This window comes from Littorina saxatilis, linkage group LG11, assembly GCF_037325665.1.
Source record: "Littorina saxatilis isolate snail1 linkage group LG11, US_GU_Lsax_2.0, whole genome shotgun sequence".
In the NCBI taxonomy this organism is placed as follows: Eukaryota; Metazoa; Mollusca; class Gastropoda; order Littorinimorpha; family Littorinidae; genus Littorina; species Littorina saxatilis.
Genome location: NC_090255.1, coordinates 14,719,661 through 14,791,749, shown reverse-complemented (window position 1 = coordinate 14,791,749; position 72,089 = coordinate 14,719,661). Strand labels below are relative to the sequence as shown.

Here is a 72,089-nt window from a genome sequence, read left to right as displayed (position 1 = left end):
TTGGCAGGTTGGTTTCCCTGGTTCCCGCTCTTCTGGAAAGGTTTTGATGACTTTGACGTCCCCAGGGTCCTTCCATGAGCAATGAGATAACGCTCAGCAGCATCAGTAATGTCCTTCAAACCCCGCAGTTTTTGCTCTTCCAAGCGGGTCGCCAGGTCCTTCGGGCAGGCATTAAGGAACTGCTCCTTCACGATCAAGTCCCGCAGACTCTCGTATGACTGCTCTTCACCTGATAACTCCACCCACTTCTGCAGGTATGACGACAGGCGCTCCACAAACTGGCTCGGTGTCTCTCCAGACAATGGCTGGCATTCGCGGAAGCGTTGACGGTAGCCCCTTTCAGTGAAGTTGTAGCAACGCAACAGAGCTTCCTTCAGTACATCATAGTCTCTGGCGTCATCGTTTGAGAGTCTAGTGTAGACCTCAAGTGCTGCCCCAGTCAAATGTGCGCTGAGTAGAATCGCCCATTCGTCGCGCTGCCATCTAGCACTCTCAGCGAACCTCTCGAATCTTGCAAGGTAGCAGTCGATCTGGTCATTCCCGTCAGCGAATGCTGGAAGTTTCGGTGCCCTGTGTAACATTTGCTGCTGGTTATCTCTTTGGCGTGGTGCCTCGTGCTCAATAGTTCTTTGAATGTTCGCCTTCTTTTATATTTACGGTACCGAGAAGCCTTCAACAGATGTATACATGTATAACTAATTCAATACGTTTTTCGAAGCATCCTATTCTAAACTCTTACGTTAAATGTCTGACCTTTTTGTTTTTGTTTTTATTTGTTTCTGTTGGGTTTCAAACAACATTCTGTGAGATAACCTTTAAGGTCATCGCCGTAACAAGAACAGTGTTCTTCCTTTTTAGGCTTTTATAGTCCATACAATATTTGCTGGCTTACACCCGTCAATTTTACGTGTATCAGTTCATGAAATATTTGCCGGCTTTTACCCATCTATGTTATCTTTCCCCGGTCAAGGCAATATCTTGAAATGATTGTTGAAACTTCAGAGAACCCTTTGCTTAAAGTTCCAAAGATTGTTTTTGTTTTGGAGCTTTCCATTCTTTTCGATCATGAACAAGGAAATAGCTGAATGAGTATGACGCATTCTCTAAAGCTGTCCTGGGGTACAGAAGGGATGTGATCACACACTTATCGCTCGCTTGAGTAATTCTTTAATCACACAAGAAGCTTTTGTGGGGTTTTGTTTTCTTGAAATAGTGACACGTTACCTGGCACACTTAAGCAGGTTTCATGCCCCCCCTCCCTACCCATTGGGAATACAGACCACTTGAACAAATCTGAGTGTGTGGAGTTACGCCCTGGAGTCATACTCGCCGGAGGAAAAAGGGTGAGTTCTTGGCTTTGTGGCGCCAATAACAAGTCATTGATGACGAATTAAGTCATCTGTCAGTAAAACGTAAAAACGGAGGAAGGTCTCTTATTCATATTTGCTTCTTTGGTTACCATAACTGTCTCGTTGTATGCCTTTTTTTTCTTCCAAGTATATACAACTATTGCAACAACAATAAAGAGCTAACAGGCAAGTGATATTTAATTTAGAAATGGAATACTCTTTAATTTAAAACAAAAGCACAACGAACAAGATGTTTTAATTTATTTCGCTCCAAGTCAAAATTTAAGCAAAACATCTAAATAGTTTTAAATGCGCATTTAGTCCGCTGTCGCACGGAGGAATGTAGGATTACCAAAACCGGCAAAATCAAAACTGGGCAAAACTTGATTTAAAAGAACGCCCCCCCACCCTGTAGAATTTGCACTGCTAGATGCGTTGGCGGCATCCCATCCTGCCCTTACCCAATTTGCCGCATCCCAGCCTGCTGCTTTGTGTGTGTTAGTGCGTGTGTATTTGTGTTTGTGAGGCAGGGAAAGAGAGAGAGAGAGAGAGAGAGAGAGAGAGAGAGAGAGAGAGAGAGAGAGAGAGAGAGAGAGAGAAAATGAGAGAGAGAGAGAGAGAGAAAAGAGAGAGAGAGAGAAAAGAGAGAGAGAGAAAAAAGAGAGAGAGAAAGACAGAGAGAGAGGGGGAGAGAGGGGGAGAGAGGGGGAGAGAGAGAGAGAGAGAGAGAGAAGGGGGGAGAGAGAGAGGGGGAGAGAGAGAGAAAGAGAGAGAGACGTAAGACATTTTATTGATTAAACACACAAGGTTTATTTCAACGGGGAGGGGGGGGGGGGGGGGGTCAGTAATACATGCCGTGTGTTTGTATTTATGGACAATCACCCGGTTTTATCTCTTTCTCTCTAACATATACTAGCGGAAAAAAGTTAAGGACGGTTCACACACGCAATCACAGCAAAAGAACGAATGAACATATCGTACGGAAATTTGGAACACGTTTACTTCAGTCAATGTGCAACGCAACTGCAAAATTTGGGTTTATTTCATCGAGCCGATTCGGTTATTCATGTCCACAAACAGCAGAGGGGTCACAAATAAACATAACAAGTCTTTCATGAGGTCAATAATGGGTGTGTCCGCCACGTTTGCGCTCAAGTTCACCACACCTTGACCGCATAGAGTTCATAAGCGTCGTGAAAAAGGCCTGTGGAATGGCCTGCCACTCCTGTTGGAGCATCTGCAGCAGCTGCTGCAGGTTTCTGGGAGGCTGGTGGTTGGCCCTCACCTGCCTGTCCAGTTCGTCCTATACATGCTCTATGGGGTTCATGTCTGGCGAACAGGCAGGGAAATCCATCCTGACGACCCCGGTTTGCTGGATGTAGTCGTTGACAAGCCTGGCCCTGTGAGGAGTAGCATTGTCATCCTGAAACACGGCGTTTGGGCCAATCTGCTGCAGGGTCGGCAAGACAATAGGGGCGAGAATTTCGTCCCTGTAGCGTTGACCAGTGAGATTCCCGACCACATGGTACAGGGGGGTGCGTTGATGAAGGCTGAAGCCTCCCCAAACCATGACAGAGCCCCCGCCGAAGGCCACCCTCTCATGCACTGTGTCGTCTTCATAACGCTCGCCCTCACGCCTCCAGACCTTGCGCCGGCCGTCAGAATGGTACAGGATGAACCTGGACTCGTCACTGAATAGGACCTGAGCCCAGTCCCGGCGCGTCCATCTCAAGTGGCGGCGACTCCAGGCCAGACGAGCCCGGCGATGAGCCTGTGTCAGCAGGGGACGCACAGCAGGACGACGACTCCGCAGCCGGGCGTCATGCAGGCGGTTGCCGATGGTCCTCTCAACCACGGGGGATAACCGGTCAAATGCCGAACAGAAGCCGAATGCCGCTCATGACACGTGTGAAGGCAAGTTTTGTCTGTTTTCTAGGTATTGTTTGATTTATGTCGGGATTTAAGGTAAGCTACTGATTCAGCGATGACTAAATTTGTTTCTCGATGCATAAAAAGTCAGGGAGCGATTGATATTTGCCCGTAAATATCCTTCAAAGCTGAAAATGTCCGCGATCGAGCACCGGAAATGGCTGTTCGATGGGTTTTGCAAGTAGAAATGTGCTTTATTTCACCAAATCAGCTCGTATTTGGTGTGGGTACGGGATTCTAGAGGACGAAGGAGTCATAAGAGGTGCAAAGAAGTGCTATTTGGGAGTAGAATAAATCTTCCGAGACAGTAGACAAGAGAAGGTCATATTTGAGAGAGGAGCGCGTAGGCCGATTGTCTTTCCGACAAGCGAATGATACAGCAGATTAATCATTCGTTTTGACCAGAAACCTAGTCTCTAGTTTTTATGAATGAGTTTTTTAATTAAAACAATCACGAGAACTCTCTCGTTTAGCCTAATGGCTGTTCGATGGGTTTCGCAAGTAGAAATGTGCTTTATTTCACCAAATCAGCTCGTATTTGACATCGGTTTGGTATATATATATATATTTTCTAATCCTACCGCGAACTGGATAGCAGACGCGGCACGACTGTTGCACCACACTTTGAAGGGGATATAGCTCAGTTGGTAGCGCGCTGGATTTGTATTCAGTTGGCCGCTGTCAGCGTGAGTTCGATCCCAGGTTCGGCGGAAATTTATTTCAGAGTCAAATTTGTGTGCAGACTCTCTTCGGTGTCCGAACTCCCCCCCCCCCCCCCCCCCCCCCCCCCGTGTACACTACATTGGGTGTGCACGTTAAAGATCCCACGATTGACAAAAGGGTCTTTCCTGGCAAAAATTGCTTAGGCACAGTTAATAATTGTCTACCTATACCCGTGTGACTTGGAATAATAGGCCGTGAAAGGTAAATATGCGCCGAAATAGCTGCAATTACTGGCCGTATAAAATTTCATCTCACACGGCATTACTGCAGAGCGCCTAGAACTGTACCCACGGAATATGCGCGATATAAGCCTCATTGATTGATTGATTGAAGTAATCCCACACTTTGAAGTAAATTACTTCAAAGTGTGGGGATGTGCCCCACACTTTGAAGTAAACCCATTTTTTACTTCAAAGTGTGGGGGGATCTTCCCACACTTTGAAGTAAACTCAGTTTTTACTTCAAAGTGTGGGGGGATCTTCCCACACTTTGAAGTAACTTACTTCAAAGCGTGGGACTTTTGCATCGCCTGTTTGAGCCTGATGATTTTGTCAAAAAAAATGGCAAAGTCTTTTGGATGAGTGAACAGAAAAAGTGAGCGAGCCAAGAAACATAGGGATGTTTGTTATCAGGCTTTAAAGGCATATGTACTCGATGACTATACACGCTAATTGTTTTACCAACAGCTGGAGACATGCTAAATTAAGTTCCCTGCAAAATATTGTGGTCTAAGACCCCTTCAATGTTGAGATATGTTAATTTTCATTTTGATCTGGATCGTCCTATTTATAGATTTGGCAACACATGTAACGTTGATGCAAGGGAGCTAACACCGCGGCTTTGTTGACATCCTCACTTTTTCAGAGGCTAGAACAAGCTGTAATGCATGTATTATGGTCCGCGCATGGTGACATATCGTCATTATATGGTCTTATGGTGCGTTTGACATCGATTATGGGCAAACTACACTTTGTAAACACGGGAGCGCGTACATATGCCTTTAAGCAATGTCCCATTGTTGAGTATGACGAAAACTCGTGGTGACGATTTTAAAACATGTTGGGTCACGCATGGTCCAACCTTACATGGTCCAACCTTACATGGTCCAACCTTACATGGTCCAACCTTACATGGTCCAATCTTACATGGTCCAATCTTACATGGTCCAACCTTACATGGTCCAATCGTGCATGGTCCAATCTTACATGGTCCAATCTTACATGGTCCAACCTTACATGGTCCAATCTTACATGGTCCAACCTTGCATGGTCCAACCTTGCATGGTCCAATCTTACATGGTCCAATCTTACATGGTCCAACCTTAAATGGTCCAATCTTACATGGTCCAACCTTAAATGGTCCAACCTTACATGGACAACCTTACATGGTCCAACCTTACATGGTCTAACCTTACCATGTCCAACCTTACATGGTCCAATCTTACATGGTCCAACCTTACATGGTCCAATCTTACATGGTCCAATATTACATGGTCCAACCTTACATGGTCCAACCTTACATGGTGCAACCTTACATGGTCCAACCTTACATGGTCCAATCTTACATGGTCCAATCTTACATGGTCCAATAATATATATGGACCATGTAAGATTGGACCATGTAAGGTTGGACCATGTAATGTTGGACCATGTAAGGTTGGACCATGTAAGATTGGACCATGCGTGACCCAACATGTTTTAAAATCGTCACCACGAGTTTTCGTCACACTCAACAATGGGACATTGCTTAAAGCCATATGTACTCGATGACTATACACGCTAATTGCTTTACCCACAGCTGGAGACATGCTAAATTAAGTTCCCTGCAAGATATTGTGGTCTAGGACCCCTTAAATGTTGAGATATTTGAATTTTTATTTTGATCTAGATCGTCCTATTTATAGATTTGCCAACAGAGGTAGCGTTGACGCAAGGGAAATAACTCCGCGTCTTTGTTGACATCCTCACTTTTTCAGAGGCTAGAACAAGCTGTAATGCATGTATATGGTCCGCGCATGGCGACATATCGTCATTACATGGTCTTATGGTGCGTTTGACATCGATTATGGGCAAACTACACTTTGTAAACACGGGAGCGCGTACATATGCCTTTAAAGCCTGATAACAAACATCACTATGTTTCTTGGCTCGCTCACTTTTTCTGTTCACTCATCCAAAAGACTGCCATTTTTTTGACAAAATCATCAGGCTCAAACAGGCAATGCAAAAGTCCCACGCTTTGAAGTAAGTTACTTCAAAGTGTGGGAAGATCCCCCCACACTTTGAAGTAAAAACTGAGTTTACTTCAACGTGTGGGAAGATCCCCCCACACTTTGAAGTAAAAAATGGGTTTACTTCAAAGTGTGGGGCACATCCCCACACTTTGAAGTAATTTACTTCAAAGTGTGGGATTACTTCAAAGTGTGGTGCAACAGTCGTGCCGCGTCTGCTATCCAGTTCGCGGTAGGATTAAAAAAAAAATATATATATACCAAACCGATTTCAAATTTATACGAGCTGATTTGGTGAAATAAAGCACATTTCTACTTGCGAAACCCATCGAACAGCCATTAGGCTAAGCGAGAGAGTTCTCGTGATTGTTTTAATTAAAAAACTCATTCATAAAAACTAGAGACTAGGTTTCTGGTCAAAACGAATGATTAATCTGCTGTATCATTCGCTTGTCGGAAAGACAATCGGCCTACGCGCTCCTCTCTCAAATATGACCTTCTCTTGTCTACTGTCTCGGAAGATTTATTCTACTCCCAAATAGCACTTCTTTGCACCTCTTATGACTCCTTCGTCCTCTAGAATCCCGTACCCATACCAAATACGAGCTGATTTGGTGAAATAAAGCACATTTCTACTTGCAAAACCCATCGAACAGCCATTTCCGGTGCTCGATCGCGGACATTTTCAGCTTTGAAGGATATTTACGGGCAAATATCAATCGCTCCCTGACTTTTTATGCATCGAGAAACAAATTTAGTCATCGCTGAATCAGTAGCTTACCTTAAATCCCGACATAAATCAAACAATACCTAGAAAACAGACAAAACTTGCCTTCACACGTGTCATGAGCGGCATTCGGCTTCTGTTCGGCATTTGACCGGTTATCCCCCGTGCTAACGTTGATGTTAGTGGCCTCCCGTAACTGCCCTCTGATGACCTTGCAGGTGGTGGCCCGGTGCTGCAGCGCCTGCCGTTGGATGAAACGATCTTCCCTAGGAGTAGTCTTTTTGGGGCGACCCGACCTGGGCCTCTCCTCGACATTGTTTGTCGTCTGGAACCGTTGATTCAGCCTTACAATGACTGAATGCGATACCCCAAGTTGCCTGGCCACTTCGCACTTGGATACGCCGTCGTGGAGCCAGGCAATTGCTCTTCCTCGGTTGAATGTTGTCAGCTTCCGTCTGGCAGGCATGGTGAGGAGATGGCAGCTTGCAGAAAATCGGCGGCTTATAAAGCCGAGTTCGTGATCACAATTCACACTCGAAGGATTGTCCTTGCATGTGCACAACAATTTTGCCATGTTACCTGCCTTATTCTACCCGTGCGCACGCCAAACAACAGCCTACCTTTTGGCGATTTTGCTATTTTAGTCACGTGCTGCAGCTCTGCGCCCGGGAGTCCCGTGCAGTTTTCCTGCTAACACAGCATAACCTACCCATTGGTGTGTAACATGCGACAGCCATTTGATTTTGCTGACGAAAGAACAGGGTGTTTTAAACAAATGAAAGTCAGCGGGGAAATCAGTGGCCCGTCCCTAACTTTTTTCCGCTAGTATATATATACTCACACGAACGCACGCACGCTCTCACTCTCTCTCTCTCTCACTCTCTTTCTCTTAAACATAAAGACATATCCAGCGCATGAATTAACAATATGGATAGGTGCAACGACAAACAAGTTTACAGTGCTAACATACATTATCGGCTTTCAATCATGTTCTATCGTTCCACGGCACAAACTCTCTCTCTCTCTCTCTTTTTCTCTCTCTCTCTCTCTTTCTCTCTCTCTCTCTCTCTCTCTCTCTCTCTCTCTCTCTTTCTAACCTACAAACATTTCCAGCGCATAAATCAACAATTTGAATAGGTACAATATCAACACAGGTGTACTACACCAGCATACATTATTTGCAATCAAACCTGCTCTAACATTCAACGGCACAAACTATGTATAACCATCGCCGTCTCGTTCACCTGTTCCACATTGGGTAGCCCGTGCAGTTTTCCTGCTAACACAGCATAACCTACCCATTGGTGTGTAGCATGCGACAGCCATTTGATTTTGCTGACGAAAGAACAGGGTGTTTTAAACAAATGAAAGTCAGCGGGGAAATCAGTGGCCCGTCCCTAACTTTTTTCCGCTAGTATATATATACTCACACGAACGCACGCACGCTCTCACTCTCTCTCTCTCTCACTCTCTTTCTCTTAAACATAAAGACATATCCAGCGCATGAATTAACAATATGGATAGGTGCAACGACAAACAAGTTTACAGTGCTAACATACATTATCGGCTTTCAATCATGTTCTATCGTTCCACGGCACAAACTCTCTCTCTCTCTTTTTTTCTCTCTCTCTCTCTCTTTCTCTCTCTCTCTCTCTCTCTCTCTCTCTCTCTCTCTCTCTCTCTCTCTCTCTCTCTCTCTCTCTTTCTAACCTACAAACATTTCCAGCGCATAAATCAACAATTTGAATAAGTACAATATCAACACAGGTGTACTACACCAGCATACATTATTTGCAATCAAACCTGCTCTAACATTCAACGGCACAAACTATGTATAACCATCGCCGTCTCGTTCACCTGTTCCACATTGGGTAGCTAGTCCAAAAAACTTTTTCTTTTTTGAAAAACACGATATAAGAATCTGGCCACATGCACCACTGAATCTCCTTTATCTACAGACATAACACGTATAATACTGTTCGCATCTTCACTCTGGTTTTTTTCTCTTAGTATTTTGACATCAAGTCTATAATCACAATATCCTTTGCATACAAACAATACATGTTTCTCGTCTTCCACGTCCTCTCTGCATACAGGGCAAATCAAAAGGCCCGGTACAACGTCGGTTCGATAGCGGCATTTGTGAGTGTTTATGGGTGAAATACCAAATCGAAATTGTATGTATGCATCTCGAAAACAGCGGAGCTGAATATGGTCTATATACACTTCAGCGCGAATTTCTTGTTTAAAGAGCGAATAAAATTCAAATCGCTCCGAGTTCATGATGCTGTCGTGCCAGTCTTGCTGGAAGCAATCAAACAATCGTTGTCTGAATACTGTTATAAATCGATTCAAATCGCCTACACCTTGTTGCAGCCAGACATCTCCAAAGCCGTACATGCATAACATTTCTTTCAAATAATGAGACCGAACAGCGAACCGACGAAGTGACATAAAGTTAGTAGCGGCCTAAGTCACCATATACCATCTTGTTTGGTGTTTGTCGTCCTACACACAAAAACTTCTTGCATGCAAACAAATGGGCTTTCTCAAGAGCTTCAAACCTTTGGAATCCCCACAGCTCAGATCCATACATTAAGATCGGGAGGACCTGTGCGTCATATATTTTAAAAAATACGCTTCTAGGTATGTTGCCTAGCCTCCACAAACATCTTAGGATTTGGCCAGTCCTTATCTTTGCCTTTGAGGCCAGATCGCTGACCATTAGCGTCAATGACAATTTTGTGGTGAAATTTAGCCCCAAGTACTTGTAGCTGTTCACAACCTCTATGTCCTCGTTTCCGTACTTCCAGGCTTCATTTGCTGCCAAAAATCCTCCTTTTCTGAAAACGATTTTCTTTGTCTTATCCAGGTTGACCGTCATGGAAAACTTATCCGAAAACTGTTTTAACACATCAATCTGTTTCTGTAACCCGGCTGCGCTATATGATATCAAAAGTACATACTTTGCAGGATGTTCAACATCTTTCCGCCAACCCCGTGCTTGCGTAATATATTCCATAACATAGCCCTATTGACTGAGTCAAAAGCCTTGCGGAAGTCTACGAAACATATGTAGACCTTACCAGATCTTTTAAGAAGGTACCTCTGGACGATAGCATATAAACTACTCACAAAAAGTCAAGGAACACTTTTTATATTACGCAATGCACCAAAACCAGTCAAGACACAATGATAATCGTTCGTACATATTTAATTTCATTATTCGACAGTTTGAATACAAAACAATCAAAGCGATGAATGGACAAATCCATTTTTGGCAAATTTTTAAACACAGCAGGGATCATTTTCAAAAGTCACCAAATTTTCAAAGTTCATTCGACTGTGTGAAAATCACGAAAACAAAGTCAATAATGAGTGCTGCCTCCACGATTTGCCAGGCACTCCGTGCAGCGATGTCTCATGGACTTGACAAGCCTCCTCAGGTTAGCCTGGGGTGCAGCCTGCCACTCTGCTTGAAGGAATCCCCAGAGCTGTTGCAGGTTTTGTGGTGGATGGTGGTTGTCGTGCACTCGGCGCTCCAGTGCATCCCAAAAGTTCTCAATAGGGTTCAGATCCGGACTACAGGCGTTTACCAGTCGAGCATGGTGCGGCGTGGCGTTGTCATCCATGTAAACGGAGTGGGCTCCAATCTGCTGTAATGTGGGTACAGCAAAACGGCGAAGGATCTCGTCCCTGTAGCGCTGGGCGTTCAGTCTGCCTTGGATGAGGTAGAGGGGGGTTCTGTGATGGGCAGAGATCCCACCCCATACCATGATGGAACCCCCACCATGGGCAGTCACCTGCTGAATGCACTCATCGTTGTAGCGCTCCCCCTGTCGCCTCCACACGCGCACACGGCCGTCGTTGTGCTCCAGGCTGTACCTTGACTCATCAGTGAAGAGGACCACAGCCCACTGCTGACGTGTCCAGCCAATGTGACGCCTGGACCAAACTCTGCGAGCTCTCTTGTGGACGAGGGTCAGCTTGGGGCGCTTGGATGGACGACGGGCGTGGTACTGGGCAGCATGCAGGCGGTTGCGAACAGTCTGTGTGTTGACGTTGGTGTTGGTAGCAGCCCGTAATTACCTTCTGATACGGTTTGCAGTGGAAGTTCGCACTGTCTGGGCCTGTCTTGTGATGAAACGATCTTCTCTTGCTGTGGTCTTCTTTCGTCTGCCTGGGCGAGGCCTGTCTTGAACTAGTCCAGTGGCCTGGAAGCGCTGTCGCAGTCTTGTGATGACGGAGGAGGACACCAGAAGCCTTCTGGCAATCTCCCGTACGCCAACACCGTCTTGGAACCACCCTATGGCTCTTCCTCTGTCCAGCAGGCTTAACTTCTGTCGTCCGACCATCGTGATGTTGTGCCCTGGTCCGCCCAGGCCCTGGCTTTTATTGAGTAACCAGTGACCAGTGTTCACAGTCAAAGCATCAAGCTTCCACGTGCAGTGCATCATTTTGTCAGAAACACGCTATAGAAAAAATGGTGAGTCAGCATAAAACGGTAACATTTTCCAACTTTTCACCAATTTTCAACGCTCAGCCACTGACCACCGAGTAGCACGTGCAGCACACCAAGCCTGTACAACAAAGGCAGGAGTCCACTCTGTGCGTGTGTGTAAGATCAGCGTTGTAGCTTGCAAAGTTTTGACAATAGCATCGATTTGCAAAAACACATGAAAATGAAGGGTGTTCCCTAACTTTTTGTGGGTAGTTTAGCACAAACATATTGTCCACAGTAGAGTGGTCTTTTCTGAAGCCACCCTGTTCCTCCTCTATTCTACTGTTGTCTTCCGCCCAGTCAGATAAGCGCCTGTTTAGTATGCTGCCAAACAACTTACCTACTATGCTCAGTAACGTAATGCCTCTGTAGTTATCAGGGTTGTTAATGTCTCCACTTTTGTGAATTAGGTGAAAATCTTTGTGTCAGTTTGACTCTTGATTTTAAACAAGTCGCGTAAGGCGAAAATACAACATTTAGTCAAGCTGTCGAACTCACAGAATGAAACTGAACGCTATGCAATTTTTCAGCAAGACCGTATACTCGTAGCATCGTCAGTCCACCGCTCATGGCAAAGGCACTGAAATTGACAAGAAGAGCGGGGTAGTAGTTGCGCTGAGAAGGTTAGCACGCTTTTCTGTACCTCTCTTCGTTTTAACTTTCTGAGCGTGTTTTTAATCCAAACATATCATATCTATATGTTTTTGGAATCAGGAACCGACAAGGAATAAGATGAAAGTGTTTTTAAATTGATTTCGAAAATTTAATTTTGATCATAATTTTTGTAATTTTAATTTTCAGAGCTTGTTTTTAATCCAAATATAACATATTTATATGTTTTTTTAATCAGAAAATGATGAAGAATCAGATGAACGTAAATTTGAATCGTTTTATAAAAAAAAATAGGCCTATTTTTTTTTACAATTTTCAGATTTTTAATGACCAAAGTCATTAATTAATTTTTAAGCCACCAAGCTGAAATGCAATACCGAAGTCCGGGCTGTAAAAGTTGTTTCTATTTGTTTCCATTTAAAATGTCCGCTACTGGCACCTCAGTCGGACCATACATAACACTCTGAGAAGTAACCAAAGTGTTTTCTTTTAAAGTAATTTGTAACTCTCCGCTCCGCACGCCAACCAAAACAATTCCTAGGAGACGCCTACATCGTTCGGAAAAAAAACCCACAAAAAAACTGTCCCGAGCCAGGACTGAACTAGAAAGGGTTTCCATGACCACGGACGTAGCTTTGTGCCGAGGCTGATCACGTGGTCAGGTTGACCAATGGCAACGCGACCCTTTTACGGCCTCTCTATTGTCCAATGTGTGTACTCTATGACCCCTTGAAAACTTCAGCGATTGGTGTGAAGTGTACTCTTTAGAGAGGATGAGTTCAGCGGTTAATTGCTTTTAACATACTTCCCTGAGACACAAGTTGTTGTAAAAAGATGAGAAATTTTGTAAATCACGTAATATTAATTGGGAAAATGTGTATTAGTATTTTTAGAAAGACAACTTGTCAGGGATCAGTGTTCGTAATTTTCGAGTTTCAAATATTAAGTAGAAAATTTGATTTGTAAATATAAGGAATATTTCCATTGTAAAGAGAAAATGTCCATGTCTCGTGAGTGTAATATACCTCTATGTTGGAGTTAAAAAAAGAAGAAAAAGACCAATGAAGAAGGATGCTCACCGCCTATTTACAAGAAAAAAAGACAGAAAAAAAAAAGAAAAAAAAAAAAAAAAAAAAAAAAAAAGGAAAGAAAAAAGAGAGAAGAAAACAAGGAAGGGTGGAAGCAGCCTGCATGCAACTGAGGTCGAAAAAAAAAAGAAAAAAGAAAAAAAAAGAAAAAAATAAAAAAAATAAAATAAAATAAAAAAAAATACTTCCCTGAACAGGTTATAGGCCATTATCTCGAGATGCCTTGCTTTCGGCAACAGTTCTTTGAATCCCTCCCTCCCTCTCTCCATCTTCTCTCTACCAGTCTGTTTCTCTCTTTGTTTTTCTCTCTTTTTCACACTTTTCAACCATTAACTATTCATATTCATTTGCATAATGTAGAGCAGTCCCTAATTGGGCGACAGTTGGCTGTTGACATTACTTTTGAAAAAACCCATCATTGGGTTCATTTCGCGTCATTTTGCTTTTGTCAACAGGAAAGTTTTTGTAATGCCTCTCTCCACCTCCCCATGCTCCCCTCCCCCATTTCTGTCTCTGTTTTTTACATTTAGCCAAGTTTTGACTAAATGTTTTAACGTAGAGGGGGAATCGAGACGAGGGTCGTGGTGTATGTGCGTGCGTGCGTGTGTGAGTGTGTCTGTGTATGTGTGTGTGTGTGTGTGTGTCTGTGTGTGTGTGTAGAGCGATTCAGACTAAACTACTGGACCGATCTTTATGAAATTTGACATGAAAGTTCCTGGGTAGGAAATCCCCAGACTTTTTTTCCATTTTTTTGATAAATGTCTTTTATGACGTCATATCCGGCTTTTCGTGAAAGTTGAGGCGGCACTGTCACGCTCTCATTTTTCAACCAAATTGGTTGAAATTTTGGTCAAATAATCTTTGACAAAGCCCGGACTTCGGTATTGCATTTCAGCTTGGTGGCTTAAAAATTAATTAATGACTTTGGTCATTAAAAATCTGAAAATTGTAAAAAAAAATAAAAATGTATAAAACGATCCACATTTACGTTCATCTTATTCTCCATCACTTTCTGATTCCAAAAACATATAAATATGTTATATTTGGATTAAAAAAAAGCTCTGAAAATTAAATATATAAAAATTATTATCAAAATTAAGTTGTCCAAATCAATTTAAAAACACTTTCAGCTTATTCCTTGTCGGTTCCTGATTCCAAAAACATATAGATATGATATGTTTGGATTAAAAACACGCTCAGAAAGTTAAAACAAAGAGAGGTACAGAAAAGCGTGCTATCCTTCTTAGCGCAACTACTACCCCGCTCTTCTTGTCAATTTCACTGACTTTGCCATGAGCGGTGGACTGACGATGCTACGATACGGTCTTGCTGAAAAATGGCATTGCGTTCAGTTTCATTCTGTGAGTTCGACAGCTACTTGACTAAATGTTGTATTTTCGCCTTACGCGACTTGTTTACATTTAGTCAAGTTTTGACTAAATGTTTTAACGTAGAGGGGGGAATTGAGACGAGGGTCGTGGTGTGTGTGTGTGTGTGTGTGTGTGTGTGTGTGTGTGTGTGTCTGTGTCTGTGTCTGTATGTGCGTGTGTGTGTGTAGAGCGATTCAGACTAAACTACTGGACCGATCTTTATGAAATTTGACATGAGAGTTCCTTCGTAGGAAATCCCTGGATATTTTGTTCATTTTTTTGATAAATGTCTTTGATGACGTCATATCCGGCTTTTCGTGAAAGTTGAGGCGGCACTGTCACGCCCTCAGTTTTGGTTGAAATTTTGGTCAAGTAATGTTCGACAAAGCCCGGACTTCGGTATTGCATTTCAGCTTGGTGGCTAAAAAATTAATTAATGACTTTGGTCATTAAAAATCTGAAAATTGTAAACAAAATATTTTTTTTATAAAACGATCCAAATTTACGTTCATCTTATTCTCCATCATGTTCTGATTCCAAAAACATATAAATATGTTATATTCGGATTAAATACAAGCTCTGAAAATTAAATATATAAAATTTATTGGCAAAATTAAATTTTCGAAATCAATTTAAAACACTTTCATCTTATTCCTTGTCGGTTCCTGATTCCAAAAACATATAGATATGATATGTTTGGATTAAAAACACGCTCAGAAAGTTAAAACGAAGAGAGGTACAGAAAAGCGTGCTATCCTTCTCAGCGCAACTACTACCCCGCTCTTCTTGTCAATTTCACTGCCTTTGCCGTGAGCGGTGGACTGACGATGCTACGAGTATACGGTCTTGCTGCGTTGCATTGCGTTCAGTTTCATTCTGTGAGTTCGACAGCTACTTGACTAAATATTGTATTTTCGCCTTACGCGACTTGTTTTTCTTCTCGTGTCCCTTTGCTTGTTTGTAAGTTAGTTTGTTGATTTTCTGTTTGTTTTAAGTACTGTTGATGAATTGTACGCTCTTAATATATGTTTTACGCGCAAAGTAAACATTTATTGCCGGCGTAAAATTGAAAATATTGATTACGCCTTCCTAGACAAACCTGGGCCCGTATGCTTATGGGGGAAGTTCGCGACAACTCCCGAAGTTTTGAGTGACATCGGAAGTACTTGCCTCACTTTCGTATGCATGGACCGGAAAAAGGGTTTACCTCGAAGCAAAGCGAGGAAGTAACTCAGGGTATTTTGCGACTACTTCTAAAGTTTTGAGTGACATCGGAAGTACATCCTCACTTTCGCATGCATGGGACGAAAAAAGAGTTTACTTTGGAAGCTAACGAGGAAGTAAATGAGGGTAAATGTACTACAGCCAGACCCAGTAGTAAACACGCTACTTCCACAGTTTCTCAGTGCAAAAAGGCAGGGCTTTTCTTCAGTTTTTCATGTCAAACCGAGCTGACGCTCCCAAAGAGAGAAAATAGAGGGAAAAGTCGTATCTTCTGCATGCATTTCGTGCAAATTTCCCTGAATACAAACCTGAGTTGCCAGCTTTGACTTTTGTTTGTTCTGGGTCATTGGCCACCACTCTTTCATTCCCGCTTATACGAGGGGGTTACTGTGTTTCTATGAAAATGGGCGTCGTTGTGTGCATGTGTGAGTGTGTGTGTGTGTGTGTGTGTGTGTGTGTGTGTGTGTGTGTGTGTTTGTGTGCGTGCGTGCGTGTGTTTGTGTGCGCGTGTGTGTGTGTGTGTGTGTGTGTGTGTGTGTGTGTGTGTGTGTGTGTGTGTGTGTTCGAGTGTTGAAGTGTAAGTTTCTGCTATTTTTTTGGTCATTGCTTTATCTGTGTGTGTGTGTGTGTGTGTGTGTTTGTGTATATGTGTGTGTGTGTGTGTGTGTGTGTGTATGTATGTATTTGTGCCTGTCTGCCTGTGTGTGCGTGCGTGCGGGTATAATTGTGCGTCTGTTCCTTCATACGTTTGTTTGCGTGTTCGCGCGTGCCGTGTGTGTGTGTGTGTGTGTGTGTGTGTGTGAGTGTGTTTGTGTGTGTGTGTGTTTGTGTGTGTGTGTTTGTGTGTGTGTTTGTGTGTGTGTGTGTGTGTGTGTGTGTGTGTGTGTTTTCGATGTTATGTGTGTGTTCGACGGTGTGTGTGTGTTCGACGGTGTGTGTGTGTGTGTGTGTGTGTGTGTGTGTGTGTGTGTGTGTGTGTGTGTGTGTGTTCGACGTTATGTATGTGTTCGACGGTGTGTGTGTGTGTGTGTGTGTGTGTGTGTGTGTGTGTGTGTGTGTGTGTGTGTGTGTGTGTGTGTGTACCCACTCTCCACACTATGATGAGCTGACTATATTTGCGCCTTGATATTTTATTCATGTTCTTACGTTTTATGCTGTTTATTGTGATTCACCACACCCGAGTTTATCGTAATTGAGATAATAAAGTGTTCTATGTCTATGTATTATGTCTAATACACATGCACACACGCACGTAGGCTACAAAAATCCAATCTTGACTTTGAACTTTATATAAACATACATCCTCTTCACAATTAACGAGGACAAACGTAATTTACAAACACCTAAGTACAAACATTTTTCTGTTTTAAAAATTCGGACACACATTTTCTCAAATAATATGAAATTCGCTGAACTTATCTTCTTTTCACTACACCTTATATCTTGATTCCCAAAAAATGGAGTTCTGCCTTTTTAAATTTACCAGTAACACAAACATTCGCTCTGACCAAACTATTTTTGTCCAGCAGTTTTACCGATACACAATCATTAAAAAAACACTACAAAAAGAGTTTTAAGTTAACCGACTTCGCTACCACATAAACAACCTTTTTTTATTGTCCCCAACATTCTGGTCAACGAAATCATTATTATAGACAGTCATTCTATTTAAGGACAATTATCACAGCTTTCGTTCAACCAGTTAAAAACAACAATTATAGTAAAAGCTACAGCGCGATCAACGTTTGCCCATTTACGAACTCGCGATGAGATTTGTTTCTTCTGGTCACCAAGCCTACCGTTTACAAACGCATGCGCACTAATTGGGATTCCCCCAATTTTCTCGACCTTGACCTCAGAACTCTCGAAGCCACTACTTCGGCGTTCAATTTAGCTCGTGCATACCGAGTAGCTGGCAACTTTGCTTTCGAAGTTCCCACTTCCAATGTCAAGGGCCTCTCGCTTGACATAATTATACGACGATATCGCATCTCAAGGGTCCTTACCCATCCAAAAGAAACCTCCAGCGCATACTACAATTGCAGGACATTCCGTTTTTAAAGGCAGCTCATTGGGAAATTATCTCAGACACAATATCGAAGACGTGAAATGCGTCAATCGAGCAACTGTCGTAACTTGGCTACAATGAGACGGTCTCCTACCTTGCACCATAGACACGGACTGTGACATTCTTGTTTAATTTAGGTGAAATGCTTAAAACAGAGTGACTCAAAAGCGACAGTTCGATCAGTTACTGACCGAAAAAAACGTGCTCGAGTCATTCGGCGAAGGTGGCGAGCTTTCAAACCAGCACGACTGAATAACTCAGAATGCCTTTTTTCATCATGCCTCTATTCTACACGAGTAACATAGTGCAGTGGTAACGGTTCCGGACTCTCGTTCATTTCCTCCGGGTTCAAGTTCCGCCGGGAGCTATATATTTTTTATTAATCTTTTCCTTTTTAAGCCTCCGCAATTGCATTCCGGCTGCAAAAACCGGGTTTTGCCTCTGTGTTAATTTTATTCATTTGCAAAAGAAACCTTCCTATGCTTTGAAAAAATCATATCATGTCTTGACTTTCAACTGTACGCGCGTGTGTATATGTGTGTCACTACGGTGAGTATGTGTGTGTGTGTGTGTGTGTGTGTGTGTGTGTGTGTGTGTGTATGTGGATGTGGGTGTGTGTGAGTGTGTGTGTGACGTGTCACTTGTGTCATCATAGTTTCAGTGTGTGTATGAGTGTAGATTGAGAGAGAATGAGAGAAAGTGAGAGAGAGTGAGTGTGTGGTTATTTGTTTGTGACTGTGTGCGTGCGTGTATGGGTGCGTGTGTGTGTGTATATGTGTGCGCGCGAGCGCGCGCGTGTGTGTGTGTGTGCAGTGTGTGGTGTGTGTGTGTGTTTATGTGTGCCGTCAGTGTCACTTGTGTCATAATGTGCATGAGTGTACGTTTGTCTGTGTGTGCGTGTGTCGTAAGAGAGAGAGAGAGAGAGAGAGAGAGAGAGAGAGAGAGAGAGAGAGAGAGAGAGAGAGAGAGAGCGACACTTCTTTGGCAATTTTGGACCAGACAGCGTCTTTATGTTTAACAGTTAGACTGTTCTGAAATTTGGACAGAATAACCGTTCTTTCGTAAAACACTTCTGTCAAGAGTACAGCAATTTCACCATCTGAAAAAGGCGCAGAACACCCCTCTGTGTCTACTTTCTTTTTGAGCGGCACACGTGCCTTGCCATTTTCGTTGACTGAAATGTTGATAGAAACGTGCACATGCGTATTAGTAGGGATTCCCCCAATTTCCCCGACCTTGACCTTAATACCCTCGCTGTCACTACTTTGGCGTTCAAGTCAGTTCATGCATTGTGAACAGTTAGAAAGTTGACTTCGGGAGTTCCCACTTCGAAAAGAGGCCTCTACTTCCAGTGTTTCTTACTTCTAGTTCATGCATACGGGCCCTGAGGTGGTGATCCAAATCATTGATACGTATTGGAAGGACTTCATTTACAAATAAAGAAATAAATAAGCCGTTTTAGTGATTTTTCCCCGGCGACATCCACCTTTCGAAGCCCAAGAGACATTCGCAGTGATGTAATTTGGAAACATCTGAAATAACTAACTGTAAAATGCTCCGTTACCGTTGCCGATTATTTCTTTTCATACAAACAGGATTTCACCTTCTGGCGATAATCTCTTTTGCGTTTGATTCTTGATTCTTTAAATTAATTGTTTCAGTGCTATTTAGTTGTAATCCATTACCCAAGCAGATGAAACCCGTGTGAATAACTGAACACTTAGACACTGATGTTCAGATGGTACGTGTGTGGTTACATAATTACAATAACCAAAATTGCAACCCGAACTGTCCAGTGAAGTGCTTTTCCAAGTTGCATGTGAGTGTGTGATTGTGTCTGTTCCGAGCGCTTCTAAGAAATTGTAAAAGTTTATGCGTAAGCATTTGCGATTTTCCGGTCTTGTACTTTTTCGTCAGTTTTCAGCAAACTCAGTTATATTATGTGACATTAGTGTGTGTTTCTCTTTTCTTTTCTTTTTTCGTGTGTGTGTGTGTGTGTGTGTGTGTGTGTGTGTGTAGTTAGTTGTGTTTTTTTTCAAAGATTTGTTTTTAGCCAAGTTGATAGAGCGCTTGGGCGACTTACTTAAAAAACAAAAACAAAACTTCTCTTTTTTTTCCAACTAAGATCCTTTATACTCGTTTTAGGAATGGGTATGCTAAGTACATTTTTCTTGGCGAATTGTTGTGTTAGCTAAGCAACATTACGTGAATCGTTAAAACATGTGGGTTTTGTTTTTTAAAGTATTCCCCGCTTAACGAATTAAGATTTCTATGCAAAACAACGTGTGTTAACCCCATGTACAAAAACAGTACATGTAGTACATGCTTGAAAGTGCAGAGTGCTGTTGCGTCCAAAGAATTGAGTATTTCAGTAATTATGTCGACTTGTGATAAACACACATACAAACACGCGCACGCATTAACAAATCATAGAGAAACAAGCAAACAATTCGCAGAACAAACGTATATTAATGTGTGTGCATGCGTGAACGCGTGCATTCGTTTGCTTGACTAACTGACAATGTCAATCACGCTTTTAGAAGAGAACCGCTGATTTCAACGTGGTATGGCTTTTACGCGGTCTTATGAGCCTTCTGTAAGACGAGCAGCGTTCGGCCTGTAACAAAACAGACTATCCAATAAACACCAGCGAAGATTTCATTGACGCGGCGGTCAAGTGTTTTGAGTGGAGTGGGCGGAGCGTTGGGTTTATCACATGACCATTTGGGCCAATGGATGAATGTATTTAGTATGTGCGCTACTTTACTGGCGGACCACGAAGCTCGAAGAAGGTGTCAACTTGATTTCTTCATGCAATAAATCGTTGGCAGAAAAAAATGTTGCTCTTGGTGGAACGGGAGCCGCTCAGAAGAGGCGTGATAGAACTTGTGCGCGGTTCATGCATACACAACAATCATTTTTCTTTCAAGGTTTTATTTAACACTATGTGTTCGTAAAAACCGTTGCTCAACAACAAAAATAAATTAATTAATATTTTTCATCCTATACATGCCGCTACAGAAGCACACAGGGAGAGGTAGACGCGGCGAGTCGTGTCGTCTGTGAGGTAACGATCGTGTCAAATCATAGTATCTGTTAACGACGCGCCGAACCAAGGTCAGGGGGTGGAGACAGGGGTAAAGAAGAAAAAATATGTGTATTCAGATTCATTCTTCTTTCAGTTGATCAGCTTACTTGACTTCTATTTCCCGAAAGTTTTTTTTTGTTTTGTGCGCAAAATTATCGATTATTGTCGTTGTGGTATAGTTGGTTGTCGATATTTTTTCTTCTCAACATCACTGGCTTGATTTGCTTAATGATATATGTAGCAGGCAGCACACGTCTGTTTCAGAAATCGTTTGAACGTCTGAATTCTGTTATGATACAACAATATAGATGATATACAACTTTTACATGAGAGAAGAAAGTCAAACATTATCTACCTAGAACATGTTGTCTTGTTAAGTTAGCATGCGTATTTTGTGTTCTATGCTATTCCTACTCATGCAGATGTCGAGTGCATTTGAGGTAGAAAAATAACAACAACCGGCAGTTTTGTCGCGACATTTCTCGCAATAATGTTTTGGTAAAGTTTACTTCCTCGTCCGGATTTTCATATGTAATTTTCCATGATGTTCGACCTGCAGCCGACTGCGAATTACTCTTAAATGTTTTGAAAGTTGCAACGCAAGTAAGCGTTTCTATCTTTCCATGAACTTTTGTTGTTGTAGTATATCATTATGACATATCTGGGCCCCGGCCGAGATTCGAACCCGCGACCCTAGGATCACAAGTCCACAACCTGAGCTACCCGGGCTCCCTTGAAGCCAATCGGTGTGTTTGAATCTTTAGTCCGATCGTGCAATCAAACCTGTCCAATGAAAGCTTGTCCACCACTTTGTCTATAACGACCACACGAAATATAAGCTACTCACAAAAAGTTAAGGATCACTTGCACACAAATTCATAACTTTCCAAATAAGAAAGCCAATGCGTTGGTATTTGGCAAACGTTTAATTCAATGCTTTAGCAATAACGATACAACATTTCCTTCAATTTCGAGCAATCGTTTGGTCTGTACATTTTATCAAAGTGTGTACGTATCGAAATTTAATTTCACAAAGTCGTTGAAATCACAAGACATGGCATTCAGATGCTCTCAAAAGTTCAGTAATGCGTGTAACCGCCCTGGCTGTTCTGGCACTCGACGCAGCGAGTCCTCATAGAGTTGACCAGGGTGGTGAAGATCCTCTGTGGAAGCGCCTGCCACTCAGCCTGCCACTCAGCCTGCAGCTCCTTGTAGAGGTGCTGAACATCCCTGGGGGGGGGGGGGGGGGGTGGTTGCTCCTCACTTTGCGATCCAACTCATCCCAGAGGTTCTCAATCGGGTTGAGATCGGGACTGCATGCTGGCCACTCCATTCTGTTGACTCCAGACTGCTGCAGGAAGTCGTCGACCACCCTTGCCCTGTGGGGGCGAGCGTTGTCATCCTGGTAGACAGCCTGCGGTCCCATCTGCTGCAGTGTAGGCACAGCCAGCGGTCGAAGGATCTCATCCCGGTATCGGAGGCCAGTGAGGTTACCCTGTACATGAAACAAGGGTGTTCTGTGGTGAAGGCTGAAGGCCCCCCAGACCATTACAGAACCTCCACCAAAGGCCACCTTTTCTTGGACAGTGGCGTCAATGTAGCGTTCCCCTTGGCGCCTCCAGACCCTCAGTCGGTCGTCGTTGTGGTTCAGGGTGAAGCGTGATTCATCACTGAACAGGACCTGGGACCATTGGTGACGTGTCCACCTCACGTGACGTCTGCAGAAGGCGCGGCGTGCTGCCCTATGGGCTGGAGTTAAGCGTGGCCGTACAGCTGGGCGACGAGAACGGAGGCTAAACCCATGAAGGCGATTCCGTATGGTCTGCTGGCTGATGTTGGTGTTAGTAGCCACCCTCAGCTGCCTTCGAATAATGCTGGAAGAGGCTGTTCTTGTTTGCAAGGCTAGTCGTTCAATGAGACGATCTTCACGTGGAGTTGTCTTCTTTGGTCGCCCAGGTCTGCGTCTTTCCTGGACCCTCCCAGTGGCTGGGAAACGTTGAACCAGTCTGACAATGACCGAGATGGACACGTGAAGTCGCCTGGCCACTTCTCGCTTGGGGACACCATCTTGGAACCATGCAACAGCTCGTCCCCTCTCAAACTCGTTCAATTTTCGTCGGGGAGGCATTGTCAGAAAATGCCTAATACTGGTGGTATGTCTTCTCAAAAAGCCAAGCAAGTGACAGCATCTCACACATAAACAGCAGTGCTTGCACGTGCATAATGGTTTTTCCATGTGGCTTGTGCAATGTGTTCGGGCTGAACGGTCCAAAACAAGGTCCTTTTTCGCAAGTTTCCGCTTTTTCTTTTGCTACCAAACTCAGTAGTACAGAATCCCGTGCAATTTTCCCACTAACACAACATCGCCCACTTACCGCTGAACAAGAATTCATAACAATTTGGTTTGACTGAGAAATAAAGAACAGTAGCGAACTGATTTTATTGACCACCTGTTTTCTCATAGTGATCCTTAACTTTTTGTGAGTAGTGATATATATATATTTTTTTTAACATATTGTAAAGTTTTGACTAAATGTTTTAACTTAGATGGGGAATCGTGACTAGGGTTGTGGTGTAGGGCCTACGTAGTACGTGTCTGTGGGTCTGTGGGTCTGTGTGTATGTATGTGTAGAGCCATTCAGAGAAAACTACTGGACTACTGGAGGATACGTTTCTTTGATGACGTAATATCTGGCATTTTGTACAAGTTTTGGTGGCACTGTCACACCCTCATTTTTGGATTCATTTGATTAAAATTCTGTAAAAGTAACTTTCGACAAAATCCGGACAACAGGATTGCATTTCAGGATTAAAGCTTGCAAATTATTTTTTGAGTTTGGCCATTAAAAGTCAGAAATTTGTATTTAAAAATAAAATGTGATGAATCGATCCAAAAAGATGTAATCTTATTCTTGATCATTTTCTGATTCCATAAACAAATCTATGTGTATCGATTGAACACTGGATTTCCCTTCTTTGAGCTATGTGACGTCAGAGGCCGACAAAACGTCTGTTTAGGCGGCCAGCCGAGACTACAAAATAGTGCATGTTTGTGTGCGTTCAATCATAAAAACTACAAGAAATTCTACCCAGATACATAAATTTTATTTGTATTTTTTTTACCAAAATATGACAATTTACACATATCTCGACAGTCGTTCACCTCGACCGCTAGCGCGGTCTCGGAGGAACACTGACTGTTTCGATCTGTGTAAAATGTCCTATTTTGGTCAAAAATACATACAACGTTTAATGTCCTGTTTGGATTAAAACAAGCTCGAAAAAAATATACAATAGAAAAAGCACAATTTCATAAGAAGCGCTTTACACTACTGCGCTATACTGGCTTTCTGTGGCGTGAACGCGACAGCGGTCGCCGTCAGGTATGAAATCGACACAGGTATTGAGTTTTGTCTTCGTATTGTCTTTCATAATGTGAGTTCGAAGGGTTGACTGAATGTATTAATTTCGTCTACGCGACATGTTTTAAGATATTGCTTACTTGTCAACTGCGATCACATGTCTAAACGGACTGCGGCTGCCAGTTTCGGCCCAAACTAACGTTCACAACCTGTCTTTCACAACCTTTAAAATCATGTTTGTTTTAAATTTATTTTTTTTAATACATTGTACTATCTCTACATCACCAATACATAAAATTCATACACTACCATCTCGCTATACCGACTGCTAAACGTATCAGACGGACGGGACGGCTCTCAGTTAGCCGAATGCAATCACGTTGTCTTCTGCGCTTGAGTGCACCCCATACACACCTCTTGACATACTCTTGACATACTCTTGAAAGCGATAAGACACCACCCGAGTAGCCAACGGCGGCTTTCTTTAATTGCGATAACAACTCGGGTAGACAGTTTCAAACTGTCGTTAAAGACAGGTCCAACTACACTTACTTTTAAGATGTTACATTATGGAGGTCAAAATGGCCAATTTTCTGTAGTTTTTTTTTGGAACAATCTATCCTGTTATTGTATTAAAAAAGAAGCTTTAATTTTTCGGCACTATATTTGATTATGTTGGACTCAGTGGAACTCATTCTGATAAGCATCGCTTCACGGCTATTGCCAGTTGTCTCTCTGACCGGACGCTACAGTCCTACGCGAATCTATATAAAAAAAAAAGAATACAGAGTTATCTCCCATATGTTTTTCGCGAGCACTGATCTAAATTTGAGATCAGTGTTCGCGAGACGAAAATGATTGCAGATTGGCCGACTTCGACAGTGATCTCCGTTCTGTTCTTCACAGTTATGATAAAGACATCGTTCTAAGGTCAAAACAAGTCGAAATTTTGGGACTGCTGCCGGAAGGAGACCGTAATATATGGTTTCATCTCTGTCAACTGGTTACAGAAAAAATCGTCTGCTCCAGTGAGCGCCGAAACCAAACGGTTGATTATCACGTGACACTTTTGTCATATTTAGAATTGTTTGCACAGTAAATACAGCCGCGAAAAATAGCTCGCTTGAAACTGTCTTACATTTCAATTCCTTCGTAATTCTAAAATGACAAAACACCATGAAAAATCATTATCGACGATCGCGAATCTGCTTATATCAATAATACATTACAAAAAGCTCTAAATATGCACACACACACACACAAATCGGTTTCCTTGCCAGACAAGGAATCTCAAGGCATCCTGTCAGGGAGAGAATGACCTGAACTCCTTTTGACCTGAGTTCAAGATGAGTGGAACTGTCCTAACATTCTCAGAGAATTATTTTCAAAGTTTATGTTTGTTTTAAACATTAATATGTGAAAACAGAATTAAGGTAGGTGATCAGCGATGCTGTCAAAACTATTCACATTACGTCATATATGGCTGGTTTTTAGTGTTGATATTTTTGTTTCGAGCGACAGATTGACTGATTTGTTTCATATCGCTTAACCGGTATTTATTGTGGGTTTTTTAAAAAAAATTTTATTAGGTGTTTTTTGTGTTTGTTGTTGTTGTTGTTGTTGTTGTAAGCACGCTGCTGGATTACACACACACACACATACACACACGGCTGAGTCTGCAGGTGACCCGTCTGCAGTTTTACTAGATATTGCTCGTCGTCGGCGTGTGCTCTTTCAGTAGATATTTTTGTCTTTCTTTGCATCCACATTGTGACACAGTGAAGCCGTCCACGCTGGGTGGTGGGGGTGGTTTGGACTCGATAGATAAAATATTACGATTTTTAGCATAAAGAAAACAAATCCGAATTTTTGAGCGATGGGACAATAAAATAATGAAAAGAATTAAATAAATCTAATTGATCTCTTGACTTTGGGGTAGCGCAACTCTGTTGCTACTAGCTTTCTTCTGGGAGAATGCGACCCGAATTTCCCAGCGACGGGAAAATACATTAATGACAAAAACATCTTATAGATCCCTTGACTTCGGAGTATCGCGACTTTGTTGCTGCTAGCTTTTCTCTGCGAGGAAGCGCCCGAATTTCCCAGCGATGGGACAATAAAGTAATGAGAGAAAAAAATCTAATATATCCCTTGACTTTGGGGTATCGTGTCTCTGTTGCTGCTAGCTTTCCACAGGGAGGAAACGCCCCGAATTTCCCAGTGATTGGACAATGAAGTAAAGAAGAAAAAACATCTGATAGATCCCCTGATTTGGAGGAAGCGCGACTTTGTTCCTCCTAGCCTTCCATTGGGGGGAATTGACCCGAATATCCCAGCGATGGGACAAAAAAGTAATGAAATAAGAATCAAAACATTTAATAGATCCCTTGACTTAATTTGGAGATGACAAGAACATATCGGGCGTATTTACGTGATTTGTAAATCGCGGGGCGATTGTTTTACATTTTTACGAATCACGGGTTAACACGCTCGCATATTACGTCTTCTTTGCTATTCCTTCTGATTCTTTCTTTATTTGGTGTTTAACGTCGTTTTCAACCACGAAGGTTATATGACTAAGTGCCAAAAGGTGCTCACAGAACAGAAGACGACTTTGTTTTACAATAAAAATGTTTCTAAAAACGTGTGTCTGCTGAAAATTGGTGTGTGTGTGGATGAATGTGCGAAGAGATAGTGGACATAATTTCGTGTGTCTGACTTGAACGGTTTTGAAGTTATCTTTGTTTAAAGTCAAAAATAACGCCAAAACCGGCCATCTGAAAAAGGACATCGTGATACCTCGTGTTTTGAATATGCCACAGAAAAATAACAAGAAGCACAAATGAATTGCATTTAGTTTGATTGAATGCCTGAAACATCGCTTTACAGACGAGACCAAACGTCAAATCTAAATCTCGAGAGAATTTTTTTTTTTCGATAACCGAATTTTAAGGTGTCGCACGCAAGATGATTCGTCATCACGGCATACATTTTTCAATCGCAGATATTTACTAAATTTCTTTTTCAAAAACTCTGGAATTGATGTCGACACGTCAAGCGATAACGGTGTATCAAACTGCTGTCTTTCAAGTAATCCAGCAAAGACTGCAGAACTTTTGAACAGCATTTTTGAAAACGATTTGAAAATTTCGTCATATCTTGCGTGCGACAAAATGTTCGGTAATTAACGGTTATTTTCTTTTAAAAACAAAATTTACATGTACAAAGATCTACTTCATTTACGGAACCACGTGACACATTCTGTGTTCAAAATTTGTGAAGAAATCACGAACCACGATTGCGCTATCAAGTGTTGAAATTATGTCGTCAACATCTTTTCAGATCTTGCGTGCGACACCTTCTTGCGTTCAACATAAAATGTCACTACCTTATCGAGTTTAATGGGTAAAACTAACTATTTGTTGTCTTAGTTTAATCTTCTTAATTAAAAGCGTAATAAAACCGAACTTCTAAGATGAATTTTAATTGAGATTAGCGAAAGAGCGGGCACGCAAGTCGACCTTAAAGTAAAAGAATGATAACACGAGCGTTTGTCGTGTTGTCTTGCGTGCAACACATTGTCCAAAAAGGAAAATGTATATTTTTCTCAGACGTTTTTTAAGTTGAAACCTTGAAACTTCACACACATTTGGGGTTTAATCGCCCCCATGCATGGTAAAAGTCTTGTTGACCCTTGTCAGATTTCAAGGTCACGGCTGGGTCACATGTGGTTCAGAAAACGGATGAAACATATTTTTTCAGAGATTTTTGAAGCTAGAACCTTCAAACTTCAAACAACGCTTTTGCTTAATGATTGTTCAACATGGAGAATTCAAGGTTGATCCTTGAGAAATGTGAAGGTCACAGCAGGGTCTCGTGTGGGTAAAAAAAAAAAACATAACCTTTTTCTCAGAGTTTTTCAAAGCAAGAACCTTGAAAGTTCACATCTTTGGGCTTAATAGCCTCCATACACGGTTAAAGTCTTGTTGACCTTTGTCGAATCTCAAGGTCACATGGGCAAATCAAAAACACGAAAATGCATCATTATCTCAGTTGTTTTTAAAGGGAGAGCCTTCAAACATCACACAACTCTCAACTCCGACTTAAAGAAGTTAAGGTAGATCCTTGTCACATGTCAAGGTCACAGAAAGGTCTCGTACGGGTAAAGCAAACAAAACAAACAGATAATATTCATTTTTTCAGCTTTGTTGTTAGCTAGAATAGAGGCACATGCCACCATTCCATTCAACATGACTCATAGAAATGTATGATGTATGACGTAATTGCATTGTGTGTAATGACGCGGCTGCATCTGTAGTTATTCCAGCCTTTGAAGAAATGGCGTTTTTCCTTGCTTGGACACATTTTTCCTTTTCTTGGATGTTTCCGGAGTTTGGGTGAGTTTGGTGTATATGGTTGAACACAATTTAAAATTTGCATAAAAGTGTATTAAAATAAACAGTGGTAGCCAGTCTCATCTGTTGTGTCGACAATTTAATCTCTTTTGTGTGACCTCAACTTGACCCCTCTGAATGCTCTCAATCATGGAAATTGACCACACTTTGATTATAACCAAACAACATCAAAACTTTGGAATGTGTGAAGTTTCAAAGGTGTTGCTTAAAAGGCGTTCGTGAAAATGACAATTGTATGTGTCTGACTTCAATGCGACCCCGCTGCGACCTTGACGTTTGATTTTATCAACCAGACTTTCATCATGTGTGAATGACTTCAAACACTATAAAACTAGTTGAAGAAATTGACAATTTTTCAAAGTTTAAGCCAGATGGCACTGCTGTGACCTTGAAATTTGACAAACATTAACCAGGCGGTCACCTTTTTTAGAAAATATCCTTAAAGGATCTTTAACCTCACTGTGACCTTGGAATTTGATGAGGTTTAATTTAACTTGCGTAGTGTGCCAAGTTTCAAGGCCCTAGCTTCAAAAACATATGAGAAAACCTCATTGAAAAATGTATATGTTTGACCTCAACGCGACCCTGCTGTGACCTTGACTTTTTCAACCAGACTTTAATCGTGTGTGAACATTATACACTAGAACTGTGTGTATTTTCAAAGCTCGTGCTATAAACGCGCTGAATAAATTGAAAATATTCCACATTTGGACCAGATGTGACCCCGCTGTGACCTTGAACTTTGACAAAGATTAACAAGCAGGTCACTTTTAATGAGGTTTTATAAAAATGCTGAAAGTATGTGAAGTGTGTAAAGTCTAACTGATCTAGTATTAAAACATGTAAGACGTGACAACGACAATTTTCCAGTTTGCAAAGGAAATTTAACCTCGCTGTGACCTTGAAATTCAATGTTGTTTAATGTGATGTGCACCATACCTGGAGGTCATTATACTTTGGTTGTGTGCCAAGTTTCAAAGCCCTAGCTTTAAAAACGTGCGAGATAACCTTAATGCTATGACTCAGTGCCGTTTTGAATGATATAACGAACAAAATTATCGTTATTTGTAAAATCATTTGGGTAAATTTATCTTTTCTTTTCGTAATTGGGTTCCAGCATCTGTTGTCTTAACAAAAATCACAATATCAGTCGTGTTTGTCAACTTTTATTTTTTAGCCCCTTTGTCCGCTTTTCGTGCGCACCTTTTGGCACTTAGTCATATCGCGACGGGATTCCTTCTGATTCAGGTGTCGATCGCATTTACGATCAAAAACAGGAGTTTTTGCGTCAATTACTAAGGGCATTATGCCAAAAAGCGCTGTATGTCAGCAAGGACTTGTTAGTTTGCTTTGAAACTTTCCGAATATTTTGCCTACATACTACATGTAAGCTACTACGGGTAGTACATAGACAAATTGAACGAAATGACATAGGAATTAATGCCTTAATTTGGGTGCGTAATTTGTCGCAATAATTTGTTGCCGAAGGATTTTAATAGATATGCGCGGAGCGGAATGTATATGGCCTTTCTGATTCCTTATTGAAAACATTTAATAGATCCCTTGACTTTGGAGATGACAAGAAAATATCCGGCGCATTTACGTGATTTGTAAATCGCGGGGCGATTGTTTTACATTTTTACAAATCACGGATTCACACGCTCGCATATTTTGTGTTCTATGCTATTCCTTCTGATGCAGGTGTCGATCGTATGTGCGGTCAAAAACGGGAGTTTTTTGCGTTAATTACGAGGGGCATTATGCGAAAAAGCGCTGTATGTCAGCAAGGACTTGTTAGTTTGCTTTGAAACTTTCCGACTATTTTGACTACATACTACATGTACTACGGGTAGTAGCATAGACAAATTGAACAAAATGACATGGGAATTAATGCCTTAATTCGGGTGCGTAATTTGTCGCAATACTTTGTTGGTGAAGTTTGTTTAATTCAACTGGTAAAAGTAGCACAAATGGTAAACATTATTTAGTGTGTGTTATTCATGTGTTATTTTTGTAAAAGAGTAATTCATTCAGTGTTCACAACAGGTGTTTTAAAAATGTGTTTAAAAGTGGAATGTTTACAGTATATACAACAACTTATTCGGAACGATAACCTCGATAAGATCAAACGAATTATGTATTGTTTGCTTGTCATGTGGGTAATCCTTACACGTAACAAACAACAAACAAACCACAAGGTAGTCCACATCGTATGGCCCAGAGAGGTAATAAAAGCTCGGAAAAAATCAGACACTCAGCGAGCTACTTCTGTTCTCCGACAGGGCCTATTTCTCCCACATGAAAGTTAGCTGCAATAGAGTCGCGCTACCCCAAAGTCAAGGAATATATTAGATTTTTCTCTCTCATTACTTTATTGTCCCATCCCAAGGTAGTCCACATCTTATGGCCCAGAGAGGTAATAAAATCTCGGGAAAAAAATCAGACAGTCAGCGAGCTACTTCTGTTCCCTGACATTATGGCCCATCATGGCCTATTGCCTATTTTCGCGGATAGGTGTGATATTGTGAGAGACGGACTGAATGACACTTGACTTAAAGTGTGAAGCGACTAGAACACCAAAAGCGTTTCTGCTTCAAGACAGGCCTTCGCACTTAGGCTGTGTCTGTGACGAGCTGGAAACAAAAGATAAATCAAAGCGTGAAATGTGTTCGATGTATTTTTGATTTCTTCAACATTAATTTTGTTTAAATTGCAGTTTCGGTATAAGCGTGGTCCCTCTTATATACTGATAATGGTAATAGTAATCATAAACAAGTCGCGTAAGGCGAAAATACAATATTTAGTCAAGTAGCTGTCGAACTCACAGAATGAAACTAAACGCAATGCCATTTTTCAGCAAGACCGTATACTCGTAGCATCGTCAGTCCACCGCTCATGGCAAAGGCAGTGAAATTGACAAGAAGAGCGGGGTAGTAGTTGCGCTAAGAAGGATAGCACGCTTTTCTGTACCTCTCTTTGTTTTAACTTTCTGAGCGTGTTTTTAATCCAAACATATCATATCTATATGTTTTTGGAATCAGGAACCGACAAGGAATAAGATGAAAGTATTTTTAAATTGATTTGGACAATTTAATTTTGATAATAATTTTTATATATTTATTTTTCAGAGCTTGTTTTTAATCCGAATATAACATATTTATATGTTTTTGGAATCAGAACATGATGGAGAATAAGATGAACGTTAATTTGGATCGTTTTATAAATTTTTATTTTTTTTTACAATTTTCCGATTTTTAATGACCAAAGTCATCAATTAATTTTTAAGCCACCAAGCTGAAATGCAATACCGAAGTCCGGGCTTCGTCGAAGATTACTTGACCAAAATTTCAACCAATTTGGTTGAAAAATGAGGGCGTGACAGTGCCGCCTCAACTTTCACAACAAGCCGGATATGACGTCATCAAAGACATTTATCAAAAAAATGAAAAAAACGTTCGGGGATTTCATACCCATGAACTCTCATGTCAAATTTCATAAAGATCGGTCCAGTAGTTTAGTCTGAATCGCTCTACACACACACACACACACGCACACACGCACATACACCACGACCCTCGTTTCGATTCCCCCTCGATGTTAAAATATTTAGTCAAAACTTGACTAAATATAAAAAGATAAAACAATAATAAAGTTTTTTTATGTATTGCAAATCCTGACATGGTTCTGGGCGTTTCACAAAATTAATGTGTTAACAAAATTACAAAGCAATGTACATAATGAACATTTTAAAACAAAACCATTTTCTCCCTATAAAAATCAACTAGTACTGTGGCATCAGCATTAACAGGGAAAACAAATCTGAAAATTATTAAAAGCACAATCACCTACAAGATGCACATTATAATACATTATTTATCCAGAATCTATCATAATATTGATTGTTTGTTATTATGTGTTTGCGGCTGCCAGTTTCGGTCAAACTAACGTTCACAACCTGTCTTTCACAACCTTTAAACTCATGTTTGTTTTGAATTTTTTTTTTTTTAATGACATTGTACAATCTCTACATCACCAATAAATAAAATTCATACACTACCATCTCGTTATACCGACTGCTAAACGTACCAGGCGGGCGGGACGGCTCTGAGTTAGCCGAATGCATTCACGTTGTCTTCTGCGCTTGAGCGCACCCCATACACACCTCTTGACATACTCTTGAAAGCGATAAGACACCACCCGAGTAGCCAACGGCGGTTTTCTTTAATTGCGATAACAACTCGTTTCAAACTGTCGTTAAAGACAGGTCCAACTACACTTACTTGTAAGATGTTACATTATGGAGGTCAAAATGGCCAATTTTCTGTATAGTTTTCGGGGGAGAAATCTATCCTGTTACTGTATTAAAAAAGAAGCTTAAATTTGTCAGCACATTATTTTATTTTAGTACCAGTTCAGTGCCTCATATGGCTTTTTGACCAATCAGGACGGATTCTAGGTGACCCTCTAAATGTTATAACGTTCAAGCAGGGACCCTTTTTGTTTATCAAGCAAAACATTGACAAGACAAAGTACAAATTTAAATCAACAATACCAACGTGATTTATTCTAAAGAATGACACTTCAAATGCTGCGAGATAATACTCTCTTTATCTAAAAAAAAGTACAGAAAAGCTAGTTTTGTCGGTGGGTGCTTCACGGAATAGCAAAGCACCGCCCATCCTCTGAGTGTGCAATGCCGACCCGCTCACTTGGAATCTAAATGATCAAAGTTCGAAAAAATCTAGTGAAATTGCGTCACTCGCTTTACGTCAAATGTATCTTTACAGCATTTCCCATCGTCTAGAGTCGGTTCTAAATCTCTCTCTCTCTCTCTCTCTCTCTCTCTCTCTCTCTCTCTCTCTCTCTCTCTCTTTCTCTCCTCTCTCTCTCTCTCTCCCCCTCTCTCTCTCTCTCCCTCTCTCCCTCTCTCTCCCCCTCTCTCTTTTTCTCTCTCCCCCCTCTCTCTCACTATTCTCTTTCTTTCTCTCTTTCTATCATCATCATCATCATCATCATCATCATCATCATCATCATCATCATCATCATCATCATCATCATCATCATTATCATCATCATCATCATCATTTTTCTTTTCTTTTCTTGCTCCTCTTACAGTATCACGGTAAATGTTCCCAAATAGATCCTAGTTACCTCAGAGGACGTTAATCCCCAAAGTCAGCCAGTCAGTCAGTCATTAAAGGCAAAAGCGAGGTAACGCACAACTGGGTCCGACCAGTAAAGCCGTCGCTGCCTGTGTGACAACCACCATAAAAATCTACCACAGCGGGAAACTTTCAAGTTAAGTATTTTCAACCATCATGTGCCCGCATTCAACTTTACAATCAAAGGATGTCTGTTGAGATAATCGAATGGATCAAAACTTTGAAACCTGCGCGCATATTCTAAGCCGACTAACACATAATTGTTAAGAACATCATATACTGTTCAAAAAAAGAAACGCATAGCTTGTAATATTTGGTTAATTTAGTTATATGGCTACAAGGATATCCACCAAACTGCAGAAAATGTTTATCTGGTCGTCGACCTTTCGTCCATTGCCACAAGTGAGCTCTGCACGTGACGCATGCGTTATCAGTTGCTACAATGTCAAAATTGCTCATTTGGCATGACCACTCGTCATGCTTCAGTGTAATCTCGTGAAACTCGGGGAATATTGAGCTCTCACCATGTCTTCCAAAACCCATAAAAGCGGATTGTTCGCCACAAAGAAATCAGACGACAATTCAGCGACGAAAGATGGCCCGATTGAGCAGAGAAGACCGCCAAATTGCATTGGGTCGTTTACAAGCAGGCCAAAGTCAAAGTGCAATCGCCAGGCACTTCCACGTGTCCCAGAGCACCATCAGTAGACTGTGGGTCAGGTTTCAAGCCACTGGCTCCGTTGCTGACTTGCCACGAGCGGGAAGACCAAGGGCGACAACTGCTGCTCACGACCGCTTCATACGGCTCCGCCACCTCCGGAATCGTTTCCTGTCGGCCTCATCTTCTGTCCAGGCTCTCCCCGGGCCACACCGATTATCGGACCAGACCGTGCGGAACCGCCTGCATGAAGCTGGTTTGAGAGCTCGCAGACCTCACAGAGGAGCTGTCCTCACCCGCCGCCATCGCCAGAACCGAGTGCAGTGGGGCAACCAGCACCTTCGCTGGACCGTCCGGAATCACTGGAGACACGTGTGGTTCAGCGACGAGTCCTACTTCCTGCTCCAGCGACATGATGGTCGGAGGAGGGTTTACCGGAGAGTAAACGAACGTTACGCGCCCAACTGTGTGGATGAGGCACCCGTTCATGGTGGTGGAGGCGTCATGGTGTGGGGGGCGATCAATACCGCTGGAAGGAGCACCCTGGTGCACGTCCAAGGGCGCATAACTGCCCAGCGATACGTGGAGGAAATTCTGCGCCCACACGCCCTTCCTCTTCTGGCTGACCAGGATGCCATATTCCAGCAGGACAACGCTCGCCCGCACACAGCACGACTCACCACCCAGTTTCTCACCGACCACCATGTCCAGGTGCTTCCCTGGCCATCCATGTCGCCAGACATGAACCCGATAGAACACCTCTGGGATGAATTGGACAGACGTGTGCGCAGGCGAGAAGAAGCGCCGGCAAATCACCGCGATCTATTGCAGGCACTTCAGGAGGAGTGGGACACCATCCCACAGCAAGATATCCGGCATCTGATCCAGTCCATGCCCAGAAGGTGCCGGGCAGTTGTTGCTGCTCAAGGCAGTCACACCCCCTACTGACTTGACAGCCTCGGCACCCAATCGTATTGATTGACTGATTGACTTGAAGATGCAAATGAACGGTGTGTGCATTCAACTGTGTCCATACCAAATTTCAAACAAATAATCTAAATATAGGATTTTCTGTTAATTTTTTCGAAAAATAAAACAACTTTGGCAAGTAGCAACTATGCGTTTCTTTTTTTGAACAGTATAAAATGGTTCTCGGTGAAAACTTGACCGAGGGCCATTTTACGACGTCCTTGACTCGAGTGTGTGACGTATACTCTTATTGCTTCTTGGGCAAGGTAAAGAACACCGAAAATATTTCAATGCCGTTCTCGAGCTACGCTGACTTTTACAAAGGGTACAGCTGACACGGCTTACGTAATCTGGTTTCCTGGTCATTTGTGTGAAAAATCTGTCCGACAAAGAAGAAGAAGAAGAAGTGCGCGCAGAGAGAGAGAGAGAGAGAGAGACAGAGACAGACAGACAGACAGAGAGACAGACAGACAGACAGACAGACAGACAGACAGACAGACAGACAGACAGACAGACAGACAGACAGACAGAGAGACAGACAGACTTTCCGCACTCGTTAAAATGTCAGTCGATACTGGAATGAATTTTGAAACATTGTAAACCTAAAAAAAAAAAATAAAAATATTAAAATTAAACATTCATACGAGTTACTATCTGTGACAAGAACGCATAAGAAGTATAGCAACTAAATATTAATCCGCTTACCCATTGCTCCTCTTCGCACCTCGGCCTGTGAGTCGTCCTTTTCCTGAGTACTTGCACACAAGTTTTGCGTATGCATACTTCAGTTCGTCTGGAAAGGGCTGTTTTGAATTCTTGTTCGCAAGTTGAACAGCACGACTGTATTTGACCACGTACACCAAATCGTTCTTTCTGGAAAAGTCTGCCAGCCGTTCAGTATTAAGGTCAAGGTCGGGGAAATTGGGGGAATCCCTACTAATACGCATGCGCACGTTTGTATCAACATGGCAGTCAACGAAAATGGCAAGGCACGTGTGCCGCTCAAAAAGAAAGTAGACACGGAGGGGCGTTCTGCGCCTTTTTCAGATGGTGAAATTGCTGTACTCTTGACAGAAGTGTTTTACGAAAGAACGGTTATTCTGTCCAAATTTCAGAACAGTCTAACTGTTAAACATAAAGACGCTGTCTGGTCCAAAATTGCCAAAGAAGTGTCGGTCGCTCTCTCTCTCTCTCTCTCTCTCTCTCTCTCTCTCTCTCTCTCTCTCTCTCTCTCTCTCTCTCTCTCTCTCTCTCTCTCTCTCTCTCTCTCTCTCTCTCTCTTACGACACACGCACACACAGACAAACGTACACTCATGCACATACTGACACTATGACACAAGTGACACTGACGGCACACATAAACACACACACACCACACACTGCACACACACGCGCGCGCTCGCGCGCACACATATACACACACACACGCACCCATACACGCACGCACACAGTCACAAACAAATAACCACACACTCACTCTCTCTCACTTTCTCTCATTCTCTCTCAATCTACACTCATACACACACTGAAACTATGATGACACAAGTGACACGTCACACACACACACACACACACACATACACACACACACACACACACACACACACACACATACTCACCGTAGTGACACACATATACACACGCGCGTACAGTTGAAAGTCAAGACATGATATGATTTTTTCAAAGCATAGGAAGGTTTCTTTTGCAAATGAATAAAATTAACACAGAGGCAAAACCCGGTTTTTGCAGCCGGAATGCAATTGCGGAGGCTTAAAAAGGAAAAGATTAATAAAAAATATATAGCTCCCGGCGGAACTTGAACCCGGAGCAAATGAACGAGAGTCCGGAACCGTTACCACTGCACTATGTTACTCGTGTAGAATAGAGGCATGATGAAAAAAGGCATTCTGAGTTATTCAGTCGTGCTGGTTTGAAAGCTCGCCACCTTCGCCGAATGACTCGAGCACGTTTTTTTCGGTCAGTACTGATCGAACTGTCGCTTTTGAGTCACTCTGTTTTAAGCATTTCACCTAAATTAAACAAGAATGTCACAGTCCGTGTCTATGGTGCAAGGTAGGAGACCGTCTCATTGTAGCCAAGTTACGACAGTTGCTCGATTGACGCATTTCACGTCTTCGATATTGTGTCTGAGATAATTTCCCAATGAGCTGCCTTTAAAAACGGACTGTCCTGCAATTGTAGTATGCGCTGGAGGTTTCTTTTGGATGGGTATCTTCTGCATGCATTTCGTGCAAATTTCCCTGAATGCAAACCTGAGTTGCCAGCTTTGACTTTTGTTTGTTCTGGGTCATTGGCCACCACTCTTTCATTCCCGCTTATACGAGGGGGTTACTGTGTTTATATGAAAATGGGCGTCGTTGTGTGCATGTGTGAGTGTGTGTGTGTGTGTTTGTGTGCGTGCGTGCGTGTGTTTGTGTGCGTGTGCGTGTGTGTGTGTGTGTTCGAGTGTTTAAGTGTAAGTTTCTGCTATTTTTTTTTGTCATTGCTTTATCTCTCTGTGTGTGTGTGTGTGTGTGTGTGTGTGTGTGTGTGTGTGTGTGTGTGTGTGTGTGTGTGTGTGTGTGTATGTATGTATTTGTGCGAGTGCCTGTCTGCCTGTGTGTGCGTGCGTGCGGGTATAATTGTGCGTCTGTTCCTTCATACGTTTGTTTGCGTGTTCGCGCGTGCCGTGTGTGTGTGTGTGTGTGTGTGTGTGTGTGTGTGTTTGTGTGTGTGTGTTTGTGTGTGTGTGTGTGTGTGTATGTGTGTGTGTGTGTGTGTGTGTTTTCGATGTTATGTGTGTGTTCGACGGTGTGTGTGTGTTCGACGGTGTGTGTGTGTTCGACGGTGTGTGTGTGTGTGTGTGTGTGTGTGTGTGTGTGTGTGTTCGATGTTATGTGTGTGTTCGACGGTGTGTGTGTGTGTGTGTATGTGTGTGTGTGTGTGTGTGTGTGTGTGTGTGTGTGTGTGTGTGTACCCACTCCCCACACTATGATGAGCTGACTATATTTGCGCCTTGATATTTTATTCATGTTCTTACGTTTTATGCTGTTTATTGTGATTCACCACACCCGAGTTTATCGTAATTGAGATAATAAAGTGTTCTATGTCTATGTATTATGTCTAATACACATGCACACACGCACGTAGGCTACAAAAATCCAATCTTGACTTTGAACTTTATATAAACATACATCCTCTTCACAATTAACGAGGACAAACGTAATTTACAAACACCTAAGTACAACAATTTTTCTGTTTTAAAAATTCGGACACACATTTTCTCAAATAATATGAAATTCGCTGAACTTATCTTCTTTTCACTACACCTTATATCTTGATTCCCAAAAAATGGAGTTCTGCCTTTTTAAATTTACCAGTAACACAAACATTCGCTCTGACCAAACTATTTTTGTCCAGCAGTTTTACCGATACACAATCATTAAAAAAACACTACAAAAAGAGTTTTAAGTTAACCGACTTCGCTACCACATAAACAACCTTTTTTTTATTGTCCCCAACATTCTGGTCAACGAAATCATTATTATAGACAGTCATTCTATTTAAGGACAATTATCACAGCTTTCGTTCAACCAGTTAAAAACAACAATTATAGTAAAAGCTACAGCGCGATCAACGTTTGCCCATTTACGAACTCGCGATGAGATTCGTTTCTTCTGGTCACCAAGCCTACCGTTTACAAACGCATGCCCACTAATTGGGATTCCCCCAATTTTCTCGACCTTGACCTCAGAACTCTCGAAGCCACTACTTCGGCGTTCAATTTAGCTCGTGCATACCGAGTAGCTGGCAACTTTGCTTTCGAAGTTCCCACTTCCAATGTCAAGGGCCTCTCGCTTGACATAATTATACGACGATATCGCATCTCAAGGGTCCTTACCCATCCAAAAGAAACCTCCAGCGCATACTACAATTGCAGGACATTCCGTTTTTAAAGGCAGCTCATTGGGAAATGATCTCAGACACAATATCGAAGACGTGAAATGCGTCAATCGAGCAACTGTCGTAACTTGGCTACAATGAGACGGTCTCCTACCTTGCACCATAGACACGGACTGTAACATTCTTGTTTAATTTAGGTGAAATGCAACAGAGTGACTCAAAAGCGACAGTTCGATCAGTTACTGACCGAAAAAAACGTGCTCGAGTCATTCGGCGAAGGTGGCGAGCTTTCAAACCAGCACGACTGAATAACTCAGAATGCCTTTTTTCATCATGCCTCTATTCTACACGAGTAACATAGTGCAGTGGTAACGGTTCCGGACTCTCGTTCATTCGCTCCGGGTTCAAGTTCCGCCAGGACTGCTATATATTTTTTTTATTAATCTTTTCCTTTTTAAGCCTCCGCAATTGCATTCCGGCTGCAAAAACCGGGTTTTGCCTCTGTGTTAATTTTATTCATTTGCAAAAGAAACCTTCCTATGCTTTGAAAAAATCATATGTCTTGACTTTCAACTGTACGCGCGTGTGTATAATTATGTGTGTCACTACGGTGAGTATGTGTGTGTGTGTGTGTGTGTGTGTATGTGTGTGTGTGTGTGTGTGTGTGACGTGTCACTTGTGTCATCATAGTTTCAGTGTGTGTATGAGTGTAGATTGAGAGAGAATGAGAGAAAGTGAGAGAGAGTGAGTGTGTTGTTATTTGTTTGTGACTGTGTGCGTGCATGTATTGGTGCGTGTGTGTGTGTATATGTGTGCGCGCGAGCGCGCGCGTGTGTGTGCAGTGTGTGGTGTGTGTGTGTTTATGTGTGCCGTCAGTGTCACTTGTGTCATAGTGTCAGTATGTGCATGAGTGTACGTTTGTCTGTGTGTGCGTGTGTCGTAAGAGAGAGAGAGAGAGAGAGAGAGAGAGAGAGGGAGAGAGAGAGAGAGAGAGAGGGAGAGAGAGAGAGAGAGAGAGAGAGAGAGAGAGAGAGAGAGAGAGAGAGAGAGAGAGAGAGAGAGAGAGAGAGAGAGAGAGAGAGCGACCGACACTTCTTTGGCAATTTTGGACCAGACAGCGTCTTTATGTTTAACAGTTAGACTGTTCTGAAATTTGGACAGAATAACCGTTCTTTCGTAAAACACTTCTGTCAAGAGTACAGCAATTTCACCATCTGAAAAAGGCGCAGAACGCCCCTCCGTGTCTACTTTCTTTTTGAGCGGCACACGTGCCTTGCCATTTTCGTTGACTGCCATGTTGATAGAAACGTGCGCATGCGTATTAGTAGGGATTCCCCCAATTTCCCCGACCTTGACCTTAATACTCTCGCTGTCACTACTTTGGCGTTCAAGTCAGTTCATGCATTGTGAACAGTGTTAGAAAGTTGACTTCGGGAGTTCCCACTTCGAAAAGAGGCCTCTACTTCCAGTGTTTCTTACTTCTAGTTCATGCATACGGGCCCTGAAGTAGTCGCAAACTACCCTGAGTTACTTCCTCGCTTTGCTTCGAGGTAAACCCTTTTTCCGGCCCATGCATACGAAAGTGAGGCAAGTACTTCCGATGTCACTCAAAACTTCGGGAGTTGTCGCGAACTTCCCCCATAAGCATATGGGCCCTGCTGAGTGACAACTTCGGAACCTACATAAATTTCATAGCAAACTTCAGTACAGAAGACGAAAATGAGCGCTTGAATGTCCAGGAACTGCGCAGTCCAGGTAAATGGAGCAATGACGCTGCAGATCTTTTACCTCAAGCACTTGCCGATTGGTCCGAAAGGGTGGTCAGAATCTACTCCAGTGATCCCTTCACACCTGTCATAGACGTGCTTCCAACAACTGGAAACAGCGATGACACATCCATCACATTGGCCTATGTCGCCCACGAGCCGACCCTCTATGATGCCTGCCATGTACGTTCCAGACCAGGGACAGTCACTGCAAAGTCAGCAACTACTCCCTCCACAGCTGATCAGGACAGCCATCCAGTGAACCCCTCCACAGCTGATCAGGACAGCCATCCAGTGAACCCCTCCACAGCTGATCAGGACAGCCATCCAGTGAACCCCTCCACAGCTGATCAGGACGGCCATCCAGTGAACCCCTCCACAGTTGATCAGGATAGCCATCCAGTGAACACCTCCACAGCTGATCAGGACAGCCATCCAGTGAACCCCTCCACAGCTGATCAGGACAGCCATCCAGTGAACCCCTCCACAGCTGATCAGGACAGCCATCCAGTGAATCCCTCCGCACCTGACCAAGACTCCCATCCAGTGACTTCCTCCACAGCTGATCAGGATTGCCATCCAGTGACTCCTTCCGCACATGACCAAGACTCCCGTCCAGTGACTTCCTCCGTACCTGACCAAGACGCCCATCCAGTGAATCCCTCCGCACCTGACCAAGACTCCCGTCCAGTGAATCCCTCCACCCCTGACCAAGACTCCCGTCCAGTGACTTCCTCCGCACCTGACCAAGACGCCCATCCAGTGAATCCCTCCGCACATGACCAAGACTCCCGTCCAGTGAATCCCTCCGCACATGACCAAGACTCCCGTCCAGTGAATCCCTCCGCACATGACCAAGACGCCCATCCAGTGAATCCCTCCGCACCTGACCAAGACGCCCATCCAGTGAATCCCTCCGCACATGACCAAGACGCCCATCCAGTGAATCCCTCCACCCCTGACCAAGACGCCCATCCAGTGAATCCCTCCGCACCTGACCAAGACTCCCGTCCAGTGACTCCTTCCGCACCTGGCCAAGACTCCCGTCCAGTGACTCCTTCCACACCTGACCAACTTGACTCCCGTCCACTAGCTCCTGTAGACACTGCCCCAATAACTCCCAGAAAACAGGGATCGTACAACACACCTCCAAAGAAAAGAATTGTGAGGAAAAGGGAAGCAGAACCAGAAAAATGGAAAAAGAATGTAAGAAAAGTTTTGCACCTGGAAGGTAAAGAGTACATTTCCCAAAATGGCAGTACAGTTCCAGCCAAAACAATGGGACCTGTTGATTGCTCGAAGTGCAGGTACAGGTGTACCCAGAAAATGTCATCGGACCAACGCTTAGAATTGTTTCAGACATTCTATGCACTGGGAACGTACGAGCGACAAAAGGACTTCGTTTGTACGAATGTAAAGCAGAAGAAGACAGTCACAATTTTAGGTGAAGACAACCAGCCTTCTCAGAAAAAACGTCAAGTGTGCCGTGTCTTCACGTTTACAGTCGAGGGAACAGTCCACAGGGTGTGTAAGAAGTTCTTCCTCTCCACATTAGCCAAAGGAGAAACGTATGTCGACCATGCCCTGGAAAACACTTGCGGTGGTGTTTTCTGTGCAACAGGACGGCGGGGAAAAGCTCCTCCTCACAACAAATTCAGCGAGGAGTCTGTTAACCAAGCAACAGAACACATTTCTTCTTTTCCTGTGGTGGAGTCCCATTACACCAGAAAGGACACACAGAGAATGTACCTACCATCAAACCTGACCATCAAGAAAATGTACGACTTATACCTGGAGAGGTGTCAACAACAAGAACAACGGCCTGTGTCACAGAAAAAATATCGACAAATCTTTAATGAAAACTTTAACTACTCTTTCCATACCCCCAAGAAAGATCAGTGTGCCATTTGCGTCATACATGACAGCAAACTCAAACAGGGCACTGCATCAGACGAAGAGAAGCAGCGGTTTAAGGAACACATTGACAGGAAGAACAGGGCCAGAGACGAGAAAGACGGAGACAAAAGAGAAGCAACAGCTAACCCTAGCAAACATGTTGTCACCATCGACTTGCAAGCCGTATTACAGGCGCCTTGTGGTCTTGTAAGCCAATTGTATTACAAGAGGAAACTGTCAGTGTACAATTTCACCGTGTATTCACTGGCAGACAAGAAGGGGACCTGTTTTACGTGGGATGAGTCGGAAGGGAAGAGAGGTTCTTGTGAAATTGCTACGTGCCTCTACATCTACCTGTCTTCTCTTCCTAAAAGTGTTGAGGAAGTCACAATTTTCTCCGACTGTTGTTCTGGGCAGAATCGCAACCAATACCTGGCAGCTGCAATGGTACATGCTGTGAACAACATCAGCAACATCAAGGTCATCCGACACAAATACCTTGAAACTGGCCACACGCAAATGGAGTGTGACAGTATGCATTCGGCAATCACCTTTGCCAAAAAGCACACTCCCATCTACACACCGTGTGGATGGGATATTATTTTGCGTATGGCGAGGCGAGGACAGCCCTATGTTGTCATTCCATTGAAGCACACCGACTTCCTGGACGTCAAGCAACTAGCTTGTTCTGCAGTGCGAAACACCAAGACCGACATCAATGGTCAGAGGGTCAATTGGCTGACCGTGAAGTGCCTGCAGTTCGTCCAGGGAGAGGAGGAACTGCTGTACCTCAAGACCTCGTTCGATGAAGAGGAATACAGGGTCCTCAGGTTGGTAACCAGCGGCAAACGAGGGCGCACGTCATCCTTGACAAAGACAACAATTGCCCCCCGTTATTCATCTAAACTGCCTATTTCCGAGGCCAAAAAACGGGATCTGCTTTCTCTCTGCAAGTCGGCCATCATTCCTGAGCAACACCACGATTACTACAAAGCGTTGCCTTCCTCCACATCTGCAGCTGACAAGCTTCCTGAACCAGATCTTGAAGAAGAGGACGCCGACTCTGACTAGAGAAAAGTACTCTTTGTTTTATCGAACTCTCCGATTGCGCGAGTTGTATATATCCGACTGTCTCAGACAACAGAAATGAATTACATGTCATGTACGAACATGACCGTGTTAGACTATGTCTGAAAACAAGAACAAAACGTCTAAGTAAGTAAAAAAAAAAAAAAAGTCTACTTTGGTTTGGAATGTTTCGAATTCGTGACAAGCGTTCGTTATTTTGAATCGTTTGACACAATGTCTTTAATCATGTGGGAGCTTTTATTGTGTGCTGTAAACCGAAAACTGTGGTGTTCACGTACACAGCTCAAGCGTCAAAGTCGTGCAGTTTCACTGTCAGGATACTATGTGACAAGACTGTTTACCAAGAAACCTCACACAGGTTAAGCAGACACATTTATTATGAGTTGTGTTTTCTGTGCAGAGGACAATAATGGAACAACGTCATGTAGCTGCCGTTGTCACTCAGTAAGTCAGTTATTTCATTTCCCTTTTTAACTTCGAATTACTGAGCCAACAATTTCTAACCAAGAATCCCCCCAAAGCTGGCAACAGTTCTCTCGCATCATCATTTTCATTTTTATTAAATATGTTTTAGGAACTTGTATTTTTCCTTGGTAGTTGTTTTATTTCTTGATAGTTATCATTTCTTTTCTTGTTGCAGATCACAGTTTGTTAGAATCATGTGTATGTTGCACTTCTTTGTTGTTTTGCATGAATGTTTATTGTTCTCCGTGTTGATATTTTATTGAATGAAATGTTGTTGACTGGTATTAGTATTAGTTCTGATGTCAGCAACTACTCCCTCCACAGCTGATCAGGACTACCTACTAACTGATTAACTACAGTGAACCTGTACTATTCTTGTAATCAAAAATGCTTTTTGCATTTACTAAATACGGCTTTATTGCACAGACGATGTGTTTTGTTGGGTTCTCTCAGGTCAGATTAAGGGCCGTTGTTGTACACTTGTCACAAAAAGTCAAGGAACAACTGACATATTCACATGGAAAAAGCAAACAGCAATATCTTCATAACCCGAAAAACGAAATCAACCAAACTTGGCTAATGCACTGACAACAACTCGCAAATTGTCTAGACAGCATCATTGGCCGCATGTGATGCACGGACGCGGTGCTAGGCAGGCGGAAAGTGCAGGCCCTCCACGTCAAAAATGCGCCTAAATTCACTGGCTCAGCAGAATGAACATTGGTACGGAACATCGGAACTGATCATGGCACGTGCTAGGCGGACGTCTGGGCTGTGAAACTCACCGCACTGAAAGCCTTTATAAGCCAGCGTTTCACAGCTATGGTCCATTCCAACACCATGGTCCAGAGACGATCGCTGCCAGATGTCGACAAAGGACGAGCCCTTGCCTGGCTTCAGCGCGGCGCCACCTACCGAGCTGTTGCCCACCGACTTGGGGTGTCTCCATCGGTTGTCTGGAGGCTACAAGAACGCTGGAGAACGACTGGACGGGTCCAGGACAGGCCAAGATCTGGGAGACCAAAAAAGACTGATGCAAGGGCTGATCGTTACATCGTCCGCCAGGCTCTGACGTCACGCACCATCACTGCAGAGCGCATCAGGGGGCAGCTAAGGGTGGCTACCAACATTCAAGCCAGCACGCAGACCATCAGGAACCGTCTCCACAACGTGCGGCTCCGTTCCAGAGTACCAGCCAAGAAGCCCAAGCTGACTCCAGTCCACAAACGAGCCCGCCGAGACTGGTCTGCTCGTCATTCGAGATGGACACGTCATCAATGGGCCACTGTTCTCTTCAGCGACGAAAGCAGGTTTAATCTGATGCATCCGGACAAGCGGCTGTCCGTATGGCGACGAGAAGGCGAACGGTTTAACCAGGACTGTGTCCAGGAGGTCCTCGCGTATGGTGGAGGCTCCGTGATGGTATGGGGAGGCTTCTCTGCCAACCATAAGACCCCCCTGTACCACATCCAGGGGAATCTGACCGGGGCACGCTACAGGGACGAGATCCTGGGTCCGATTGTCATCCCTTTCCTGCAACAGCTGGGACCCCAGGCCACTTTGCAGGACGACAACGCCACACCGCATCGCGCCAGGGTGGTTGGGGCCTTCCTGCAGCAGCAGGGAGTTCACAGAATGGAATGGCCAGCCTGCAGCCCAGACTTAAACCCAATCGAAAATGTCTGGGATCATCTTGACAGGCAGCTGCGAGACAATCACCCTCCCCCAAACACCCTTCAGGACCTGCTGGCATACCTCCAACATGAATGGCAAAACCTGGACCAGCAGCTCCTCAGAAGACATGTGCAGTCCATGCGTCGACGCTGCAACGAATGCTTGGCCCGGCGGGGTGCCCATACCCATTACTGACATTGTTTTGTTGACATGAGACAGTTGTGACTTTTGAAATTCAACACGCTTGCAGTGAACTGAGTTTAACTCATCATTCCGTTATTGGATACCAATGAAATTTGCCACATTCAATGTGTGGCCCAGAAGGTGTACTTTGGTGTAAACGATTAATAAATTGGTGAAATCGTTTCGGAGATATGACTTTTTGAATTTTTGTTCCTTGACTTTTTGTGACTAGTGTATAATGCGTTCATGCTATTTGCTTTTTACAAAAGTCTGTTAGCAAATCTTTCTGCACAAAGCCCGTATGGCAAGTTACAGTTTTAAAGTCGACCGATATCATGACGTTTACTGCAGTGGCCAAACCCTATATCCAGATACGGTCCTATTGCAGACACTCAATGCACACGCTTTTTCCCCTCTTTAGCTGTAAGTGAAATTAAGGCTGCAGCGCTGGCAGGTCCTGTAAACAAACACCCAGTTCTCGGCGTGCCTGGGAAGGGGAACAAGAGATAAGGTGATAAGGCTCCCGCTATCTACTGTGAATTTCTGTTCAGTGGCCTGCATTAGGACCGTATCTTGTGTATGCCTTAGAAAAACGAATATTATGCAAATACAAGTGAACAAATCGATAAAGTGTTTCTTGAATAAAGAAAGCTGAAGGAATAGTGTATGTTGTGATAATAATTTTGTTATAAGCAATGAACTGTGTGTTTTGTTACAGAGGAGTAAACATTCATTTCGCTCCACTGTAAAATTCCACAAAACCTTGCTACGGCCTTTAGGCAGGCAACCCTCGATATGGCTACAAGGATATCCACCAAACTGCAGAAAATGTTTATCTGGTCGTCGACCTTTCGTCCATTGCCACACGTGAGCTCTGCACGTGACGCATGCGTTATCAGTGGCTACAATGTCAAAATTGCTCATTTGGCATGACCACTCGTCATGCTTCAGTGTAATCTCGTGAAACTCGTCTGGCCGGCGTCATCTGGCCTGGACAAGGCAGCAGTGGTCCAGGGAGCTCTTCTCCGACGAGTCTCGCTACACGCTGTCCTTCAACGACGGCCGAATTCGCGTCTGGAGACGTCCTAGAGAGCGCTTCAGCAACGCTACCGTTCTGAAGCACAACAGACATGGTGGCGGCTCCCTGATGGTGTGGGGTGGATTCAGTCTTCACCACAGGACACCCCTACACCGTGTCCAAGGCAACCTGACTGGCATCGCGTACAGGGATGACATTCTGCGTCCCATAGCCACATCAGTCCTTCAGGCCACCGGACCTGGGTCAGTATGCATGAACTAGAAGTAAGAAACACTGGAAGTAGAGGCCTCTTTTCGAAGTGGGAACTCCCGAAGTCAACTTTCTAACTGTTCACAATGCATGAACTGACTTGAACGCCAAAGTAGTGACAGCGAGAGTATTAAGGTCAAGGTCGGGGAAATTGGGGGAATCCCTACTAATACGCATGCGCACGTTTCTATCAACATTTCAGTCAACGAAAATGTCAAGGTACGTGTGCCGCTCAAAAAGAAAGTAGACACAGAGGGGCGTTCTGCGCCTTTTTCAGATGGTGAAATTGCTGTACTCTTGACAGAAGTGTTTTACGAAAGAACGGTTATTCTGTCCAAATTTCAGAACAGTCTAACTGTTAAACATAAAGACGCTGTCTGGTACAAAATCAAGTTGCCAAAGAAGTGTCGCTCTCTCTCTCTCTCTCTCTCTCTCTCTCTCTCTCTCTCTCTCTCTCTCTCTCTCTCTCTCTCTCTCTCTCTCTCTCTCTCTCTCTCTCTCAGTCTCTCTCTCTTACGACACACGCACACACAGACAAACGTACACTCATGCACATACTGACACTATGACACAAGTGACACTGACGGACGGCACACATAAACACACACACACCGACCACACACTGCACACACACACACACGCGCGCGCTCGCGCGCACACATATACACACACACACGCACCCATACACGCACGCACACAGTCACAAACAAATAACCACACACTCACTCTCTCTCACTTTCTCTCATTCTCTCTCAATCTACACTCATACACACACTGAAACTATGATGACACAAGTGACAGGTCACACACACACACACACCCACACACACACACCCACACACAGTGACACACACACACACACACACACACACACACACACACACACACACACACATACTGGTATAACATACTGTGTCAGGACTTTGTGTTTACATCATCCACGTCAGGACTCAATGAAAATAGTACTGTACCGTGTTTGAGCTTACATTTTCAAGCAGTGAACATAGTCTTAAACTATTTTCAGAACATGGCGATGCTCAAATGGTTATAATTATCAAATACTAATACCTTGTTATTTGTCATACCATGTGAGGACTCATTCTCAGGACCTGTACACACATTTTGCATGTTTAGGTCCAAGCAAGGACCCAGTTACACATGTTGCATGTTTGAGTCCAAGCAAGGACCCAGTTACACATGTTGCATGTTTGAGTCCAAGCAAGGACCCAGTTACACATGTTACATGTCTGAGTCCAAGCAAGGACCCGGTTACACATGTTACATGTCTGAGTCCGGGCAAGGACCCAGTTACACATGTTACATGTTTGAGTCCAAGCAAGGACCCAGTTACACATGTTACATGTTTGAGTCCAAGCAAGGACCCAGTTACACATGTTAAACGTGAGGACTGCAATTTAAGTGTCATGAAAGTAAAATTTAATCAACACTTCACGTTTCATAACCGGACAGGTAGCTAGTAGATTGATATGTTTGTGAACACCTTGTGTGCCCTAAATCGAAAGTGTTGTAAAATGGGGGATTTAGGGCTACATTTGGTATGTTATTGTTGTTGTTGTTGTTGGTCTCTACTGTCTGTAATTTTGTTGTTAAGGCTGGTAGAGACTTAACACTTGACATAATGTTCTGTGCGGTTATTTTTTCTGGAGGAAGATCATATTACGTCTTCAAATGACGTACGATGTTCCATTGATAAACGTGTTGTTACCATAGACGCTTACTTTATAATACCTTGAAGAAGAAACGTACAGAGAGAGAGAGAGAGAGAGAGAGAGAGAGAGAGAGAGAGAGAGAGAGAGAGAGAGAGAGAGAGAGAGAGAGAGAGAGAGACAGAGAGAGAGACAGAGACAGAGAGAGAGAGAGACAGAGAGAGATAGAGAGAGTGAGAGAGACAGAGAGAGACAGAGAGAGAGAGAGAGAGAGAGAGAGAGAGAGAGAGAGACAGACAGACAGACAGACAGACAGACAGACAGGCAGACAGAGAGACAGAGAGAAACACAGAGACAGAGACTGACAGAGAGAGACATAACATTACAGAGAGACAGCGAAAGAGCGACAGTGACAAAGAGATCGGTGGTGGTGATTAACATGAATCAGCAAAATCCAAATTGAACCATATCATATTAAAGTTTATTTCTTGATGTTTGTGCACATATACACACACGCACAACTTGTGCGAGCCTGAACATAACAAATGAAAACGACGGATAACTGCTTAACTTTTTTCCAAATGAAAGTCCACACAAACAACAACAAAAGCAGCTTTGGTTCATAATAGCTAGGTACCTGAAATCGATTACGAAACACCATGATTTCCAACATTTGGTACATCAGGCCGGTTTTCTTATGAAGTAAATTAAATGTTACAGATACGTTTGTGTAGTACATACAATCAATGGATTAAAAAAAAAACGTTTCTGCAGAACAATCCAAAGCTACACATCAAACGATTTCGTTCTGGCATCATTGTAAACTGAGTTCAATTTTTTTTAAATAAGAGGGAAACCCTGCAGCTGTGTAATTACTGACCGCCTTAAAAATCCATTGATTAACCGATGATTCATCAGGTGAGTCAATACAACAGTGTACACTAACAAATAAGAAGTGGAAACACAATTTCTTGAAGAATGCAAAACATAAACACTATGAAAGTCATTTAGTCAAAACGAAATCATCAATAGACATGTACATAGATATGAAACTCTCTTTTTCAATATGAGATACTAAGATGTAACCTCACATTGTACACACGCAGTAAAGAACATGACTTCAATAAGCCTTCTTATTCTCATTTATTTGTGTTGACGAGTCATCTTTGAGAAATTTTAACATGGTAAGTTCAAAAACGACTCCAGAATTGTTTTCAATTACATCGGCAAAACAAAAAAATAAAAAAATCTCCAGCAAGCAAATTAAAACAAAACAAACCAAAACTGACATCGAAACATGTGTTCACAGTGTTAGGAAAATGTGTTTTAAACTAAAAGTGAAGAAAGAAAAAAAGAGAGAGAGGGACAGAGACAAAGAGAAAGAGAGACAGAGAGAGAGAGAGAGAGAGAGAGACACACACACACACACACACAGAGACATAGAGAGACACAGAGAGAGAGACAGAGAGAGAGAAACAGAGCGAGAGAAACAGAGCGAGACAGAGACACAGAGAGAGACACAGAGAGAGACAGAGAGAGACAGAGAACGAGACAGAGAGAGAGAGACACACACACAGACAGAGAGAGAGACTACAGAGAAAGAGATGGGGAGAGAGACACAGAGAGAGAGACAGAGAGAGACGGAGAGAGAGACAGAGAGAGAAAGAGACAGAGAGGGAGAGAGAGACACACAGACAGATAGAGAGAGGCAGAGGGACAGAGAGAGAGACAGAGAGAGATAGAGACAGCGAGGGACAGAGAGAGACAGAGAGAGACATACACACACACACACTCACAGAGAGAGAGAGAGAGAGGGTGAGAGGGAGAGAGACAGAGAGAGAGAGACAGAGACAGAGAGACAGAGAGACGGAGAGAGAGACAGCGAGAGAAAGAGACAGAGAGGGAGAGAGAGAGAGGGAGACAGAGAGAGAGAGAGAGAGACAGAGGCAGAGAGACAGAGGGAGAGAGAGAGAGAGAGACAAAGAGAAAGAGAGAGAGAGAGGGGGGGGGGGGGAGACAGACAGCAAAACAAGTGAGAAATCAAACATGGTGAAAAGTCAATAGACTTACGTAGCTTTACGTAAATCCTGTGCAAGCATGAACTAAAAATGGAAAACATGATATCCATCAACTTCTAAATCACAATAAACTGTCAAGGAAATGAAGACATATATTTAAAAACAACAACACACCAGTGCAAACAAAACACATAAAACACCTGAACTCACACACCAACCCAAAACAAAAGGCTAGCTCGGTATCGATACAGGCTCCTAACCACCAGGCCAGAACCTCAGCAAAACCAAGCTATCTCAATGCAGCAACTCAAGTCGCGCAACAACTCAACTTACAAAACGTCAGCATTTTAAAGTGAAATTTGATAATGATTGTGACAAAGGTATGTTTCTGAACATTGAACAAGAGCAAGAGATACAGGGTAATCATACATACAATGGGACGCATGTTTGTAAACATAGTTAACCAAAAAAATACAAATCAGAAAACCATTATCAGCGTTTACCTTATATATATCATGAAAGTAAACATACTAACAAATAATGATACTTTCCGGAATGTAATACTAAATGGGGTCTTTTGTGTACATAGCGAAGATGATAACCGTTCAAAGCTCATCAAAATGATCAAACCAATGACAGACAGAAAAATGGTATGTACAAAAGCAGACGCCAAAACAGCAAAGGCCCAGCGGCAAAATGTGTCCCAAGTGGAAAAAGCAAACCCACCCAGACATGAAATTGTTATCAAACAAAAATTATTTACACAATTGTTCACAAACTGAAATAAGGCACACTCACAATTCCAGTAGTGACATGAACAGTGGGAATAATTATGTTGTATTCCCCCTTCCAATCCAGCCCCACCCCCCCCCCCCCCCCCCCGCCCCACCCCCGCCTCACGCACACACCCTTCCTCTCTTTTGAGACCCTGTGATGATCTGTTCATAACCTGCGCACATTTCCCTAAGTTGAAGAATCACTCGTTTTTATGGCTCAATAATTGTCAGGGGTCTTAAAAAAGGGGTTCCATTGTACAAGGTTTGAAAAGACAGCACTGATCAGTATTATAAGCAACAGAAGCAACAGCAATGCATCACTGTGTGAAGTGTTGCTCAGTTGGCTAGATATTTGTTTGGTGAAATCAACAATTCATTATGTTCTCTCCTATCCGAAATGAGGCAAAGCAAGGTAATTCAAGCCTCTAATGACTTGGCTTGATTTAAGCAATATATTTTGTTTAATTGGTGTTTAACGTCGTTTTCAACCGTTCAAGGTTATATCGCGACGGAGGGAAGGGGGGAGATGGAATAGAGCCACTTGTCAATTGTTTCTTGTTCACAAAAGCACTAATCAAAAATTTGCTCCAGGGGCTTGCAACGTGGTACAATATATTACCTTACTTGGAGAATGCAAGTTTCCAGTACAAAGGACTTAACATTTCTTACATACTGCTTGACTAAAATCTTTACAAACATTGACTATATTCTATACAAGAAACACTTAACAAGGGTAAAAGGAGAAACATAATCCGTTAGTCGCCTCTTACGACATGCTGGGGAGCATCGGGTAAATTCTTTCTCGTCCCAACCAATATGGGACTCCCCCTAACCCGCGGGGGGCAAGCAATATATACACTGCTCGACAAAAGACATGTCTTGTCCATCATTGTCATCTGAGACGAACAATCATAGACAAGATATGCTTCCGAATACAATTATGGTCAAGACGATTACAACATATGAACTGATTTCAGGATAAAAAATACCACATTTATTGTATATGACGTTGGACCGGTAATTATATAACTAACATACACTACTGGAACAGAACTAACAAGTTCACATTTTGATCTTCACTAATTTGATCTTTGCTACTCAGACCAGTGATTGATTCAATTTGTGAAGCTTTCTTTTCTCTGCTGCAATCATATTCTTTACACAAAATTAAACTGGGTCCATTCTCTTTTCATCAAAATCAGGGATTTCTTTTGTGCTAGCAAACAGTCTGATTTGCCCGGCAACGTTTCGGTGTTAATAAACTTTATCAGGTTCTGACTAATCTGAAATCAGTCCATATCTTGTTTCGTTCCTGGCTTCTTTCGGGAAGTCCTAGCGCAAGTGACACGTCATCATGATCAAACTCTTCATCACTTTCATGAACTTCATTCTTATCTCTATCAGCATGATTTTCTGTGTTTACAATATCTTTGGCTGTATCACACATCTCCCCTTTATCATCATCATCGCCCCTTCCTTCCTTCACATCATCCCTCCCCTCTTCATCAACATCAGTGCCCACATCATCCCTCCCCTCTTCATCAACATCAGTGCCTACATCATCCCTCCCCTCTTCATCAACATCAGTCACAGTGCCTACATCACCCCTCCCCTCTTCATCAACATCAGAGACAACATCATCCCTCACCTCTTCGTTAACATCAGAGACAACATCATCCCTCACCTCTTCATCAACATCAGAGACAACATCATCCCTCCCCTCTTCATCAACATCAGTGCCTACATCATCCCTCACCTCTTCATCAACATCAGAGACAACATCATCCCTCACCTCTTCGTTAACATCAGAGACATTATCCCTCACCTCTGCGTTAACATCAGAGACAAAATCTTCCCTCACCTCTTCGTTAACATCATAGACAACATCATCCCTCACCTCTTCGTTTACATCAGAGACAACATCATCCATCACCTCTGCGTTAACATCAGAGACAACATCATCCCTCACCTCTGCGTTAACATAAGACAACATCATCCCTCACCTCTTCGTTAACATCAGAGACAACATCATCCCTCACCTCTTCATCAGCATCAGAGACAACATCCTCCAGGGGCGGATCAGTTCATTTTATGGGGGGGGGGGGGGGGGGGGTGTTTCCAAAAGTATATTGTGAAGATATGGATGTGAAGGCGCAAAGCGCCGAGCCGACGGCGCAAAGCGCCTAGCTTGCTAGGGGGTTCGGGGGCATGCCCCCCCTGAAAATGTTGAAAAAAAGGATGCAAAATGGTGCAATCTGGTGCATTCTGAGGATGATCATTAGCAGTTTCAGGCAGCCCTCTTTTTTTGTTTTGTTTTGTGTTTGGGATCAGAAATCCCCAACAACAACCCCCCCCCCCCCCCCCCCCCAAAAAAAAAAATATTTTTTATTTCTTGGCTGGGGGGGGGGGGGGTCCGGAAACCCCAGAACCCCCCCCCCCCCCTCGTCCGCCCCTGTCATCCCTCACCTCTTCGTCAACACCAGAGACAACATTATCCCTCCCCTCTTCATCAACATCAGAGACAACATTATCCCTTCCCTCTTCATCAACATCAGAGACAACATCATCCCTTCCCTCTTCATCAACATCAGAGACAACATTATCCCTCCCCTCTTCATCAACATCTGTGTCGGTGTCACCCCTCTCCTCCTTGTTTCTTTTCTGAGCATCTGTCCTTTCCTCTTCTAACTGTAGTCTTCGCTGCCAATCCGTTAACGATGGAAACGTCACCGAGTCATCAGAGTCAGACTCATCTGAAACACACACACATTCATTGCATAATTATTAACTACCTTATGAACATGAACTCACATTTTGCTGGTGCCTCATTTCTTGGACACAATCTGCAGCAACATCAGATTAGTTTGACATCAACCACTAGCTGACTCACCTAACTAGTGCAACTAATCAGACCTTGTAAACTCAAGATGTTGTTTTTGTTTTATGTGTTATGCCCACTATCAGTCAAATGTGAACAAGGTTATGTGGAACTTCATACAAAACGTGAAGTTTTTGGCCTTCAGAACAAATGTTCATAAACTGAAAAGGGCAACATTTGCCTTTGGATTTTGTTTTAACATGAGGCAGCCACATAAGTTATATTTTACAACGATGGTAGTCAAACACTTATCTTAACAAGGGGACAGTTTCGGAACAACACCAAAATAATGACATTAGGAAAAGACGACACCATGCCTAACCCATAATATGGACTGATTATAACTATAGTATGCATCCAAGTTATTTGTTCCTAGCATATAACCACGTCATGTCCAAAACAGACGCTAGTTCTTGGAAAGAAGAAAACAAGTAAGCATAGCAGCGTAGCATAGCATAGTTATTTGGACAAAAACAAAAGTGTCCGTATTGACAGAGAGAGAGAGAGACAGAGAGAGAGACAGAGACAGAGACAGACAGAGAGAGAGAGAGAGAGAGAGAGAGAGAGAGAGAGAGAGAGACAGAGAGAGAGAGACAGAGACAGACAGAGACAGAGACAGAGAGACAGAAAGAGAGACAGAGACAGAGAGACAGAAAGAGAGAGACAGAGGGGGACGGAGAGGGAGACAGAGAGAGAGAGGGAGAGAGAGACAGACAGACAGACAGACAGAGAGAGAGAGACAGACAGACAGACCGACAGACAGAGAGAGAGAGACAGACAGACAGACAGACAGGTAGACAGAGAGACAGACAGAAAGAGACAGACAGACAGACAGACAGACAGAGAGAGAGAGCGACAGAGAGAGAGAGAGACCGACAGAGAGAGAGAGAGAGAGAGAGAGAGAGAGACAGACAGACAGAGAGAGAGAGAGACTGAGAGAGAGACAGACAGACAGACAGACAGAGAGAGAGAGAGAGAGGGGTCACACAGGGGGACCAAAGGAGGGAGTGCAAGGGAAAAAAGAGAGACAGTAGAAGAAACAAAAGGGGAGCGGGTGAGGGGGGGGGCGGATGAGGGGGGGGGGGGGGATGTGGGGGCACAAGACAGGGTGGGAAAAATGCAACACAGAGGATAAAAACAAATAGGATTGAAACAAACAAGGGAGAAGTGAGAGGGAGGGGAAACAGACAACAAGTGTGAGAAGGAGAGATAGGTTGAGGAAGAGAAGAATGGAATACTGGGGAGTGGGAGAGAACGAGAGGATATAAAATATTTTGATTACTCAGTGCTATAATTATAGTCTGGTGGGGGAAATCCATAACTTACGCGGAGATTCATTTTCGTTGATCTGCTGTGGTTCCTGGTTGTCCCCTTCCAAGCCCTTCGTTTGGTTATTTTCGTCCATCATGTCTCTCACAAAATACCCTGAGTTACTTCCTCGCTTTGCTTCGAGGTAAACCCTTTTTCCGGCCCATGCATACGAAAGTGAGGCAAGTACTTCCGATGTCACTCAAAACTTCGGGAGTTGTTGCGAACTTCCCCCATAAGCATACGGGCCCTGGGGTGCGTTGCATAGGCAGAGCGCCACAGAACGTTTGCGAACGTTTTCTAGGCAACGCATAGTTTTGTTGTGGCGCTGAAGCGTAACAATGGCGACCGCTCGCCGAGAATGGTCTAGGCAACGGGTGTTTGCGGGGAGCATTCTGTAACGTACCTGAGAGGTGGCACGCCAGAAACTATTGCACTGTACTGAGCTTGCCGGTTGACTCTCTCTTTCTCTCTATCGCAGTCTCTCTCTCTGTCTTGCTTGCTCTCTCTCTCTCTCTCTTTCTCTGTCTCTCTCTAAGTCCCTCTGTGTCTGTCTCTCTGTCTCTGTCTCTCTCTTTTTCATTCTTTCTTTCTTTCTCCCTTCCCTCTCCCTATGTCTTTCTCTTTCTTTCCATCTCTCTCTCCATCTGTCTGTCTCTCTTTGTGTCCGTATGAAAGTCTCTCTCTCTCTTATCTTTTTTGCTCTCTTTCTATCTATCTCCCCCTTCGTTCTCTCTTCCCCTCCTCATCTCTCTCTCTCTCTCTCTCTCTCTCTCTCTCTCTCTCTCTCTCTCTCTCTCTCTCTCTCTCTCTCTCTCTCTCTCTCTCTCTGTCTGTCTGTGTCTGGGTTTATGTAAAGGCATGTTTGTGTGTGTGTGTGTGTGTGTGCGTGTGTGTCTGTGTGTGTGTGTGTGTGTGTGTATGAGTGTGTGTTAAGGGTGGTTTGTGTGTGTGTGTGTGTGGTTGTGTTTGTGTGTGTGGTTGGGCTGTGTGGTTGTGTGTGTGTGTGCATGTGTGTGTGTGTCTGTGTGTGCTTATGCGTGTTTATGTGTGTTTGCGTGTGTGTGTGTGTGTGTGTGTGTGTGTGTGTCTGTGTGTGTGTGTGTGTGTGTGTGCACGTGTGCATATATGCGTGTGCATGCTCATGTGTGTGAGTGAGTGCGCGCGTGTGCATGTGTGTGTGTGTGTATTTATATGTGTGTATGTGTTTGTAAAGTGTGTGTGTCTGTACGTGTGTGTCTGTGTCTGTGTCTGTGTGTATTTGTTTGCTCTCTTTCTATCTATCTCCCCCTTCGTTCTCTCTTCCCCTCCTCATCTCTCTCTCACTCTCTCTCTCTCTCTCTCTCTCTCTCTCTCTCTCTCTCTCTCTCTCTCTCTCTCTCTCTCTCTCTCTCTCTCTCTCTGTGTCTGGGTTTATGTAAAGGCATGTTTGTGTTTGTGTGTGTGTGTGTGTGTGTGTGTGTGTATGTGTGTGTGTGTGTGTGTGTGTGTGTGTGTGTATGTGTGTGTGTGTGTCTGAAATGCAACAGTTAATAATGACGATGAGACAGAATGCTAAAGCACAGACCCTTTTATATCGTCCTACTTCTTTTTTTTTAATGTTGCTGTGTTGACAAACGTTCTCCGAGCAAACGTCTATGTAATGTTTTTTTTCATCACATTGAAAGAATTTCTTCTGGGTAGAATGAAGCTGAATTAAAATGTAAAAAAAAAAAAAGACCCATTGCTCAAAACATTAAGAAACAGGATGATTTTGGTTCGGTCGTAGAGCTAAAAGCATTACCGAGGAATTCATTGCCAGTGTATCAGTGCAAATTGAAAATCTGTGAAACCTCAGATATAACTTAATAAAACAAACAAAATTTTGATAAAAATAACCAAAATTCACCGTAGTTTTTTTTTTTTTTTTTTTTGCATCTCCCTCTTCACCCAGCCCCAACCCTAATTGATGTGCCCTAAAAGCGCTCAAAAACAGACACGCGTTAGTTTTTCGCTTCAGTGCTTTCTCAGCTGCTTGCTTCAACCGTTTATTTTATTTTATTTTGTTTTGTTTTTGCGGGGAGTATCCCTCTTCATTGATCTTTTTTCCTTTTCTTTTTTTCTGCTTTTTATATTAATTTTTCTACTTTAAAAATATATATCGTTAACAATACTATTTCTAAATGTATTTTAAACACGCCCCAAAAACTTCCTTTACGGTAATTTTTAATAATCATGTTATATAATTTACAAATCACTTTATCCTCAACGCATTTCCAAGTTAACATAATTTTGGGGCACACACACACAAAAAAAATCAGTATAATCAATTTCGTTCTCACAATAAGTACAACAATTATTGTATGTTGAACTTGTGTTTAATAATTTTATATCGGTAAAACTCTTTGTTGGACAAACATAGATTGGTTCGGTAAAGTTTAAAAGGAAGAACATTATGCAGTAGACCGTAAATAACTAAATTTGGTGACTTGTTCCTTATTTATTGGGGAAATTTCTGTCAAGAAGTTTAGAAAAGACAATACTGTTCATCGGTGTTTTAATTTGTTTTCTCTCGTTAATTTTTGATTACGATGGCGATGAATGGTTATGTACAGTTAAAAGTCAAGATTCGATTTTTGTTGTTGAAAGCATAGGACAGTTTCTTAACGCGTTTAAAAAAAATTAACACAGAGGCAAAAACCGGTTGTTGCAAGTCTGAATGCAATTGAGCTCTATTACAAAAAAGGTTAATTAAAAAAAGAAATTCTAGCTCCCAGCGGCACTTGAACCCAGAGCGACGGATTGAAATTCCGAATCCGTGACCACTGCACTATGCTACTCGTCTAGAAAAAGCACTATGCAAAGATGTGTTATCAGTTATTCAGTCGTGGTAGTTTGAAAGCTCATCATCTTCGCCGAATGACTCGAGCACGTTTTTCTCGGTCAGTAAATGATCGTACTGTCGGTTTTGAGCCCCGCTGTTTCAAGCTTTTCACCTAAATTAAACAAGAATGTCACAGCTCGTGTCTATGGTGCAAGGTAGCCGACCGTCTCATTGTAGCCAAGTTACGACAGTTGCTTGATTGACGCATTTCACGTCTTCAATATTGTGTCTGAGCTCATTTCCCAATGAGCTGCCTTTAAAACCAGAATGTCATGCAATTGTAGCATGAATTGGAGGTTTCTTTTAGATGGATAAGGACCTTTAAGATGCGATATCGTCGTATAAATGATGAAATTAACTTTGAAAGTGGGAACTTCGGAAGCAAAGTTGCCAGCTACTCGGTATGCACGAGCTCCCAATTAGTGCGCATGCGTTTGTAGGCTTGGTGACCAGAAGAAACAAATCTCATCGCGAGTTCGTAACTACCTTCTACGAACCACGACGAAAGTCTACTGTGAAAGAAGACAACGCCACAGTACGTAAAACCATCAAAGAAGCAATACAGGCAGGCCAACTTCCACACGAAGCCGCACGTGCAGTTGTCAAAGAACCCCGTGAATCACGATTTTTACGCTGTGCCCAAGATCCACAAAGTAAATAACCCTGGCCCAGGACAGAACCATCTTGACACTGGTGTACCATCCACACAACATTATTGTCAAAAACAGTCTGTTGAATAACTTTGTAATCCTGCAGAGAGACTCCAAACTGAAAGATATGTCTTTGCTAAACCCCCACTGGTAGCGTATCTGAAAGACAACAGTCTCCGTGACCAGTTGGTTCATTCCAGCTTCCAACCTTCCAGTGGACAAACACCTGGAAACAGATGCTGTTTGAAGCCCAAATGCAAAGCTTGTCCCTTCCTCAACACCACCACCACCACATTCAACGGACCAAGTGGTAACTCATTCACGATCAGATCAAGCTTTACCTGTCAGTCCACCAACGTGGTGTACATCATCACATGCAGTCAGTGCAACAAAATGTACGTTGGTGAAACCTACCGTACACTGGCTGAAAGACTGGAGGAACATGTGAGAGCGGTTAGGTGCCAAACGGACACCCCAGTGGGAAACCATTTCAACAGTAACTTTCATCATCTGCAGCACATGTCCATCGCTGCTGTGTGGCAGAACCACACCGATGTTGTGCATCGCAAATTTCTGGAGACAAACTTGATCATGAGGCTAGGAACAACAAAGCCTCTTGGTCTCAACATCAGAGAGTAGTGACAACCCTCGTCAAAGACATCCCAGGAGAGAGAGAGAGAGAGAGAGAGAGAGAGAGAGAGAGAGAGAGAGAGAGAGAGAGAGAGAGAGAGAGAGAGAGAGAGAGAGAGAGAGCAAGCGAGCGTGACGTATTACATAAGACTTGTGTGTTTATGACGTCTATAGCAGGAGAGAGTAATGACGTTTTGCGCGCTACGTATGACGTAAGACTGGTGTGTGTATGACGTTTTTTGCGAGAGAGATTAATGACGTTTTTTTGACGTGTTTTTTGCTGTGACGTATTTTCTTTCACTTTTTTTTTGATCTGTCGAAGGATCTATGATCCGAAACGTCATGTTTGTTTTTTGTTTTCAGTAAAGAATCAACTCATCACCGACTTCTTTTCTTATTATTGTTCCTTAGGGTGCTTGCATCACCGGACAAGTTCAGCCAGATTGAGCGCTTTGTCTCGTTGATGTTCGACAAGACCGGTGTTTACGACAAGGTGAACGATGCCAGAAAACACCTGTTCACAAAGAAAGGGCGCATGCTGGAAAACACCCCACCTACTCAAGCTGCTCTTCTTGAACACACGAAAAAAGCGATCCTGCAGGCACTCATTCCGCAGCCAGAGATTCCAGATCCTGCAAGCTGGGGCTGGGAAGAAGTTGATGGAACTTATTCGCCTGTTTGTACATCACTTCCAGATGCATCTAAGATCTGCTCTCAACTTGTAAAATGCAGTTGCAAGAAAGGTTGTAGAGGTCCGTGTAGCTGTGCCACAGCGGGTGTCCCCTGCGCTGCTCCTTGCTTCTGTGATGGCAAATGCCAGCGTGACTGAAAGACTGAATTCATGAACCGGTTATGTGAGTACATCGCTATGGATATAGAAGAAACTATGTTTACAGGTTTCTTTTTTAAACTCTGGCATTATACATGAAAAGCATTTCTTTGTTAACAAATAGTAGAAATACAGCTTCGTGTACAGTATTTGTAAATAGGAGTGCCTCTTGTTGAGAATTTATCTGTAGACAATTGACCGGACAGTATGTTTTACATCAGTAAAAGTCAAACTGTGTGGTAGTGTCATCTGTCTTTGCTTTAAAATAAAGCAGAATCATGAACCCATTCCAAAAAGATAGCAACTAGCAAGAATATATTTGTCATTTGCATAATTTTAATAGTCAATGTGCAAGCTTGCGATTGTTACTAGACGGTACCGTTCTTGAAAAGAAAACCGATTCATTTGGATATAATTATAAAACGTCAATAGCCAGTGCAGGGGCGGATCACATCATGGGGGTTTCCAAATTTCTTAAAAGGGACAATTCGACGAGGCGAAGCGTTTAGTTGTGGGCGCGAAAATGGAGCAATCTGGTGATATCTGAGCCAAGAAACTATACCATTTACACCTCCTAAAAGTAAATTTATGAAGACAAATTAGACTACCAATAAAAGGACCGATCAGGCAAATTACCCAACTACCTTCCGAAACCGTCATTTAGAAGACAAAGGCCAAATGTTGATAAAAGTCAAGAAAAATGAAGGAATCTGGTGCAATTTGAGCCTTCAGTTTCTCTTTAATTTTAAATGTATTTTTTTTAATTTACTTTTTATTTCATTTTTTTAGGCTGGGGGTGGGGGGGGGGGGGGGGCGCAAACCCCGGAAACCCCCCCTGGATCCGCCCCTGCAGTGTGTTTATTGTCCTGGGCTCGTATTCTTGAAAAAGCTGCAACATTGTGTCCTTTAAAGTCAAACTGTCGTTTAACTACCGCCCGGTATTTATTTTTACTGCCCAGTAATTATTTATTTTCCCCCCGGTATTAATGTGTGTCTGGCAAAAGGTCGGCAGCTACCAGAATTTGTTATTTTTAGAATAGGAGATTCCTCATGCTTGCTCCTCTCTACAAACAATATTTGAGCAAGATTTATTCTTGAAAAAGCTGCAACTCATATACTGGCCTGTAAAACTCAATAAGTCCGCCAACTGCTAAGTGTTATTTATGAAACACCGGTAAGTCCTTACCGGGTTGTCTGCTAGCTGTAAAGTTAGAGGACCCATCCCCCTCCTGTAAAGTCGCTACCTGTCAGTAACTTCACCAACACTGTCCATTAAAACCGTCAAGTTCGAATAAATCTTGTTCAAATATTGTTCGTAGATTTATGTCCCTCATGGACACACATTGGTGTCATTTAAGCACGGCCAACGGCGGTAACCAGAAAAGATTCTGGAGTTACATTAAAGGCATATGTACTCGATGACTATACACGCTAATTGCTTTACCAACAGCTGGAGACATGCTAAATTAAGTTCCCTGCAAAATATTGTGGTCTAGGACCCCTTCAATGTTGAGATATGTTAATTTTCATTTTGATCTGGATCGTCCTATTTATAGATTTGGCAACACATGTAACGTTGATGCAAGGGAGCTAACACCGCGGCTTTGTTGACATCCTCACTTTTTCAGAGGCTAGAACAAGCTGTAATGCATGTATTATGGTCCGCGCATGGTGACATATCGTCATTATATGGTCTTATGGTGCGTTTGACATCGATTATGGGCAAACTACACTTTGTAAACACGGGAGCGCGTACATATGCCTTTAAGTCACTACGCAGAGACACAACTGGAGTCTCTCCACTGAGGGACCCAGCTAGGGGCATGCTGTTCTCAGCAGCAAAGGATGGAGCTAACATACTCAACACACAGTATCAGTCAGTTTTCACACAAGAAGATCTACAAGGAGACTTGCCCACTCCCGAAGGATGTCCTTATCCATCCATGGACAACATCAAGGTCACGGAAGAGGGTGTTTTCAAACTCCTCGTGAAGATAAACCCTCACAAGGCTTTCTGGTCCTGATGGCCTTCCAGCTAGAGTTCTCAAAGAGTGCGCCCACCAGCTTGCACCACTCTTAACTGTAATTTTCAACAAATCACTAGAAGAAGGGGCAGTCCCCGAGGACTGGAGACGAGCGAACGTCTCCGCCATTTTTAAGAAAGGAAGCAGGCACGACGCAGCCAACTACAGACCAGTTTCACTCACTAGTTTATGTTGTAAGCTCCAGGAACATGTTATTACCAGCAACACCATGGCCCATTTAGAAAAGCACAAGATCCTAACAGCGAAACTCAACTTCTGACTCTCACACATGAACTGGCCGCTAGCTTAGATTTAGGTAAACAGACAGACATGTTAATATTAGACTTTTCTAAAGCGTTCGACCGTGTCCCACACCGTCGACTCCTGGCAAAATTAGACCATTACGGCATTAGGGGGACCACCCACAAATGGATTGATGCATTCTTATCAGGCAGAACCCAACAGGTAGTTGTAGATGGTGAAACATCAGACCAAGTCCCAGTAGTGAGCGGAGTGCCACAAGGAACAGTAATGGGGCCCCTTTTGTTTCTCCTCTTCATCAACGACCTCCCAGATAAACTCATCTCTAAAACCAGGTTGTTCGCAGATGATTGCATTGTCTACAGGGAAATTAGAGACATACAGGATTGTAGACTCCTTCAAAGTGATTTAAACACCTTGTCACAGTGGGAAAGGACTTGGGGTATGGAAGAAGTGTAGTGTTTTGACTTGCTCCAGATCACGCAAGAGAACCACCTTTGACTATGTTTTGAAAGGTTTCACACTAGAGCAGACAACCAGCTCCAAGTATTTAGGTGTAGATATCTGTAGTGACCTTTCATGGAAGTCCCACATCGACCGTGTTACCAAGAAAGCAAACGGCGTTCTCGGATTCCTGAAAAGAAACCTACGCACAACCAACAAGAAGACCAAGTCCAACGCATACTTCACGCTCGTACGACCACACTTAGAGTATTGTAGTGCAGTTTGGAACCCGCACACCGTAGAGATGACTAAAAAGGTAGAACAGATTCAACGTAGGGCAGCAAGGTATGTGACACACGATTATAGTTATGAAAGTAGTGTCAGTTCCATGTTGCAGTCACTCGGATGGGAAACTCTAGAAAGTAGGCGCACCAAGACCCAACTCACAATGCTCCACAAAATCATCAACAACCTGGTAGATATCCCCCCAGACCCCTACCTCACCCCTGGCACTGGCAGAACTCGATCCAACCACAACCTTAAACTTCGCCAAATTTCCGCCCGTACAAACTATTTCAAACACAGCTTCTTCCCGCGTACCATCCCCGTGTGGAATTCCCTCCCGGCAGCTGCTGCTGAGGCTCCCTCTCTGGTATCTTTCAGAGGGGAGCTCTCCAAACTCTCATTCTAACTCCTCCCTACTCCTTATTTTATTTCAAAGTTAGAGTAAAGTCTCAGTTATATTCAGTTCCTCCTTGATCGTTTTGTTTCATTTGACTACTTCCTTTATGCTTAAGTCTTTTCTATCCTCAGTTACTTTTTATTTTTTCTCCGTCTTTGTCCTCTTAAAGAGCGCTAGTCACTAAAAGTCAGTAATTGACGACGTGACGAAAATATTCTGAAATTCTGAGCTTCTGCTCGCGAAAGATTTCAACCGATGCTCGATCACAACGGCCTGTTGCGAAAGCGTGCTTGCGTCTTGTTTAATGCATTACAGTGGCGAGAATTTGGTGTCTGATTCCGTAGCCGAACGGTTATCGAATTCGCCTGATGCGCGATTGAGTTGAGTTCGAATCGCCATCAGGCCTTACTTTTTGTTTTGTTTTACTCTTTGTCATTAATTTTGTTTGTTTTTGTTTATTTTCTTCGTGTGCAAAAGAGTACGTTGTAATATCAAAATTGATTAAAAAAAATTAATTTTAGGCGAGAATTAGTTGTTTTTTTAAAATTGTTGGTTAACATGATATTACTGTTAACTACCTTGTATACGCCCACCCACCCTATGTACCAGTTTTGCCCAAAAGTAGGGGGTGGGGGTTTACTAGGTACTATACCCTTGGCAGGAGCGGGTCCTTAGCTAGAAAAACGATATTTTGGTCATTTGTCATAGAAGTGTTCAAAGGATGCGTTATTGCACAACAACTCCCCCCCCCCCCCTCTCTCTCTCTCTCTCTCTCTCTCTCTCTCTCTCACACACACACACACACACACACACACACACACACACACACACACACACACACTAACACTAACACACAAAATCAACCTCTTCAGACATCTTTCTTTCTTTCTTTCTTTATTTGGTGTTTAACGTCGTTTTCAACCATTCAAGGTTATATCGCGACGGCTTCAGACATCACTTCCCGCGACAGTTCAGACGCGGTCCAGTCCAGACTCCCTTATTTTTAAGGGAGAACTTGAGCCCCTGTCAGTCACTCCAGAACACGCGTTCGGAATGCACGATAAGCGCGCGTGCTTGATACGGTCAGTTAAACACCTCCCTCGGCCTTTGGAAATTTGACACTGAGAGCCGAAGGCGCAGCTCTGCCCAGTCCATAACTGATAAAACAAGAGGCACATACAATACACGGGGGTAGAGGAGACGAAATAGATGAACAAGAATAATCAGATATGTAATAGTTTTACTGCATTATAACAAACATTTAGTGTTAATGCTGCTACATTTAAATTAAAGCCATGGTTTTTTTTAAGGTGTTGTTCTTTGAGCAGTCGCTGTTATTCAGAATAGTCCGGCGCCTGTGGGTGGACATGAATTGCGAAAGCTGTTCCGAGAAAGGTTTAAAAATACTTATCAATTTTCAAAGGAATATGAAAAGGAAAAACATCAATCTACATACAAGTAAAGGCTGTAGTTATCTGTCTGTCGTGAAAAAGGTCAATGTATTCAATGTTTTCCTTACACACTGGGTGTAAATGAGAATTCATACATCTCAGCAACTTTTCAGTAAATGCGATACATGCAGATACACACACGAAATCAGCGGCAGCATGAACGAAAAGCCGAATTTCGATCACAATTTCGAAGTTATAATTGAAAACAATGAGAGTTTGAAAGGAATGAGCTCTGTCTGAAAGAAATAATTATAGACTGCTCAGTTATTTTGCTTTCGTTGGTAACTACAACCCGCTAGTCTTCATTTTAAATAAGGATTACATTAAGCCTTTGGCATTTTTTGCTTCAATATTCGTGGACTGTAAATGCACTCAGCTGCAACAAAAATGCAAAACGAAGGCTGTGAGCTGCACTGTGCCTTTAAATTTCACTTTAAAATGCTGACGTTTTGACAGTTGTGTTGTTACGCGACTTGAGTTGCTGCATTGAGACAGCTTGGTTTTGCTGAGGATCTGGCCTGGTGGTTTGGAGCCTGTATCGATACTGAGCTAGCCATTTGTTTTGGGTTGGTGTGTGAGTTCAGGTGTTTTATGTGTTTTGTTTGCACTGGTGTGTTGTTGTTGTTTTTAAACGTCTTCATTTCATTGACAGTTTATTGTGATTTAGAAGTTGATGGATATCATGTTTTCCATTTTTAGTTCATACTTGCACAGGATTTACGAAAAGCTCCGTAAGTCTATTGACGTTTCACCATGTTTGATTTCTCCTCTCTCTTTCTCTCTCTCTCTCCCTCTGTTTCTCTCTCTCTCTCTTTCTCTCTCTCTCTCTCCCTCTGTTTCTCTCTCTCTCTGTCTCTGTCTCTCTCTCTTTCTGTCTCTCTCTCCCTCTCTCTCTGGTCAACAGTTGCAAGATGGGACCTGTGTCGGAGAAAGAGTGGGCCGACATAATTGGACTGTGCCGCAAAGTCTTTCCTAATGCCAGAGTCTGTCTCAGCTCCATCCTGCCAGCAAAAGGTCGACACACTTTCAACAACTCCATCCTTCCCTCAAATAGAAACCTGGAAGCTGCCTGCCGACGTCTCGATGCTGTCTTTGTAGACAACTCCAGCAGCTTCACTGCGAGCAGTGGTGCACCGAGATTGGCGCTCTACAGCGATCATATTCACCCCAGCGCAAAGGGCACTGCCAAACTGGCTATTAACATCAAATATGCCGACACACCCAACTTGAAAGAGGACCGCCGCTCCAGCGATGACGCTCATCAAGCAAAGAACCATGACCAGGACAACCGCGACCTTTCTCGTCGCAAGCAGCCTCCACACAGACACTCTAATGAGGACACGGGTGCATTCTCCATCCCAAACCACCATTCCCACTCCTACCCTCCACCCCCGCCGTCCTCCCACCACTACCCTTCACTTATTCCCACCCGTACCCCTGTTAACCTGCCCCCTCCATTTACCTACCCGCCCACCCAGTCTACACGAGAGTCTGTCGGTCAACTGGCGCATGCAGTGACCACGCCAACGCAACCAATTTGGCAATACGCAAGCAGCGCAATTGCGCCGCCCATTCGCCCCTGTCCGCAAATTCGCCCTACCAGTCATCAGCAGTTTGCGGTCCCTCCCCCCGGACACCCACCTGTGTCCAACTGCCGCACCTGTCGTCACAGCTCAGTGCAAATGCAGTTCAGCTGCTGAATTTAATTTCAACTCAGCTGATGTGTTAAAAGCTTAAAACTGAAGGCTGTGTAAGTTAGGTGACCTTCGGACTGGTCGGAATATTTCAGTTTGTTTAACAGTATTGAGCGTTGTATCTGCTCCGTGCATAGTCACAAACAGCATCAAATGCAGCAACTAGTGTGTGTGTGTGTGTGTGTGTGTATGTATGTGTGTCTGTGCGTGAGTGCATGTGTATGTGTATGTGTATGTGTGTGTGTGTGTGTGAGCGCGATCGCCGGGTCGCCTTGGACAAACATTATTTGGTTCAATTTTCTTGTAGTGTTATACAACCTAGAGCTTGTGTTACGCTTAAAATCTTACGATCAAGTTCGAAGCGTTTTTGCACCTTGTGCAGTGACTATACCTGTGTTTCTAGTTGTGCCTTGCGTTGTACTCGGACTGCCTGTCTGTGTGACGTGACGTGGACACTGAGGAAAGAGTGTGTTTCCTTCCCTTCGGTTCTAGCACTTCTCCATATCGTCTGATCGACCCGTCGTAGCACATTGTTTAGAACTCTATTGTGTAATTCGTAGACGACAAGGACTTTGCCTTTTCTAGCAAATCTTGAACTTTCACTCTACAACGTCCAGTGTGTGCGGATTGTGTCTGCTTCTGCGTGTAACTCTTAACATTTATAAGCATGTCGGCACTAGCTCCAGCCGCAGGACTGAATATCGGACACTTAAACATTTATCATCTCTTGAACAAAATTCCTGATCTCTGCGTGTTATTAAATCAACATTCTCCCATAACCCATTTGTTTGGGATTTCAGAGACTAGGCTGGACTCACGCATCTGTGATGATATGTTGCGGATACCTCACTATTCTGTTATCCGACGCGACAGTATGGAAGTACAACATACTGGTCTTGCTGTTTATGTCCAAAAGAGCAAAAGTAATTCCACTCCATAAAGGCGGAAATTTATCCGACCCAAATAATTTTAGACCCATTTCCTTATTACCCATTTTATCCAAACCATTGGAAAAACATATTCACAAACATTTGCTCGCGTACATATACTGTTCAAAAAAAGAAACGCATAGTTGCTACTTGCCAAATTTGTTTTATTTTTCGAAAAAATTAACAGAAAATCCAATATTTAGATTATTTGTTTGAAATTTGGTATGGACACAGTTGAATGCACACACAGTTCATTTGCATCTTCAAATCAATCAGTCAATCAATACGATTGGGTGCCGAGGCTGTCAAGTCAGTAGGGGGTGTGACTGCCTTGAGCAGCAACAACTGCCCGGCACCTTCTGGGCATGGACTGGATCAGATGCCGGATATCTTGCTGTGGGATGGTGTCCCACTCCTCCTGAAGTGCCTGCAATAGATCGCGGTGATTTGCCGGCGCTTCTTCTCGCCTGCGCACACGTCGGTCCAATTCATCCCAGAGGTGTTCTATCGGGTTCATGTCTGGCGACATGGATGGCCAGGGAAGCACCTGGACATGGTGGTCGGTGAGGAACTGGGTGGTGAGTCGTGCTGTGTGCGGGCGAGCGTTGTCCTGCTGGAATATGGCATCCTGGTCAGCCAGAAGAGGAAGGGCGTGTGGGCGCAGAATTTCCTCCACGTATCGCTGGGCAGTTATGCGCCCTTGGACGTGCACCAGGGTGCTCCTTCCAGCGATATTGATCGCCCCCCACACCATGACGCCTCCACCACCATGAACGGGTGCCTCATCCACACAGTTGGGCGCGTAACGTTCGTTTACTCTCCGGTAGACCCTCCTCCGACCATCATGTCGCTGGAGCAGGAAGTAGGACTCGTCGCTGAACCACACTTGTCTCCAGTGATTCCGGACGGTCCAGCGAAGGTGCTGGTTGCCCCACTGCACTCGGTTCTGGCGATGGCGGCGGGTGAGGACAGCTCCTCTGTGAGGTCTGCGAGCTCTCAAACCAGCTTCATGCAGGCGGTTCCGCACGGTCTGGTCCGATAATCGGTGTGGCCCGGGGAGAGCCTGGACAGAAGATAAGGCCGACAGGAAACGATTCCGGAGGTGGCGGAGCCATATGAAGCGGTCGTGAGCAGCAGTTGTCGCCCTTGGTCTTCCCGCTCGTGGCAAGTCAGCAACGGAGCCAGTGGCTTGAAACCTGACCCACAGTCTACTGATGGTGCTCTGGGACACGTGGAAGTGCCTGGCGATTGCACTTTGACTTTGGCCTGCTTGTAAACGACCCAATGCAATTTGGCGGTCTTCTCTGCTCAATCGGGCCATCTTTCGTCGCTGAATTGTCGTCTGATTTCTTTGTGGCGAACAATCCGCTTTTATGGGTTTTGGAAGACATGGTGAGAGCTCAATATTCCCCGAGTTTCACGAGATTACACTGAAGCATGACGAGTGGTCATGCCAAATGAGCAATTTTGACATTGTAGCCACTGATAACGCATGCGTCACGTGCAGAGCTCATTTGTGGCAATGGACGAAAGGTCGACGACCAGATAAACATTTTCTGCAGTTTGGTGGATATCCTTGTAGCCATATAACTAAATTAACCAAATATTACAAGCTATGCGTTTCTTTTTTTGAACAGTATATGATTGTCTAACACACATGCACACACGCGCTTAGGATACACAAATCCAATCTTGACTTTCAACTTTACATAAACATACATCCTGTTCACAATTAACGAGGACAAACATAATTTACTAACACCTAAGTACAACAATTTATCTTTTGTAACAATTTGGACACACATTTTCCCAATTAATATGAAAGTTACTGAACTTATCTTCTTTTCACTACACCTTATCTTGATTCCCCCAAAAACTTGAGTTCTGCCTTTTTAAATTGACCAGTAGCCCAACACTTTCGCTCTAACCAAACAGTTTTACCGATACACAATCATTAAAAAAAAAAAAAAGAGGTTTAACATAACCGACTTCGCTACCACATAAACAAAAAAAGTGTTATTCTCCCCAACATTCTGGTCAACAAAATCATTATTACAGAGTTATTCAATTTCAAGACAATCATCTCAGCTTTGAACAGACAATTTCGTTCAACCAGTCAAAAACAACAAGTATAGTAAAAGCTGCAGCGCGATCAACGTTCGCCCATTTACGAACTCGCGATGAGATTTGTTTCTTCTGGTTGCCAAGCCTACCGTTTACAAACGCATGCGCGCTAATTGGGATTCCCCCAATTTCCTCGGCCTTGACCTCAGGACTCTCGAAGCCACTACTTCGGCGTTCAAGTTAGCTCGTGCATACCGAGTAGCTGGCAACTTTGCTTCCAAAGTTCCCACTTTCAAAGTTAATTTCATCATTTATACGACGATATCGCATATTTAAAGGTCCTTACCCATCTAAAAGAAACCTCCAACGCATGCTACAATTGCCTGACATTCTGGTTTTAAAGGCAGCTCATTGGAAAATGAGCTCAGACACAATATTGAGCGAGTTTTCGCGAGGAACAGGGTTGAGCTACGGTAGGGTCACTGCGCATGTCTGGTTTTTTTCTTCGCGGAAACGCTGTTAGGTTGTGTCCAGTCGCGTCCCTTGCAACAAGATGGCGACAAGCGCGTTACGGATTTACTGTTGTGGAGAGTTGATGGACGACGATGATGAACAAGCAGTACTGTTTTATTGTTGATGTGAATGTAATGCCAAAACATCGAACTATCGATTCGAACGTCAATGAAGAAGTGAGCGTGAAAATCGAGCGCAAAACAGCCGGGTAAAAGTTCAGGGCGCTAAAGTACATTTGAGCCGAAATCGCACCCAAACTCCTGTTGACCTCATTTCTTCCCAAAATAAACATCACTGCTAAAATAAAATGCATTAAAACCAAGACAGTATCCAACCCAGTATCCTTAATTTTTGAAAGGCTAAGTGATTTACAACAAATGTCTTCTCACAATCCGTAACTTTGTCAAAAAATATTTGCAGAAGTTTCTCACCTCGCCTTGGCAGCCATCTTGGAACTGGAGAGACCCTACGCAGGAAGCAAGGTTGAAAGTTGGTTAACCGGTGACGTCACTCCAGTCGTACCGGACCGAGTTTTTGCGACCTCCGGTTCGACTCGAGTCACCTTAGTTGACGCTAAAACTCGCTCACTGAAGACGTGAAATGCGTCAATCGAGCAACTGTCGTAACTTGGCTACAATGAGACGGTCGGCTACCTTGCACCATAGAC

At 43.3% G+C, this 72,089-nt stretch overlaps 1 protein-coding gene across 1 annotated transcript; it reads right to left on the bottom strand.

Moving 5' to 3' along the window:
- Positions 1-41,369: 41,369 nt before the first annotated feature.
- On the bottom strand, positions 41,370-42,509 carry LOC138979476 (collagen alpha chain-like). Its single transcript, XM_070352192.1, has 2 exons — positions 42,489-42,509; positions 41,370-42,251 (listed from the first exon to the last, which is right to left on the bottom strand). Exons 1-2 carry the CDS (start codon positions 42,507-42,509, stop codon positions 41,370-41,372), a joined length of 903 nt encoding a protein of 300 aa, XP_070208293.1.
- Positions 42,510-72,089: the final 29,580 nt, after the last annotated feature.

Coding starts and splice junctions, on each gene's coding strand:
- LOC138979476 (XM_070352192.1), bottom strand. CDS start 42,509: ATGTCTGAAACAATTCTAAGC. Junction 42,252..42,488: donor TGTCTGAAACAATTCTAAGC/GTTGGTCCGATG, acceptor TTATTGGGGCAG/TGTCTACAGGAGCTAGTGGA.